The sequence below is a fragment of the Megascapheus bottae genome, chromosome 7, assembly GCF_031878675.1.
Source record: "Megascapheus bottae isolate mThoBot1 chromosome 7, mThoBot2.hap1, whole genome shotgun sequence".
NCBI lineage: Eukaryota > Metazoa > Chordata > Mammalia > Rodentia > Geomyidae > Megascapheus > Megascapheus bottae.
The window spans coordinates 70,105,893-70,177,981 of record NC_143515.1 but is presented as its reverse complement, the minus strand read 5'-3'; positions in this window follow the sequence as shown (position 1 = coordinate 70,177,981).

The window sequence follows — 72,089 nt, the reverse complement described above, 5'->3', positions numbered from 1 at the left end:
TGTGCTTATTATTGAATTAGATCTTCACTCCTATTTTATATTAAATTATAACACATTGTATTCTATGCTATTTTTAACTCAGACTGTAACAAAATAGCTGAGATCAATTGAAGGAGCCAGAGAGCAAACTTTGATTGTCAACCAAATTGGATCAAAATATGCTTAGACGAGTAGTAAGGCACGAATCAGGTGGATCCATGTGGGTGCACTTTGGAGTGAGAGACTTGTCCATAATGTGAACCTCACCATCCCATGGTTGGGGCCTAAAAAGTCCTTGCTCTTTCTCTCTATTTACTGGTCATCATAAAATGAAGCACCTTGTTTTCTCTCTGTTCCTGCTGTCACAATTTTGGCAAAGATCTCTACCAAAGGCATAAAACAACGGAATCAGCTGATCATGGGATGAAACATTTGAACATATGTAGCAAAGTTTCTTCTTATCTTTTCTCTTTCTTTCTCTTCTTTCTTTCTTTCTTTTCTTTTCTTTCCTTCTTTCTTTCTTTCTTTCTTTTCTTTTCTTTCCTTCTTTCTTTCTTTCTCTCATTCTTTCCCTCCTTCTTTCTTTTTTTTCTTTCTTTCTTCTTCTTTCTCTTCTTCCTCTTCCTCCTCCCCTTCCTCCTCGCTCTCCTTCTCCTCCTCTTCCTTTTATCCTCCTTTGCTTCCTTTTCCTTATTCTGCTCCTTTTCCTCCCTCTCCTCTCTCTCCTCCTTCTCCTCTTCCTCTTCCTTCTTGGTCGATAATTTCTCTGTCATATGAGTCATAACTCCTGTCATTTTGTTTGTATTTTGTTTCTGAAATAACATTATATATAACATTATATATATATAACATAAATAACATAACTTTGTTATATCTGGTCTTGAACTTGTGATACTCCTTCCTCAACTTCCTGAGTAGTTGGGATTACAGATATGTGCCACTATTCCAAGCTATCTTTTTCATTTTAAGTTGGTTGGGTCAACTATTATTTCCTGATGAAAAATGGCCAACTATGTTATTGCCTAGTGATAAAAATAAATGGCCAATATAGTTGCAAAGACTTGTTTTGGTGTATGATTTCTGGTTACTGCTCACTTGATTTGATGTTTTCAGAAGCAAACAGCAGTGGAAACACTTGTCATCATGAAAGCAAAGATAACTACTTAGGGTTTTCTCTCTCCTTTCTTTTTGAGGGTGGGAAATTGGGTTTTAACACAAACTTCATACTTTTTCTAGGCAGTTTTTCTGCTGCTGGAGCCATTTTGCCATTCTCTTTGATTTGGTTATTTGTCGGGATAGGTTATTACTTTTTGCTTAGGCTACCTGAACCACCATTTTCCTATTTGTTCTTCCTTTTGTAACTGAATCCACAGGAATTCACTACCCGGCCCAGTTTTTCTGAAGTTCACTTATCCCCAACAGAAGTCTTATATTCTCCTGAGTTGACTTGAAACTAGTCAGCTGTGGCTGGGAAGTATGATCCACACTGTCTGGTACTGATGTCCTTTAAGGGATACAATCCAGCCATGGAACTAGCTATAAAACTTACTTCCAAGAGTTCCAATTTTTAAAGGTTTCATCACATCTCAATGTCTAAAGATAGGATCCACGCTTCTAATGGATGAGCCTTTGGAGTATACATGAGATTCAAACTATTGCGTATAGCTTAGACACAGGTGTTTTCAACTGTGAGATTGTCAATTGATTATTTGTTCTCCAGGAGCATTTTAGTTTGATGCAATCATATTTTCCTATTCTTGCTTGTTGCCTTTGATTTTGAGATAAATCAAAAAAAGAACAAAGAAACATTTTTTTTTCAATTGTGGAGAGATCCTTCTTTATTTCTAGAAATTTCAAAGTTCATATTAACCTTTAGTCCATTTTGAACCACTTCATGGCTGTGGCGTGAGTATAAGAGGTATATTTTTGTCAACTTTGTTTAAAATCAACTGATTTGAAATTGCTATTGTGTTCCATTGGTGTGCTTGGTTCTAAGTGATGTTGTTAGTCTTGTTTTACTAGAGTCATGTTAAGCATGATTTCTGTTTCTATATAACACATCACTGGAATTTGGAATAGGATTGCAATCAGTTTGTAAATAATTTTGAGTACTGTGGATATCTTAATAAGTTCCTTCAATTGATGAACGAAGAGCTTTATTTTGTATTTTTCTGAGCCTTTAATTGCTTTCATAATTTCTCCAATGTACAGATCCCTTACAACTTTGGTTATATTAATTCCTGAACATTTTGAATTTTGTAAATGTTAAAGATGAGATTGTTTTCTTGATTTATATTCTGGTAGTGTATTGTTGGCACATAGAAGCCCTATGACATTAATTACGAATTTGTTACATGTGGCTATATTATTTCCTGTTGTAGAAGTAACACTTCACTTTATTTGTTAAGAGCTTTTAGCAGGAAATGACACATATTTTATCAACTGATCTCTCTGTATCTACTATGGTGCTAAAATTTTTTCATATATTTTTATTGTAGTTAATAGAAGGGTGATATTATATTCACCAGATAGAAGGTGCATTACTTCACATACATTGATGCCCTTTCTCATGTTTTGGTCCCCATTTCCCTCCCCCCACCCTAGCCTCCCATCTTGTTTTCCTCCCTTCCCTATCCAAATTCAAATAACTAAATACGCATACATTCAATATGTCAGATAACCAGGAGAAATAATATAACAACATGAGATAACCAATGGACAGCAAAAGAGATGAGAGATAACATAGTACATTAAGGAAAACAATCACTCATTATATGACTTTTGTTTCTATGTCCTGGAGGTCAGAGCATTTAGACTCATTCTATATGGCCTTATGAATCTACATTTTCTTCTACTGTAAATCTCTGCTAGGAGAGCCCAAGGTTTCTACTGACTATGACAATTGAGGGAAACCATTGAGCCTATGTTCCTTTGAGTCTGGCTTACTTCACTTAATATGATTTTTCCTAAGTCTTTCCATTTCCTTACAAATAGGGCGATGTCATTCTTTCTGACAACACCATAGAATTCCATTGTGTACAAATACCACACCTTGTTGATCCACTCATCAAGTGAAGGACATCTGGGTTGGTTTTATAACTTTTCTATGGTGAATAGCGCTGCAATGAACATCATTGTGTCAGTAGATTTAGTATGTCCTTGTTTCTGGACAATTGGATAAATGCCAAGTAGTGGAATTGCTGGGTCATAGGGGAGTTCTATGTTTAGCCTTTTGAGGCACTGCCACACTGCTTTCCATAGTGGTTAAACGAGTTTGCACTCCCACCAACAGTATAGTAGTGATCCATCCTGGCCACATCCCCTCCAGCATCTGTTGTTATTAGATTTCTTCATCATGGCCATTCTAACTGGAGTGAGGTGGAATCTTAGAGTTGTTTTGATTTGCATTTATTTTATGACCAGAGATGTCTAACATTTCTTCATGTTTCTGTAGGCCATTTTTTATTTCCTCTTCAGAGAAGTCTCTCTTTAAGTCTTTGGCCCATCTTTTAATGGGATGGTTATTTCTTGGAGATTAGTTTTGGAGTGATTCAATTTTTTGAGCTGTTGATATATTTTAGATATGAGGCCTTTGTCCATTGTATGATTAGTGAAGATCTTCTTCCACTCTGTAGGCTTTCTAGTTGATTTGCTAGCTATGTCCTTTGCCATACAGAAGTTCTGCAGTTTAATGTAGTCTCACTTATCCAGACTTTCTCTGATTTGTTGTGTTTCTTTGTCCATATTAAGATAGTTTCAACCTGTGCCAAGGAGACCTAGTGCAGCTCCTATTCATTCTTGTAAAGTTTTCAGTGTGTTGGCTTTAACCTTGAGGTCTTTGACCCATTTGGACTTAATCCTGGTGCAGGGTGACAAAGAATGATCCAACTTATTTTTCTGCATGTGCTTAACCAGTTCTTCCAGCACCATTTGTTAAAGAGGCTGTCTTTCTTCCATTCTATTTTTTGGGTCCCTTATCAAATATTAGGTGGCCATAGGTCTGTGGTTTAATATCTGGGTCCTCAGTTCTATTCCATTGGTCTTCAGGCCTGTTCTTGTGCCAGTACCAAGCTGTTTCGTCACTATAGCTCTGTGATAGAGTCTAAAGTTTGGTATCGAAATTCTTCGTGCGTTGTTCTTTGTGGTAAGAATTGTTTTTGCTATGCGGGGTCTTTTATTATTCCACATGAAATTTGGGATTGCCTCTTCTATTTCTTAAAGAATGACATTGGGATATTGATGAGTATTGAGTTGAATTTGTAGATAGCCCTTGGCAAGATAGCCATTTTCATTATGTTGATTCTTCCAATCCAGGAACATAGGTGGTTTTCCCATTTCCTCAGTTCTGCTTTAATTTCCTTTTTCAGGTTTTTAAAGTTTTCATCAAAAAGGTCCTTTACATTCTTAGTTAAGGTAATTCCAATGTACTTTATTTTCTTTGAGGCTATTGAAAATACAGTTGCTTTCCTGATTGCTGCCTTGTTCCTCTCATTGTTGGCATAGTGGAAGGCAGTTGATTTTTGAGGGTTAATTTTATACCCTGCTACCTTGCCAAAGTTTTGAATCAGCTCAAGCAGCTTGGGAGTGGAGTCTATAGGGTTCTTTAAATATGGAATCATGTCATCTGCAAGGGGGAAAGTTTCACTTCCTCTTTCCCTATGTGGATCCCCATTATGCTTGCTTCTTACATTATTGCTCTGGCTAGGAATTCTAGTACTATGTTAAAGAGGAGTGGAGAGAGTGGGCATCCTGGTCTCATTTCTGATTTTAGAGGGAATGGCTTTAGGTTTTCACCATTAAGGATAAAACTAGCTGTGGGTTTGTCATACACAGCCTTTATTATACTGAGGAATGTGTCATGGATTCTTAGTTTCTCCAGAGCTTTTAGCACAAAGGGGTGCCTTTTCTGCATCTATTGAGACAATCATGTGATTCTTGTCCTTACGTTAATTGATTTGTGTATGTTGAACCAGTTTTGCATCTCTGTGATGAATCTTGATTGATCATAGTGTGTAATTTTTTTGATGAGTTGCTGAAGATGGTTGGCCACTATTTTTTGAGAAGTTTTTCATCAATATTCATTAAAGAAATGGGTCTATATGTCTCATTCTTTGATGAATCTCTGTCTGATTTGGGGATGACGGTTGTAGTGGCTTTGTAGAATGAGTTTGGCAAAGAGCCTTCGTTTTCCATTTCGTTGAAGAGCTTGAGGAGTATTGGTGTGAGCTCTGCTTTGAAAACCTTATAGAATTCAGGTCTGAATCCATCAGGCCCTGGGTTTCTTGGATAGAAGGTCTCTTATTGTCATTTCTATTTCAGTGCTTGAAATAGGTCTGTTTGGTTGGATTAGGTCTTCTTGGGTCAGTGTGTGTATGTGAATATTGGCTAGAAATTCATCCATTTCTTCTAGAATCTCAAATTTGTTGGTATAAAGGTTTGAAAAGTATTCCCTCATGATGCTCTGGATCTTGGTAATTTCTGTTGTGTTATTACCATTACCATCTGTGATTTTGTTTATTTGGGTGTGCTCCCTTCTTTTTTTTGGTAAGATTAGCTAATGGTCTGTCAATTTTTTTAATTTTTTTAAAGAACCAACTCCTTGTTTTATTGATTCTTTCTATAGTTTTTTATACTCCAGTTCATTTAATTCTGCTTTGATTTTAATAATTTGTTTCCTTCTACTGGGATTAGGGTTAGTTTTGCTCTTTCTCCAAGAGCTTAAGGTGTGACATTAAATTGTTTGTTTGTGATTTTTCCAATTTGTTAATGTAAGCACTCAGAGCTATAAATTTTCCCCAGAGTACTGCCTTTGCTGTGTGCAAAGGAGCTGTTATATTGTGTACCCTTTTTGTTAAATTTCATAAACTTTTGAATTTCTGTTCTGATCTCCTCGATGACCCATTGGTGATTCAACAATGTGTTGTTCACTCTCCATGAGTTTCAGGGTTTTCGTTGGTGGAGATTAGTATTCAGTTCCAATTTGATGCCCTTGTGGTCTGAGAGAGTGCAGGGAATAATTTCAGTGTTTCTGAATCTGCACAAGTTTGTTTTATGCCCTAAAATATGGTCTATTTTGGAAAATGTTCCATGTGCTGGTGAAAAAAAAATGTATATTGTGATGTTGCTGGGTGAAATAATCTGCAGATGTCTGTTAGATTTAGTTGGTCTATACAATTGTTCAATTCAGCGGTTTCTCTGTTGAGTTTTTGCCTGCTTGATCTGTCCACAGGTGAGTGTGGTGTGTTAAAGTCACCAACAATCACTGTGTTTCGATCTATGCGTGGTTTTAGTGAAATAAGGTTTTCTTGATGAAGTTCAGAGCTCCGGGATTAGGTGTGTAGATATTTAGGATGGTATGTTCTCCTGGAGGAGAGATCCTTTATTAGTATGTAATAATCTTTTTTGTCTTTTCTCACTAATTTTAATTTGAAGTCTATTTTATCTGATATGAGGAAGGCAACTCCAGCCTATTTATGGGGGCTGTTAGCTTGATAAATTTTATTCCAATCTCTCACTTTCAAAAATGTTTGTTTTTTTTGGGCAAGATATGTCTCTTGAAGACAGCAGAACTATGGATCTTGCTTTTTGATCCAGCTAGAGAGTCTATGCCTTTTAATTGGAGAGTTAAGTCCATTGATATTGAGAGTTAGGACTGAAAAATATTTACTAGTTCCTGTCATTTTTCAAAGCTTTCATTCGGGCCTGTGGCTTGACAGGTCTTCCAGTACTTAGCTGGTATGATTTTTATGTGCCATTTCTTTCTCTGTATTGCATTTATGTTGGTTTTCAATGTGTAGAACATCTTTGAGAATTTTTTGTAATGCTGATATGCTTGCTATGTAATTTTGCAACTTTTCCTTGGAATGGAAGGTTTTTATTGTTCCCTCAGTTATGAATGAGAGTTTAGCTGGGTACAGTATTCTTGATTGAGAGTTACTTGCATGACGTATATCCTTCCAATCTTTCCTTGCTTGCATGGTCTCTGCTGAGAAATTTGTGGTTATTCTGATTGGTTTTCTTTGTAGGTGATTGCTCTCTTCTCCCTGGCTGCTTTTAGTATCCTTTCTTTGGTCTCTATTGATTCTGTACAGATAACGAAATTCCTTTATCATAATAAGCCCAAGAAATGGAGGTCTTTGAGCACATAGAAGCCAAAGGCTATGCTTGTTATAGACTAACCTGAGATTCTGAGATGCAGACCATATTACAGATACCAAATCATAGGTCTACTGATGTGACAGATCTGCTAGAATGCTAGCTTTGATAGGTCATCCAAGGTAGATGAAGAGATGAAGAAGGCACAATCATCTTCCCAAATGAGGGTGAAACCACGGTTTTGGTCTCAGAACTAGCCGAGTGATTGTTGTCCTTAATGTACTATGTTATCTCTCATCTCTTTTGCTGTCCCTCGTATCTCATACTGTTACATTATTTCTCCTGGTTATATTGTATATATGTGTATTTCGTTATTTGAAGTCTGAGGAAACAAGATGAGGGGCGGGCATGGGGGGAGGGAAACGGGGACCAAGACACAAGAAAGGGTACCAATGTATGTGAAGTAATGCACCGTCTATCTGGTGAATGTAATGTAACCCTTCTATTAATTACAATAAAAATATATGAAAAAATTAAAAAAGGTTATTCTTCAGTTCATTTTTTTTGGAGGGGTGGATAGGATAGGAAACTTGTGTCTCCACTCAATTTTTGATGCAAACCCTTCAATAAGTCTTTTTCTCTTGCGATTTGGCGTTGCAGTTTTCTGATCAGTTTGCTTGATTGGGCAGAAAAAAAAAAAGAAACCAGTGGAGTTGTGAGCGCCTTTATTTACCAGGACTGCAGCCCTGCCCAGGGGGAGGAACTTCCGCTAGCGCCGGGGGTGGACATCCAGCTAAGCTGCCTCTGGGAAATCCTTTGCCCTTTTGAATGATGGCGCTGCCAGCACCACTTCTCAGGCTCTACTTGGTTTGTCAGGGTCTTTGCCAGCAGTCAATATGGCACTGCTGTTGGCTAGTTGGGAAGTGGATTCCTTCCCAATGCCATTCCGCCAGCAGAAGTGGAAACCTCTCCACGGAGGTACTCACAAATTGCTGGGTTTTCTGGTTCCTTGAAGCTGGCAGGTCCACACCACAGTTGGGTGACAGCTCTGGGCTTGCTCAGGCTCTGTCTGACTCTGTCTGGAGCTGGCAGCTCTGCACTGCCAAGAAGCGCTGTCTGCTCAGGCTCAGGAGGGAAGGTTTGTCTCCGTGGCAGCTCCGAGTGGCTGATGCTGCTCCATGCTTTCTTCTTGGTCTGGTTTTCTGTGTTTTTCCTCTCTGACAGAGATCTATGTGGTGCTAAAGCGTACTTAGGATCTATCTTTGGGTGTGAACTTTCCCTATGATGCTAGAACTGGTATCTTGGCAAGAGCTCAGAAAGACTCACACTGAACTGGCACCATTTTCGGTACTATGATTTTTTAAAATATATTTCATTTTGTGATATGGCATTTCACATTCCAGTTTACATGAATTGAGCCATCCTTGAATCCCTGAAATAAATCCCATTTTCATGAATGATTCTTTTAATATGCTGTCAGATTCAATTTTCTGATGTTTCTTGAGCACTTTTATACTAATTCTTATCAGATGCACTATCATGTAATTTTCTGTTCTTTTCTTTTTTTGCTCATATACTTATCTTTGGTAACATTATAATACTGACCTTTAAAATTTTGTTTGGAAGTATTTCTCCTTCAAATCTTCCTCAGCTCTCTGAAAACAATTTTGAATCAAAGTGCTTGCTGTTTTAGTCAGGATGAGGTAAGTTATGTTTTAATAGATAATCACAGATCTCCTTGATTTCACACAATGATTTTATTTCTTTTTGATAAGGTCATTCAGTGTTGAGTGCTCTAAATGGCCACTCTCTTCCAACCAGCCTGCTGTGCTAAGCAAATCTGGACATCTCAATATAAGGACTTCACAGTAGTTGTACTAATGATGATAATAATCTTGGACACTTCTACCACCTCATTTGGCATTCTGCCTACACTTGTATGTGGATAAAACATTCTTCTCTTCATGGTTAACGGATATGGGAAACTTCTGGGGGTGATTTTCACTGATTCTACTTATGAAGGATGAATTTGCTTATTAACTAGCCATGTGGGATCTAAATACAAAGATCCAAGTCAGTCCATTGTCTATAAGCCAAAGCTTACCGAAATAAGAACTGGGTAGTTTGTGCTCTCACAAACTTGCTATGATTTGTTTTTCTTGTTAGTAGTGTAAGTATACTTTTCTTGCAAAACACTTCCATATCCTAAGAGCAATAGCAACATGAATGTTTAGCTGTTGAACAGTTAAAAGTCAATTCATTAGATCTGAATGTGGCTTTTCTGTTCTACATCATCTGCTCTACCCACCCCCCACCCTGCCTCCACTACACACAGTATAGAAGGTGAGAAGGATGATTTCAATAAACAGCCTCCTCTTGAAAGGAGAAGAATGAGAAATCCGTCATTGCTTCTCTTTTTCCATTGTCCCAATAGGCTTTCTTACTCCAGACAGTCATTTTGCTATTCTCTCTCCATCTCTTACTTTTCTCCATATTCATATCTAGAATGATCCCTTCACGCGACTATAACAGTTTCTTAAACCATTACCTGCCTGCAGAAGCATGGAGGTCCAGGGATGATTTTGACACTAAATGTTAACATTTATTGAACGCATTCTGTGTGACAGAAATTATGCTACGCAATTACATGCACTTAATCCACACAATGGCCTTTAGACATGGTGCTACACTTATTCCTGTTTAAACTGTTCAGGGTTCCATAGTTAGTTCATAATGAAACTCTACTTTATCTGACACGCATCTTTAAATTTCTTTTATTGTCTTTGTGGTCTAAGAAAAGGAATTACTACTAGTGTTTCCTGTGTAGGTGAACCTAATCTGTATTTTCAAGAAGTTCAAAGATAATTTCTGATTTATAGAAGTCATTTTAGCAAAAATTCAGATTTATATTCTAGAACAGTATTCCTTGTCCATTTAAAGATATTTTATTATATTTCTATTCAGAATTCTTCTTTAATTTTAGTATTTTTAATCTCCTTACATCTCTTTATATACTTACTATGTTGAATAGTGGATGAAAATGTGGAAGGTATCTCACCTTTGTCTGAAGGTAATTTAAATATTTGAGTTAATATATTAGGAACTGATTCTTAATCTTTTTTTATTTTATCCATACTTAAAACTTTTGTGAAGAAAATACCCAAATTTAATAAACTTTGCATGACTGAAGCTTTACAAGATTTCCACTCTCAAAAGTGTTTTTACAATTTATCGCTCATAGGTTAGAATCTAAAGTAAATCCACTTGATAAGTATCACAAAACTTGGAATACGTGTAATTCCTTCATTGAAATGTATCAACACTTGACTTTCTTAAAATGCCCTATAAATTGTGATAAATTATATTGAAAATGCAGCACTGAAACGTGTATTCCCATTTTTTCTCCTAACATCTATGTCTATAGGACAAGTTCATTGTTTCCATGATCTAATTCTCAAATTAACCCAATCTTATTTGTGTCACAGAGGACTAAAATTCTTCCATTTTACAATAAAAAATCATCATATTTTTTGTCAGTTCTGGAGCTTGATCTCAGGGCCTGGATACTGCCCTTGAACACTTTTTGCTCAAGTCCAGCTCTCTGCCACTGGAGCCACAGCACCACATCAGGCTTTTTCTGTGTATGTGCAATGGAAGAATTGAACACAGGTCTTCATGCATGGTAGCAAATACTCTACCACTTGGCCACACTCTCGACCCCTAAAAATCACCATATCTTTAAATATCATAATCACAGCACCCTGCATGAGAAATTTTCATAGTAATAACACCCCCTTTCTAGGTATCATGGTCTGTATTAGGGGAATATACTGGTCACATCTGTGTAATTTCAGGTTTAGTGTTCCATTGAAAGGACTCATGGAACTCAGGAATCATATGGCTATGGTTTATAAGTGCAAGTTATCTATATAGAAGTTATAATATGTATACCAGAGTCTGACGGTATGAAAAAGTAAGCTTTCAAGAGCTGTTGCCTAATGCAAGATACACATTATTCTTCTTACTACAAGCTATAGCAACATGTATTTTGCCTCATCCACCAGGGAAGATTTCTTGAGCCTGAGAATCTCCAGTATTTGTTAGAGTCTCTCACATGTGCACTTATTTTCTTTGGGACTCCACAAAGTTTCTCCATCTCCATCTGCCTGAAAGGAAAGCAGATTATCCCTGTAATCACATTGTGTCTAGACAAGATGACATACTTCCTTTAAGGATCTAGAAGTGCCAAACACTTTCATTTGTTAGGACATTCCAAATATTCAAATTTCAGGAGCCTACCAAAACCTAGTCAAGTAAAACTGTCCTTCCCATTGCTCGAGTTGTAAGAAACACAGTCAAGATTGACTGAACAATTCCTGCACGTGCAAGTAGGGAAGTGATATCATACAACCACTTGATAGTGTAGACAATCAAACTATTCCTACAAGTTTTTTTGTGCAGATTATTTCAAATATGGGAGAATCTCTAGCATACTCAACAATTTAATATCCATTCCATTCTGGTTAGGACAGACATTATCTACTGTAGTTTGGGCAAAGGAAGAAAAGACTTCAAAAGTCTTTCAGTGATGTTCATCACATCAGCCACAGATATAGATTGCTTTGGCCAACATTTCTTTGGTTTTAAAATAATCTTGCTCAAGTACAAAGGAGTAAGAATTTCAAACACATACCTGTGCAGAACCCAGATTTAGGAATTCTTGAGAATTCCTAGAAGTGATGATGCATGAAAATTACCAGTACCGTAGTTCTTAGATAAAATCCTTCAATATTTAATAAATGAAAAAATGGAATGTACTAAAAATGCAATGTACTAAAGATTACATCACAAGTCAAAAAAACCCTTTCATAATGTTTACTAATGTCTATAACAATCTTATTGAAAAGATTCGTACGCTTTTCACCTAATTCAATAGGAACTAGCAACATAATAAAATAGTCGAATATTTTAGTGGCTTTAAATATCTTTGACTAGTTATGAATAGTATAGCTTTTCAATGCTTCTCATTAGTAAACATGCACATATTTTAGGACATTATTCTTTATGAGACTCTTTTGAAACAATTATGGTAACTATCATGATGTGGGCTGGAGTAATTTTATGGTAACCAGGACTAAGCCAACAAAGGAGTCAAATCTGTCACTCACTTTCAACAATTTGGCTCCTCTATCTATTTCTATATGTTATCTCCAAAGTGGTGGACACTTATTGGGGGAATAGGAAAAGTCTATTTGCTATAATTTCTCCTATTTTTACAATATATTACTTATCTTAATGTACAGATAACTTGTACATCAAGTTAGGAGAAGAGGTATGCAAAGAAAGAGTAAAGGAGTAGAGGAGTACAAGGAGCATGAAAGAGCAAGGACCTAGGAGGCAGGGATAGAACAGTTTTCAGAATGGAAAAGGACAAGCATGGGTCAGCAGGAGCAGCAAGACAAAAGATAATGAGAGCAGGTAAAGGGAAAATGCACAGTGTTATGATTTATTACCAAAGTCACACAAGAGAACCAGATACCATTACAATAAATGGCATATCTTGCTCATAGAGAAATATATTCCAAATGCTGATATTTTTTCAAAGAATATCACATATATTTTATATTTTTGATGTACAGTAGGATATTTTATATCCCATAGTGTACACTATAAAATTTTTGCAGTGACTAAATTGACCCACGATATACATTTCTCACATTGCTAAGTGACATGTGACTAAACTTTCTAATCAAAGTCTAAGCTGTGATCGGAACAGGATGTCACAGAAAGAAGGAAAGTATCATCGACTTCACAGGAGATGTGGGGAAATGAGCCAATTTCCAGAAGGAAGTAATCAGAACGAAGAAGGTTCCGTATGCTGAAGTGAGAACAACAGAATGCAGATTCAGATTTGAAAGCAAGTGCTTTTTTCTTAGTAGTTATAGGACTTTGCTTTTGTCATTTAATTGGCTTGGACATAATTTTCATTGTGACTAAATATGGTGGTGACCATGTCTATGCATTAGTAAGGTGAAAGGATTCAAAGAAATTCAATGTCAATGAAATATCTAGCATCTATCTTGGGACAATATGCAGCTGTTCCTGTTTGGCTTAAAGGCTGGAATGGTTTATGGTTTTTACCAATCAGTCACTTTGTCAAAGAAACATTTCCTAATTCTACGTTTATCTTTCAATTGCTGAGGATTGATAGTGGCACATACAGCAATTTTCCTGGGTTTGGATTTTTATACAATGACATACTGATGACACATACTTATTTTGAATATAGATTAAATTGATGAGGTAGTTCATATCTAATGCAAATTGTTAGGGGTGACAGTTAAAAACAGGTGAAATATCCTGACTGACAACATTATTCAGGGAGAAAACAGAGAAGCTACATTTGGAGAGGTTAAATTGGGAGTCTTTATTAAAGGACTCTTGCTGCAAGAGTCCACGAATACACTTCGCACTGTCAGAAAACTGAGCCATGAGAGCAGGAGAGGAATGGAAGAGCAGGAAAAACAATACCAACATACCAGATTAGTTCTAATGGAATGCTGAAGTGAGATGCCATGTTGACTGGAGGAGGGCAAGGAGACAAAAACACGAGCAGACAGGATATACATGACATGGTGCAATGGCATCTACCTTGGTCTGGACCTGAAAAGGGTCCGATCAGAGGGCAGGATCACTGGGAGCTTGAGATTTCATGACCCCAAACTGGCAGGTACATTAACCTATTGTTCAAATCCCTGACCCAGTCTCTAGGAATTCAGGCACAACCATCACCATGAAGACAAGATGGTGCCAAGTAAAACAATACCTATCATCCACCATTTGGCCAAGATAGATGGCACTGGTTAGATTCAGCATCCCTACTTCAATAAGATGAGAGAGAGACAGAGCAGTGGAGAAAAATGACACATATTAAGACAATAACTAAGTATAAAGATATAGGTTTGATGAATGAGCTTCAAGTTTGGGAGGCATAAAAGAGAGGCCAGAGCTCAGCAAACAAGAAAATGATAAATTTAGGAAAGAGATGGAGGGAGGGAAACGGGGACAAAAACAGGAGAAGGATATCATCAGTGTGCGAGAAGTAATTCACCTACTACCTGACAAATGTAACTGCAACGTCTCTCTACATTATTTCAACGATAAAAAAATGAAAATGATAGGTGAGAGGCTAGTGATGGTATTGTCTATGAGATGAAGGTCTATGGTTATGTAGGATCCATCTGTCCTTATGCCAAGAGAAAACTGTAGCACAAAAAGAGTTGATTCTATGGAGAAAACCCTGTGGACAGAGGAGAACTCTGAAATCCATGCTTAGGAATTTAAACAATCTCATTATATCACTTCACAAAAACATATCCACACTTTTCAAGCAGCCCAGTATCCTCTTTCTTGTTTGACCAAATCTGATCATTAGTAGATTCACATTTTTCTCAACCCATTTCTTCCAGACCATTGATCCATATAGCCAGATCCAGCCATGCTGAATTTTTATTCCAATGAATAAACTCCCTTCCACTGCCACTCAGACCATCTCTTGTGCAATTTCCCTGGGTGTTTCTTCCATTTGGTTCCCAGTCATGCCTCTGTTACTGTTTTCATTATTTTAAAAATGGAGAGGATGTATTTCTGCTGAAGTTGTCCAATCTTGTTTTCACTCTATTGGACTCCAAAGTGGGCTGTCCAGGTGCTAGCAGATGGATGAGGCGGAAAAGCCACTGATTTGATTTTACCTTTCAATTTTCAGGCCTTTCACTGTTTCTTGCTTTTTGTTTTGTGTTCTAACAGAGCAAGTAAATATGACTTTTCTCTCTTTCATCTTTCTCACTTTCCTCCCCATCTCTCTTTATTTGTAATGATTTGTATTTATGTTTATTATTATTATTATTATTATTATTATTATTATTATTGTAAAGGTGCTATGGAGTGGAGTTACAGCTATGTAAGTAAGAGTAAGGAAATAAGTACATTTCTTTTCAGTGTTACCCTCTCCCTTGTTTTCTCCCAATCTTTCTTTCCTGCCATATAATGTGTTGTCTATCCCCGTTGGATTGGTTTTGCGCTTTGTCCTTTGTCTCACCATTGATGTGGATTCCTCTTCCCATCCCCAAATCAGATAACCTTATTTACAGTATAAAGGGTACAAAAATAGTAATTAAAAAAAAAAAACAATGACAACAGGGGATGAACCCAAGGTGGAGGGGAGCATGAAAGAAAAAAGAAATAACTACATATAGTACACAAAAAAGCAAACAAGACAATCATTGTTTCTATATCTTACAGTTCATATGTACATAGCGATTAAGTTACTATGATCCTCTGCCACTTGCAGCATTTTATGTATTAATTTCTGACTGTGTTCAGGATCAAAGATGTTCCATCCCAAGTTTATTTATCCTGCCTGTGCTTAACTGATTTATGTCTGGTAGATTGGCTGTCTCTTCTAAAAAATCCCTAGAAATGTCACAACAAGGGTGTTTTAAAATACACTTTTGGCCTCAAGACATTAAAATGTGTGATTTGGTGGTTTTTCTTGGTATTTTGAAAGAATTATGTCAATCAATACTTCTGCAAGGGTTATTTGACTTCAACCCTTTTTAATATCTCCCAATCAACTAACTGGCATTTACTACTTACTAAACCTTATTTCCACTTAAGCCAAATGTTGCTCATCTGTCTTAGATTGTGTGAAGTAAATTAAAGATGACTCAAATAAAGATCTTTGAGGAATTTAAATTATTTCAAAGTGTTATTTTATGTAAGAAATAACAATAAAATTTAACATTCAAAACAGTACTGTGTGTCCATGCTGAAGACAAAATGCACATGAATTGAGTAATTATGAAATATCTCCTAGGATATCTATATTTATTAATGATAACCTTCCTTAGTTTTTATTTTTAGTACGTCTAGAAGTCTTATAAGCTGAGTGAGTTTTATTTTAGTTATACTTTCTCCTAACAGTACCTATAATTTCGCTTTGACTAAATTATTTAAAATTTTGAAGTTTATACACTTTCTAATGACATTGGCTTGAGTAGACACATGTAATTTCTTTTTTGAACATAAAAATGTTCTATCTTGTTGAACAAATACCTCAAATTGACACTCTATGTTTTTCATGGGCTTTACCATAATTATTTCTGTAGGTATGTGTAATATTTTTTAGTTGGAGAATCAGAAAATTTATAGACATCAGAAAATATTGGTTTCATGTTTAATATTGCTTGAATGCATATGTTTTTATTTCTATGAAAATAATATACAAAATAGTATGATTTTAGACAAAAGTGAGAAAAAGAGAATGATGCCACCGTTAAACGAATACAAATAACAATTGCTCTTCACATCAAGTAAGTTCAGTTCCTGTGAGCCTCACGATGACTCCGGCAGGCTCAGTGCTATAAAGATTTTGAGAATGTGAAGAAAAAGTGGAATGCTTCCTGATTCCAGCTCTAGAAGTGCCCATTTCAGTATAATATTGCACACAAATGTAGGATAGGAAGATTAGGAAAAAACCTTGGAAGGACAAGAAGATTTTCCTGAAAGTTAATTTGGGGTTTTACCTTAAAGAATAAAATTTGTGTAAGCCAAGACTGGAAAGATGAACAATCTATTATGATAAGAAGAAATGAAAGAGTGAAGGCACATGCTTCATATACATTCTGGATACCTCATGATTCACTTTTCCAAACCTAGAACTTAAATTGTAGGAAATGTTAGAAGCAAAATTTTAGGCCAATTTTATTATGATCTGCACATCATGGCTTAAACAGTTTGAATCAAGGAATAATAACAATTTTATTCATTGGTGCATGCATGATGAATATATAGCACTTTTAATTTAACATTATTTCAGAGTTACAATTAATTACATTTGAAATTTATTTTTCTAATTTATTATCATGACAATCAAGTTATTACAACTTACATTGTATTTCTGTGGCTTATTTATTCTTTTAGAATATCTTTTCTTAGAATATTTTTTCTAAACTTACACATACTATTAAAATATAAAAGCAGCTTTAATAGGTCATGATATGTATTTTAAATTATTAATAACATAGCTTTCTCCAGTTTAAATCTGATCTACAATATGAATTTGAGTGAATGTACTTTCTGATATTCACTGAAAGAATTGGGTAATATTTTTCACCTGTTAAAATTCTGAGTCTTTACTATCATATTCTTATGGCACAATGAGAATTATACTCATGTCTTAAGGATATTAAAAGGATAAATTTAAGAAGTGAATATGTGCCAGTTTACCATACTGGCACATATAAGTGTTCAATAAATCATAATCCTTTTGCTGTTACCTGTCATACTAATAAAAACAATCTTTCTCTATACATTTTTTCTCTTTCTACATTTATTGGAGGCTAATCATCTGGTGAATGCTTAATGGTCATATGAAAATGCTTTTCATATTATACTTGTGATTGACTATAAGCATACATTGCCGATAGCTATGAGAAGCTACAAAATACAACAGTATCATTTTAACCTCCTTCCTCCCAATTTCAGTCTATGCAGACACTTTCTTGGAAGATAGTCAAATTTCTAAAGTTCAAATATTGGGGGTAAGTGAGGGAATCAAGTAGCTCAATATTCATAGACAGTCTCAGACAGGAGAAATGGATTTCATCTCTATTTCTTATATCCAAAAGCTTCTGTTGATTGTTTTGGAAAACACAACCAAAAGGCAAGGCTTATGAAATGTACAAGATCTCTTAAAGCAGCATCCTATGGGAGCACATGTGCACATACATATATTCATATAAATATCGAGAAAATATATGCTAAGCACCTCTCTCTAACTCTGATGTCACAAAGTAAAGATGGACTGATGTACAGGAAGTAAACATATAAAAACAATTTTTTTCAAAATTAGCATTAATAATAGCTAAGCTGCATTTTATTTACTTTGCTGATTGGTACATTTTATTAAGTCATGAATATCCCAATATATTTTTGCAGTGAATTTACTCTTTTGTATATCTTTTAGAGCACCTGTATAGTCAAAACATTGTTAATAATACTCCTTTATAGTTTTAGTGTCTATAAGATCTGAATTTATTTTCCCTCTTTTATGCTTGGTATTGACAGCTATTCTCTTCTGTTTTTTTCATAGTCTCCCTAGAAGCTTCTCAATTTTATTATTGATCTTTCCTAAACCCCAATTTTGGTTTTTACTGATTTTCTCTATTTCCTTTGTGTTTTTCACTTTGACTGATTTCTGATGTTATCCTTATCATTTTCTTTCTTTTTATTGCTTTTCAATTTACTTTATTCTTCTATTTTTTTACTTACCTAAATTGAATCTCCAAAGACATATTTGAAATATTTCCTCTTGGTCCTTAATATTGTATGTTTTCGTGCTATTTAAACTAAATTTCCTAAACAATTATATATTGTATTAATTGATTCAGTATTAATTGATTCAAAAAGATCTGCTGATTTCTCTTTTCTCTCACTTCTCTTTCCTTTGCTTGCATACAGAGTTTATTTAAAAGTATACTTCTAACCAGGTACACACTCCTGTCATCCTTGCTAATCAATCTGCTAAGATCTGAGGATTACAGTTTGAAACCAGCTGAGGCAGAAAAAAAAAGTCTATGAAATGCTCATCTCCATTTAACCTCACTAAAAGCTACAATGGAGCCATGGATTAAGCTCTACAGCTCTAGCCTTGAACATAGAAACTCAAAGACAATGTTCCATCCCTGAGTTCAAGCCACAGGACTGACACCAAAAAAATGTTTTTTAATTGTATGTTGAACTTTCTCAATGATCTGATTCTTTTTCAACCACTTCCCGTGGTTTGAAGCCTATTCTACTAATGTCTAGAGGCATGTACTTCTGAATCTTTTGAGAACATTTACGTCATAGAATGTGGTCTATCTCGGTGAATAATGTGAGGACACAGACAAAAGAACATGTGAATTGGAGGGATCAGGTCATTGCTTTTTGCCATAGAAATGCCCATTGAGTCAAGTATGTAGGTCGACTTCCAGTCTTTTCTTCTCTAGGCACTTTACTCATTCGATCAGTTACTGAGAATGCTAACTTCAAAAGTAGATTTTAAGCCAGCCAGTATTAAAATACCCTATGAAATGGAGCTAATTATTAATGGCCAATAAATTAGACATTTTTCCTCTGTTTGTTTAAAACCGCATAATTAGCCTGAATGTGTCTGCTGGTGTTGAAAAAGTAATTTCAGCTTTAGTCCAAATGAAAATACCACATACTTCTCTAAGAGTAGTACATAATAACAGCTATTTACACATTCATGCATAATTTAATCAAAGATATATTATGATTATTTGGGGAGCTATTTTTATTTAAGATATCACTACCATTCTTTTGACATAATGACCCTGGTGATAAACCTCAGACTATTCTCATTTAATGGCTCAAATATATCAGATGTAAAAAAGGGATTTCAGTCTAAATGTGATGTAAGAATCTTTCCATTCTGTCTTTTCATTCACTATCAGTTTTAGGCCAGCATGGTTGTATTTATTTTATATAAAATTTGGTTTCATACAGTTTTTCTTATTTCCTCAATATAAAATTTCACATTAATCATATTCTTACATATATTCTAGGAAACTTCCATAAATGAGAAATTAACAGAGAAAAAATTCTTTTGCCTGAGTTAATAATTGTACACAATGAAGTCATATTGTCATAATGACTATCAAATGAAAACACTGACATGCAATAGAAAGTTGCTATTTTCCTCTGAACCACACAAAGCACATCTGCCCTAGAAATTTAATTATACCTGTACTATCATGTTGAATAAGCCTTTGAATAACCCTATATTGTTTCTCACTCAACATTCCAGGATCTCTCCTTCCCTAGGCAGCTAATTAAATCAGTGATTGAACTCTTCAAATCATACTAAAGCAATCAGGAATTTCTATTTCTCCTGAGCTAGTTCTCACATATAACCCCCCCCCCCCGACCCTCAGAATCTGGAGGAAATGGATTAGTTTCAAAGTCACAAGAAAAGGAGACTTCTTAAAAATTTATACCAACTGGTTTGACTGGTTAAAAATGACCTGGTCAATATCCCAGCATGGCTTCTGATTAATTCAGCCCAATGGTTCTGAATTTGCGCCAAACTACCTTAAAAAAGAAATCTAATTTGTGAAGCATGATTTCTTATTTTTCATCCAGAGAGGATTAGTGGAGAGAAAATTAAGTTCCCTCATCTAAGTAAGTACCTCAGGGAACTATTCACCTATCAATGTATGGGAGAGTTTCAGCCTGAAACTTACTCAATTTCATTAGCATTAATGGGAGTTTTTTGTGTGTGTGAAATCCTGTGTGAATCAGTGGTTTAGAAGTCTGGAACAGTTTGTTGATTACTTCTATTTTGTAATGGCTCTATTCTTCTCAAAACTTTTAACTCTTTAGGATTATAATAGGTACTAAATATTAGAAGAAATTGAATTTGGACTTTAGAAGCTAATCAGAGTAACATCAAATGGAAGCAGTGAAGGTTAGATGGGCACTCTAATCATTAGATATCCAGACATTCTATTGCACTGAGAACTTTAGTGGCTGAATATGCATGCCTATTGCTTTATTTATGACTATGAATTGATGGGTACATTCTGATTGAAACTCTCTGTTTTACATTGGATAAGGACATAGGCATTCATTCAAATAATGCACCTGAAAAGAAGTTTTGAAAATGAAAAGTGAAATTGGTCAAGTCCAACATGTCCTGGACATAAACAGAACCTAAGCCCACTTCTAGTGGGCTGTGGCTTCCAGAGGGTTTTCTTCCACTAAAAGGGAGTCCATGAGCAGAAACTGAGTCAGCTGGCCTTCTTTGGAGTCTTGGGCCTGGAAGGAAGACAGAGCAAGGAGTTGAGCCAGCATGACAACTTTAATCCTTTTGACCACCTAAGTTCTGATTCTTTCCTAACATAAGCTTATACTTTATCTAGACCTAGAGCATTGGCGCTAGCCCAGTGGTCAGAAATCTGGCAATGGAAAGGTCCCTGAGGCCCAGGACCCAGGACCCAGGCTTCCATAATGAATGGATGAGAAAAATGAATGAGTGAATGAGGTAAGTGAATGCTCTCAGAGTTGGTTCAACCCTAAGCTATAGAATGTACACCTGTATAGTTATTCCATCAGTGTAGAATTATACATTTCCAACCTTTCCCACACTTAAGGAACCAACCACCATATATGCATATATATGCATATATAAATGTATATAGGCATAGTTATGATTTCAAAGAGAGAAAGTGTCTGATTCTACATATATTTTATCACCTACTTGGGAAAGTATTACACAATTAGTTTCTTTTAGTAAAATTCCTTTTCTTTACCCTGAGTGTCTTATACTTTAATTCATTTCTACTTTCTCTTATATAAGAAGTTTCTACAGGCTGTTTCTTATTTCTGTTAAATTTTTCATCTAACGAGGATACATTCATAAATGTTTAAATTTAGGCATTTATAAATCTTCTGGTTGTTTCTCTGCTCTTTCTGTGACACTTCAGGTACTGTTTTAAGATTTAATTTTTTGAAGTAAGTTAACTTGTTGGGCACTGGTGGCTCATGACTGTAGCCTAGCTACTCAGAAAGCTGAGATCTGAGGATCATGTATTGAAGCCCACCTGAGCAGAGAAATATTTGAGATCCTTATATCTAATTATTCATTAGAAAACCAGAAGTGGTGCTGTGGCTGAAGTGGCAGAGTACTAGCCATGAGGAAAAAAGCTCAGGGACAGTGCTCAGGCCCTGAGGTCAAGTCCCATGACCAACAAAAATTAAAATAATATGAAAAGTTAAGCCATCATGGTGTTAAGTAATTCTCATGATTTTTGATTTTCCATTGTATACTAAAGGAGATTTTGATAATTACGTTATTGTTCATTGAGAAGCCTTAGAAAAAGAAGCAGTATTTTCCCACAAGGTACAAGGATTTTAGTCTTCCTAATAGATAATAGAGTTGTCCCAGAAATCCAATGTGGCATATCAGACTTTTTCACACCAGGGCTCAGGATTTAGTAGAATGTACTGTTTTCCCTTATGTTAAAATATTCTTCTAAGCCATTCTTTCCTTGTCTTGGTTCCATAATTTTTGGTAGTCCCTGAAGTTTTAAACTTCTGCTTCAAGCAGGTTTCAGAAACTGTGCATTTAAAGAGATGAATTCTTAAATTTAATAAACAGAAGATTCATTCCTTTGAAAATTATGTGAAAAGGTCACAATTTTACTGTAAATTTTTCATCTATTATGCATCAGTATTTTTAAGCATGACAAGGTCAAACAGAATTCTAATCTATCTCTCAAATGGTGTAATTCCTTTACATATTTAAGTAACTATCATCAGTAAAGTTTTGCATTATTTGATTTAAGGTTCCAGAATGACAGTTGAGATACATGGGTATAGACAATGACAAAATTTAAACCACAATTTTCAAATAGAAATGAAAGACAATTTCCCATACCAAATGTGTGTTCTAAGTATCATTGATAAACTGTTGCTATAAACTTTAAAGACAAACACTCACAATGACCAAATGGCTAAGCTAAATGACCAAACGATTCAGCCAGGCAGATGATTATGGAAGAGAAATATAAATGAAAGAATCAATATTTTAACCCTAGATTGTTCTCTATGAAATCTACTACTTTGAAATTTATACCAATTGAACCAGAATGAAGGATAAGCCATCATGAAGAATATTGGTAGTATGAATGAGACCATGATTAATGTACATGCAGGCTACAAATGTTCAAATTTTATGTTATTTACAAACTTTTTAAGTATGTGGACAAATGGACTCTTATTCCAAATATCTATGGACTACTGAGGTAATTTCAGTTGGCTACATTTTAGGTCAATGCATATATATCATCTATTGGTTTACAAATTAACTCATAAAATATTTTAAGAAAAGAGTGTCACTATTAAGATTTTGCTAGGGTAATAAGAATAATGTAGGTCATGAAACCTTTAGCATAAACCTTCTTATTTACCCACTCATAGGGCATACCTCTGAGCCTTAAAATCTGGAAAAGTTTTACCTACAGTCATATTAATCTTCAAATTGCTGGAAATGTTTTACTTATAAACATATTAATCTGAGTCTAACTTCTGAGGTCCACAGATATTTTCGTCCCAAACTTCCTTCTACGCAGTATCATGTCCATGCTGTTTTACTTTGTACTTTTTCATGATTTATCTAATTTAAGTTCTTCTCTCAAGCACTTTGTTAGAGATTCTCAGTAGTTCAAGTGGCCCAATCTCTGTGTTCTTCATGATCTTTCCTCCATTGTGTACAGAGCAATGTAAGCTACTGAGAGAAATCTCCAAAGTCCCACAACATACTGGCAATTCTGTTCAATGTATTTCCTCTAACATCAAATACTCACACCAGACTTGTCAAGCTTTTTTTCTCAGTATACATCTTGCAAGCATTAGAATGGTTATTTTCAATCTTGGCTATCCTCCAAAGCTTCTACTTATAAAGTCTGTAGCCTATTTGAAGCCAATCATCCTATCCTACCTTTTACTTCAGAGAAAACAGACGCCATTAAAATCAGAAATCTGTTAGTGTCAAAGCCACCCGTGTAAATACTCTATACCTGCTCTGTCTTTTTATACTAACCACAGTGTAAGACAGGCAGTCTTCCTTTTGAAAGATAATTTCATTCACCTGACTCCTGGAGTCTATAGCTTTCTTCCTCCCAAGAGAAATTAATACATTCATTTTTTCCTTCTCCTTACAATATCTTAAAAAGTAAACTACTTAATATTGGTCGAGGGTATAGTAACACACATTTAGAGATGAAGTAAAAAGAGCAGGTTTTAAAATGTTTCAAATTGATCAATATCCAAACTTTTGTTTCTTAATATAACATCAGAGGAGCTAGAATTAAGATTTAAATGCTAGATATGTAGATACTGAAATTATTTGTTACCATGCATTGACTGAAACATCTAATAGTCCCAAATCTCTCTCACTGGAAGAAAAAAATCCCATGAAATATCCTTGGAATGAATGACTTTTCATTCTTAGTGTTTCTATTTCCCTTACTCCCAATAAGATGACAGTACTCTTATCTGTTTGGCTTAATTCTTCACTTGTCTTTGTTTGTGATTCCTTGTTGTCATTCCAAATCTGCTTTCTGAGGGAATTCTTGCTTTGTATTTGACATTTTCAATCATTCAATGATTTCAAAAACACTCTTTCACTCTTTTTCTATGGCACCACATATTCTGACTTTCTTATCTCTCCATTACTCTGTCATTTCTTGGTAGGTTTTTCTTTTGGCCACTTCTTTAGCCTGACTTTACTCAGAATTTCTTTGCTGATGCTTCCCAGAAGTGTGAGCAAAGTCTTCTTCTACTCTTATCTCTGCCAACAGCCACATCAATACTACAGACACTGTGCTAAGAGTTTTCCTTATTGCTCTTAATAGCTTAGAGATGTATTGCACTGGAAACTTGATTTAATGGTCCTTTCGCTGAGAAAGTACTTGTGCTGTATTTAAATATTTCTGGTGACTAGTATGAGTTCTCTGATGATGTCTACTAATGTATGTGCTATTCTGACAGACAAATTTGTGAGTTACTGGAATGACAGTAACTTCTAATTTGAGAGAAACTGTGAAGAAGAACTTTAGGGGAAAAAAATCTCAGAATTTTTTTTAATGGTAGACTAGTATTTATTGGTCATTTGTTTGGCAGAACAGGCAATTCCCTTATTTGCATTTCTGGCACAAATCTTCAATGGCTGCTCAACAAAGTTACTCACAATGGTGAATCAGCAGGGAATGGACATTTACTCTAGGGCAGACCTGGTTTCCTACCCAGCAGGATTTAGATAGTGTAGTTAGCAAGTGGTACAATATACCATTAGCAAAATGTGCTGCCAATTTCAAGGACTGGAATTAACTAAAGACAAATTAATATTCGCTAAAGAAAGGGTCTAGATTGTAGTGTATTTCTACTTAATTAGATTTCTTTGTCCACTTTATGCCACCCATTGTCCTTTCATTTCCTCTTTGTACTATTTTAGTCATTACAGAATAAAGCTAAGAGAATGTCCTAAGGATCTGACCTAAGCACGGATGAAATATATGTATTATTGAACAAATCATTACTGCCTTTTCTGTTAGGGCATTATTTTATTTGACTAAAGAAACTACATGATTTTCACTGAATGCTAGGGTATATTACTAAACAAACCCTTGAAACAACCAATAAAGGGTTCAAGAGAGTATTCATCTTCTTGGGGGGAAAAACACCAATTTTGAGCTTTTCCTGTTAGGAGTTGGAATTTTGTTATCTTTGGGTGAATTTCACACCCCTACTTTACATATAATGGTAAAACTTCAATAAACTTTAGTCTTTCATTGCTCCATTTCATACAAAAGTGTTTCTGAAAGCAACAGGAAAGATGGGATAGATACAAGTCAGATCTATCATAGAATTTTTACATTTTTTTGCCTAAAGGGTAAAGTTCAAGACACATCTGCTGATTCTGTTATAATCTGGCTGTCTCCCAAAGAGCCATGTATTACATTCAAGGTTCCATGGGTGAATTTTGGAAGGATTGAAGTATTTAGATATGGGACTTCCTGGGCAGTCAATGGGTCATTAAGGCCATGTCCTTGGAGGACTGTGTGATTTCAGCTTTTTCCTCTTTCCCTTCACTCTCTTGTTTTCATGAAGTAGTTTTCTTTGCCATGCACTCCTGAACAGGCCTATGAGAAATCAAAGTAATGGATCTACCTGATCATACAAACCGGGACCTCCAAAACCATGAGCCCAAATAAAATCACTTTAGGTACCAATATCCACACTGTGGTTAAGTATTACATAAATAAAAGATCGGCCATGCAAAGGCACAGAATAATATATTCAAGTGTTCTCATTCTTATTACTCATTCAAGACAGGCTCTGAATATTTTTACACAAAAAATCATAGCATAAATATAGTTAAGATGCAAGAAGATGCAAAAAATTATCTTCAAACAAATCATAGCTAAGATTCCTATAAATATCCATATATTTCTTTTAAGAATTCTACATCTAATACTTCCTTTTATAGGAATAATTAAGCTTAATAAATATTAATCTATTGACTTTTAATAGAAAAATCAGCTAACTATATCCTTAATAAACATCTAATGTTGACAAATAATGATATATAGATACATTGTCAAGTATAATTTAGTATTGCTTATAAATGATTTATAATACAGTACAATTTACGTAAAAAATATATACAAATTAATACTACCCTAAACTATCATAGTGAAATTTGAGTCTTTTAATTTAATCACAAATTGTTCAGGTTTTTCTTTGAAAAATTATTTTAGTTTTGTAACTTGTGCTTGTTAGGTATTGAGAGATTAACTGTTGATGATTGGGAGGGGGTGTGGAGAGGGAAATGGGACAAAAACATGAGAAGGAGTATCGATGTGTGAGAAGTAATGCACCTACTATCTGGTGAATGTAAATGTAAACTCTCTATACATTACAATAGAAAATAAATAGCTAATATAAAAATAAGCAATATGTATCTTTAAGGATAAATACTTGAGTTGGCTAAATTATTATTTGTGATCAAAATTATATTTGATTTAATCTTGAGATAAACCTTAAGCCCTATGTGATAACACTGTCTTTACAATCCCAGTACTCAGAGGTTTAGCTAGGAATATATAGAAATATATATTTGTACATTCTTATTGTTATTTTTATTGAAAGGTGTTGTCAGGTAAAGAGTAAATTTTTTGGTAAATGTCATCCTTTCTCTCTCAGATTTTTCCCTTCCATTTCCCTCCACAAATTATCAACAGCTCAATAGCAAGTAAGTGCCATTGCTGCATTTGTTTACTCTTTGTATAATTGAATTTTATGTGAAAAATGATTTGTGAATTCCTCTGAAGAAAATACTGTAGGTGTGGACGTTTGTTTTGGTTAGATACAAAAGCGCATGTCCTATGATGATAGTTCCAAGGTGATGGAAGATCACACAGAGGACATAGCCTAGCCCAGCCCATCAGCCTTCTAGTTCTGCTGTATCCTGAGGTCTTCAAGGGCAAACAATCTGGATGTTTTCAGGATTCTATTTTCATATTGATGATTCCTTCCCCATTAATCAAACATGGGAAAATATCAAAGAGAAGGGAATGTGCATAAATCACAGCACTACTTACATATTATCGAATGTTATAAACCTATGCAAACAGATGTACAAACGAATCGTGCCAAACTTTTTATACAATAATATTATAAAGTATTTCTCTCAGTGCAATTATCTTATGACTATCAAATGATAAAAGTTTTGTTGCATCGAAAGCCCAAGTACATAATATGTCTTTTGAAGGTACATAATAAGTCAATAATTATGGATCTAGTTAATGACTGGGTTTGAATTTTTTCTGTGATTCACAAAAAAGTACAAGTATGCCAGATTGCAATGCATAAGATGAGAATAGCTTAATACTTTTGCTGAAGGAAGTATTGTAATGGCCTCAAAGAAGGAAAATTTTGCTTTTAGGATGTTGCTTCACAACTAAATATATGTATGTGTGTGAATTTATGTGTATATACGTGTATGTATGCATGTGCATATGAACATAGGTAGAAATAAATATACAAATCGATAGAAGTGGATTAGCAATTGGGACTGCAATAAAATAAAAAAATCAATTTGTATTGTCTTGAGTTTATTCAATATGGCATGATTTCTTACCAAAGCCCACAGTAGATAACAGTCTTACTTTTTAGCATGAAACATAATGTATGACCACATAATCATGGAGCATATTTACTGGTAAATTAATTCATGACATTTTACAACATGAGCATGCTTGAAAATGAAGAATTTGTGCCACAAAATATGAATTGTTGTTTATTCCTAAATGATAATAGATTTACCAAAGAAAGGAGACGGAAATTAATTTTTATTGAGGTATGATTTCTGTTTTTAGGCCTTATAGTATTCATCTGTAAATCCGTCAGTTCCGGGGCTTTTGTTGGATGGAAGGTCTCTTATTGCCATTTCTCTTTCATAATTGAAAAGAGTCTGTTTAATTGGCTTAGATCTTCTTGGTTTATTTTGTGTATGTCAATATCTCTTCTAGATTCTCAAATCTGTTGGCATAAAGGTTTGAAAAGTATTCCCTTATGATGCTCTGGATCTTGGCAATTTTTGTTATGATATTTCCTTTTTCATCCCCAATTTTTATTTATTTGGGTGGGCTCCCTTCTTTTTCAGTAATATTTGCTGAGGGTCTATCAATCTTGTTTTTTTTAATCAAGGAACCAATTCCTTGTTTTGTTGATTCTTTATTTTTCTTAGACTCTAATTCATTTAATTCTGCTTTAATTTGATAATTTGTTTCTTTCTACTGGATTTGGGTTTGATTTGTTGCACTTTTTCTAGAAGCTTAAGGTGTATCATTAAATTGTTGGTTTGAGATTTCTCCAATTTGTTGATGTAGGCACTCATAGCTATAAATTATCCTCTGAGTACTACCTTTGCTGTGTTCAAAAGGAGCTGATATTTTGTGTGCTCCATAAACTGTTGAATTTCTGTTCTGGTCAATTCAATGACCTACTGATGATTCAACAATGTGCTGTTCTGTTTACATGAGTTATGGAATTTTCTATGCTGGCATTTGGTGTTGAGCTCCAATTTTATACTATGTGGTCTAAGAGAATTCAGGGAATAATTTCAGTGTTTCTGCATTTGTACTGATTTTCTTTATGCCCTAAAATGTGATTTTTTTAGAAAATAATCTATATGCTGCTGAAAGAATGTATATTCTGGTGTTTCTGGGTGGAATAATCTGCAGAGGTCTGTTAGGTCTAGTTGGTCTATGCAATTGTAAATTCTAAGGTTTCTCTGTTGTGTTTTTGCCTTGTTGATCTATTCAGAGGTGACAGTGGTGTGTTTGAATCTATGTGTGTTTTTAGTATAAGTAACATTTATATGATGAAATTGGGTGCTCCAGCCTTTGGGGTGTAATATTTATAATGGTTACATTCACCTGAAGAAGAGATCTCTTTAGTAGTAAGTAATAACCTTCTTTGTCCCTCTTTACTAGTTTTAGTTTGAAGTCAATTTTATCTGATATAAGGATGGCAACTCCAGAGCTGTTTGCTTGATATATTGCTTGATATATTTGATTCCAGCCTATCAAGTTCAGAATATGTTTGGTTTGAAGGAGGGCAAGATGTGTCTCTTGAAGGCAGAAGAAAGATGGATGTCGCTTTTTAATACAACTGGTCAGTCTATGTAGTTTAATTCGAGAGTTAAATCCATTGATTGAGGGTTAGGATTGAAAAAATGTTTGTTAGTTCTTGCCATTTTATCTATTTAATTAGGGCCTGTGTCTTGTCAATTCTTACTGTAATTACTTGGTATTCTTCTTAGGTGCCATTTCTCTGTCAGTAACATGTTTGTGTTGATTTTCAATGTATAGAACACCTTGGAGAATTTTCTGTAATGCTGGTTTGGTTCGATTTATACTGTTTCAATTTTTCCTTGCCGAAGAAGTTTTTTATTTTTCCCTCAGCTATGAATGAGAGCTTAACTGAGTCCGGTATTCTTGTCTGGTAGCTATTTGTCTTGGAGGCATGGCATATCCATTTCCATTGTGGCATTATTTACTATAGATAATATATGGAAACAACCCAGATGCCCCTCAGTAGATGAATGGATCACGAAGGTGTGGTACTTATACACAATGGGATTCTACACTGCCATCAGAAAGAATGGCATTGCCCCATTTGTAAAGAAAAGGAAAGATAATGACATTGCCCCATTTGTAAAGAAAAGGAAAGACTTGGAAAAAATCATATTAAGACCCAAAGAAGCATATGCTCAATGGTTTTCCTCATTTGTAATAATTAGTATACATCTAAGAATGTCCTAGCAGATGATTGCAGTAGCTCAAAACCTAGGAGTCATATAGAATGAGACTAAGTGAAATGGACTCTAGGATATGGAAACAAGAGGTCTTTGTGATTGTTGTCTTTAAAGTGCTGTGTGTAATTTCTTTTCTCTTTTTTCCCTTACAGTCATGTTGTTACTGTATCTGATTTTGTTACCTGGTATATTGTGTGTATGTATATTTGTTTATTTGAAATTGTGAAGGGAAGGAGAAAAAAACAGGATGATTGTGAGATCGTGGAAGGAGAGAAAGTGGGAGAAAAGCTTAAAAAGATATATGAGAAAGGGTATCAACGTTTGTGAAGTTATGCACCTTCTATCTGGTGAATATAATGTAACCCTTCTATTAATCACAATAAAAAATATTCAAAAAAGATATATGAATGTTCTAGAAATAATGTCCTGACTACCTAAAGAATGTAACTGGAATTTCTCTATAAAATGCATTGAAAAAAATAAAGTTTTTCAGTGAACTCTAAAAAAAGAAATTAGTTTTTATTACACTGAAATTGGACCTCCATACTAAAATATTATTCAGCATTTTCTATTTTTTTGACTTCAAACTGTTATATAAGAGATCACAATTTAATGCATCCACCTAAGTGTCCAATGCTTCTTGATTAGTCACTGTTTCCCTCCTACTAACTCTTTCCTGCCAAGAAACATATCCCATTTCTTTTACCACAATGTATGGTGAGTTTTCTTGTTTGTAGTATTTTCACACCGCTCCTTTTCTCATTCATCCATACTCCTATCATCACCCATTCCTACCCCCAGTCTCATATTCCTTATGTTAAACTGGCTGTTAATTGTTTGAAAGATACAGTTCATGAAGTTTCACTCTTGCTTTCACTATATTTTAATGAACTAAATCATATATATACATATACCTCTGTGTATGTTTCTATATTTTTGGTCTACATTCCACACATGAGAGAAAACATTTACTTAGACAACTTAATTTTCATTCCCCTGATAGCTGCATAAAATTCCAATATATATTGTAGTATATAATAGATTATATAATATATATAATAATGCAGGCATCAGGCTAGTGAATATTTTGTCTATACATATCATACATATATTATATATGTGTCATATTTTCCCATTCTTCTGCTGTGGAGCAGCTGAATGTTTCCATGACTCAGCTATTATGAACTGCACTGCAATGAACATTTGCACTGCAAATGAATTGATTTTTTGAGGAATTTCCATCCTGATTTTCTCAATAGTTGCATGAGTTTACTTCCCTCACCCTTGCCAGCTTTTCTGCCATTTATTATTTTTAAATATGTAAAAACAATTGCTCTAATAAAGCATCCTGATGAATGATATATTTTTGTTACACTGAGTTGCACAGTTTAGCAAATATTTTGTACTTAAGTAACTATTAAGCTTTCAGATGAAAATAGAAAAATTTGCTCAATTTATTGTTGATAATGAAAAATAAATCCTGGGTTTTGAGTCTTCATTTCACACACTTACAAGTGTTCTTACAAAGAGGTCTTCGTTTTAATACTTCTCCATACAACCTGAATCTTCGGGTTGATAAATCACAGATCTCGTTAAAATTTGCAAAATCCAAGTCATTTTTGCTTTTGGCAGGCTGGGATTTGAACTCAGGATCGTGTGCTTGGTAGACTAGTTCTATACCACCAGACTAAATCTGCCATCATTGCCATTCTGAATTGTTATTTTTTAATTTTATTGTCAGGGTGATGGATAGTGGGATTACAGTTACATTCATAAGGTCATGAGCACATTACTTCTTGAACATTGTTACTCCTTTCCAAAATTTTCTCCCAATTTATCTCCCCTCAACCCTCCCAACATATTCCAAAGAGTTTTTCTTATCTTCTCAAACTCCTTTCTGTCCAGCTTAAAATATATTTCAATATAAAATACTTGAATAATAATAAAACTCATCAGTTAATTTCAGTATCCCTCCATCTCCAAAACACACTCTTTACTACTTGGCCTAAGCTAGTCTGTCGTTCATTTTAAGATTTGACATAATTGTCTCCTATATTGAAACTCAACATTACCTTCTTCTCTTTAATTCTAGCTCACAGACCTAAATTCCCTTTGATTTTCAATATTCAGTAGCTAATAAGCCATACTTGGTCTAATATTTAAGTCGGAACTGGGTGAAGAATCAAAATTATATATGTATATAACAATTAATGAATTACTTGCTGGATAAATATTGAGTATTAACTTAAGCTTAACATATTCAAATTAACTAAAAACTATCAGTAGGCCATAACACATACCCAAAGACTTCAGAGATCATCATACCTTTGTTACAAATTGTAAAGGTCAAATAAGCATAAAATCTGTAGACTTATTTATACTTCAATTCCTAGTTCTCTGTAACCACAATAGAAAGAAAAGGTACACTGGTACCTGTTAGGCATTTGAAGTCATAATGCCAATCTGTCTCCATCCTGTAAGCAATATGCTTGAAGCTGAAAGGGGGTTCCTGTCTTCTGCACCTAATTCATTTATTTGAAAGAAACCAAGAAACCTCCTTCCAGGTATAGTGGCTACACAGTCTCTGCAATTGATTAGGCTCCATTTGTTTACATAATATTAAGGAGTATTTCACACACCCATCCTTCAAGTTGCCAACACAAAAACACATTGTTTTTAGTTTCTCTAAACGTAATTAATCTGTAGACTTCTGTGCTGGGTTGACTCAATTGATTTTTTCCCCTTCCCCTCCTCCCCTCTTTGTCATTTGACAGCTGGAAGCTGGGCCTGGAAAAGCTCATTTGCATTCGGGCAGCAAGGCTGTAGAATAAACAGAACCAACGTGTCTGTTTGTGTACTTCAATACATAACTATGCATGCTTCAGTCAACACTTATTTTCAGTATCATGGCCAACAAAAGCATTAAAGGAGTTTTCTCCACCATGAATGATAAGCTGTAGATTGCATTTCTTTAAAGAACATTTTTTTTTCTGGGATGCTTATGGAAAGCAATTAAAAAAAAAAAAAGAAAAGGAACAAGGATGCAGAATGCAGTAGAAATTCACCATTCTACCTTACCATAGGACCTCTTAATTTCTGACATGCTCCGTGCCTTAATGCTAGTTTAGGTTGTGATTGATTAAAAATATAAATGCTTACAGTTATAGCACCAGAATTATTTTTTAAATCAATACTTCACATTAACTTTGAAGTCTAAATTTACAACACAAGTTTGTGATTTCATACACTGAGTTTGGTAATTGGGTGTAGTATTGCAAATTATCTACTGTATGTTTTGGTTTTAGCCATCAGGATTGTCCCAATGAAATTCTTTGTGTGTGTATATATAATACATATATATGTATATAATGTACATAAGCATTATTGTATATATTGTATATAATATTATATATGTGTATTGCATATATATTACTTTTCTTTCTCTCTCTCTCTCTCTCTATATATATATACATAAATATGCCTTTAAGTACTTATACAAAGGAATTGCCATTCAACAAATCAGTTTAGAAGTGCCATGTATCCTATTCAGTTACTCTTTTATCATTCTCCTCTAGTCTTCCCAATGCCTCCTTTCAATTTACTTAGATTTATGTGATAAGCATTAAATAATTTGACTGCATTCTCACCTTCTCCCCCCAAAATATCCAAAAACCTAGAATTCTTTTTGTCTAATTCTTCTCCTCATAGGAATACTTGGTGGGACTAATAGGCCAAACATTGAACTAAATCTAATAGGTTTTGGACTCTAAACTGATATTGTTTTACTATTCTACTTCTGTCTCTGTGTGTATGAGGAGGGGGGTGGAAAGAGACAGAGAGAGAGACAGAGAGAGAGAAAGAGACAGAGAGAGACAGAGAGAGAGAAAGAGAGAGGTCAACACTCTTTGTGTGACAACAAAAGTACAAATGAAAGGAAAAGATTATTTTGCCAGTGTTCCATATAAAGCTGTAGCATGGCATTAGTGACAGAGCTGATATCCTCAGTTATTTCAGTCAACACATTCTTCTTTTCACCACCTAATCTCCTTCATCTGAAAGAGAAATGTATTTTTAGCCAACTCTCTGGGACCAAGTCATTGATTTATGAATATAAGGTGAAGGACTTCATGAATTTTTCCCTGACCTCCATCTGTCATTTTTCTAGCCATCTCTATTTTAAGAAATATAAAACAAATTGTCCTAATGGGGAACATTATCCCCTTGATATATCACTCAGAAAGCACTCCTCTATTTCATATTACACTTGTGCCTAAAATTTGCTTTCTATCCTTCTCTACTGATTTTCAATGTTTAGTATATTATTATTTTATACTGTGGGTGCTATTTATTACCCAAATGCTGATGCACTCAGATTCTTCTCACAAAAGCCTGAAATAAGTCCTTTCAAATGTTCCACCGATAAGGACAGACAACCAGAAATGATTTTCCTCTTCTGGGACTTCCTGAATAAGCCATCCTCCAAAGTAGTCCAGCAGGCTCAATACAATGATGACAGCCTATTCCTTCAGTGTGTGTGAGTCTACATTGCCCCAGTGCCATCAGTTATGTGTCTGACAGACTTCATAGCTGTTAGTCTCTATGTCTTATGCAAAATGAGCACACAAGTCATTTCGTGATTCTTGACAATTAGTTAGCAACCAAAACTTGAAACTTTGATGCACACTTGGACAAAAGTCCAAGTAACTACAGTTATATTTTTTCATTTTCATTTTTTCCTTTTAGTATTGGAAGGATGATATACCAGAGGGGTTACACTTATAGCTTCTTAGGTAATGAGGACATTTCCTTTTGAACAGTGTCACTCATCTTCCTTCCTCATTCTCCTCCAGGTTTTCCCCTCTCATCTTCCCTCCCCCCAAAATTGTATAATACATTTCCAACATAGTGTCTAGTAGGTTTCCCTGCTGAATTGGTTCATCCTTTGTCCCACAGTTTCTGTGCAGTAGTGGCATAAAGGCCTTTCAAATTTGGTGGGTTTTATAACTAATTATATAACGAGACTCCTATACATTACCACATTCTCTTTCCTGCGTAGGTAAGTTTGGAAAGTATGACTTTAGCTCTCTTTTTATCTTTGAAACTTACAACTTCCCATAAATCAGAAACTCTGGAAACTGGTATGCATTACTTTGTAGAACTCATATTCTTATATGGCTGGATAGGCAAAAGATATCTATCATTTTTAATATTATAGATAAATAGCAAACAAGAAAAGTAGTAATAATCCCCAGAATTGGTCTATATGATGTTATGACAGAGCTAAACCCTGTTCTAAGGACATCACTATGAGAAGTGTTTATCACGCAATGACAATAATCTGGTTCTTTTTCAATGAAATTTTTAATACAAAAATTGATATCAGAATATAGGCATCTAGTAATTTGCCTGTGGTAGTCTTACATATTCAAGAATGAAAATAACAGATAGCCAGGCACGGTGGCTCACACCTGTAATCCTAGCTACTCAGGAGCCTGAGATCTGAGGGTCAAGGTTCAAACCAGCCCGGGCACAAAAAGACCAGAGACTCTTATCTTGGGTTAACCTCTAGAAAATGGACAATGGGGCTTGGCTCAAGGCAAGGGCAGTAGCCTTTAGCTGAAGAGCTCAAGGACAGCACCCAGGCTGAGTTCAAGCCACATGACCCACAAAATAATAATAATAATAATAATAATAATAATAATAATAATAATAATAACAACAACAACAACAGGGTGTTCGAGAAGCACAAATGTTGAAATGGATATGTTATACAAAGCTTAAAAACCTACTAGAAAGTTGTATTACCAGAAAGGCTCTGGCCTCATTGGCATTCATACAACTATGAAGTTCCTAGGGATAGATGGTACACTAACCACGGGATCTAGGAGAATGCAATTCCCATAGTGACCAGGACAGATATGGGGCACTATGGGCTATTTTCACAAGGACTTTAGGAATGTAGTTCATAGAATAAGATATCTCTAGAGACAATAAGAAATCATTTAACATATGTCACACTAACTTCAAAACAAGCAAGAAGGAAGAATGTAACTGAGGTTGGTCATCATTCCTTTTTTTCTTTTCCTTACCTAAACTTAATTGCCTGTCTAGAGCCTAAGGACTGAATAGACAAATCGATAATGAAACCTGCAAATTCATGACAAGTAAGAAACATCATGATTTCCTTGGATTGAGTAAACATGAAGAATGCTCAATTAACTCTAAATTTCAGATAAACCACCCACATAATATTTATACTGTAATTTAAATTTAAATGAGTGTTTTATACATAATCTGATATCCCTATTACTGAGACATCTAAGAGATTACTGTGGCCTCCACCTTTAAAGTAGGAGTTTAGGGGGTCCTGGTACTGATAGGAGTGCTAACCAAACTCTGTCTTATTGTAGGCCTACTGGTTCAAAGGATTTACTCAGTGATCATTTCCCCAATCTCTTGAGCTCAGTTAGAATTGATTCACATGGCAGCTGGAGTGACTTATGCACCCTAGGTCCATGGTTAGCAAACACCAAGTTCATGGGGAACTGTGAGTGTCCTTGAATGACCAAAATTATCCTGAGAAAAATCACAAAGTTGAAGTCATTGTACTAAAGTAACCGAGATGCCATGCTAGTGGAATAAGGATGGGTATACATACAAAGCAGCATTTTAAACATCATCTGGAAATCAATTTGTAAGTTAGGCACTGAATTGTACCCTATCAGAAAAAGAAACAGGAATCTGTGAACCTAAAATCTTAGAATGAGGCTTTATTTGGAAATAGAAACAGAGCTGAAACAAGTAGTTATCCTGAGATTGTAGTAAGGTAGACCTCTAATCTACCGTGATTAAAATCCTTGTAAGACAACTGTGCATAGAACAGTTCCAAGTAAAGTTTCATATGATGACTCCCTACAAAAAAAGAAAACAAATATTGTTTATCAGGGTTTCAAAAAAGTAATAAATCCAGAAAAATTACAATGTATTTTATGATCGAACAATAAAAAGATTTTGAAAGAACTTAACAGTTACAATCTGGGGAGGTACTGACTGCCTGCTGATCTTTAACCTATTGTGTTTTATGAAATTTAACTAAACATTACTTAAAAATTACATGATATTCTAGAAATGGAGATAGAATTTGGTGGTAGAATTCTTCCCTAAAACATGCACAGCTCTATGTTTGATCCAGAGCATGAAGAAACAAAATAAGTGATTGCATTTTAGGGCTTGGAACAAAATTTTTGAGTTTTTAAGTGCATAAAAAATTAATGTGTGGTGATTTCTAATACATATTCATGTTCTGCGGTAGTTGGGCCCCTGTAGATAGATCCTAGAGAATAACAGTATGATGTAACAGACTTAGCCAGACAGTAGCCCCAGTTGTAACTGCAGCATTGAATGTGATATTATTATTAAAACAGATTAATAAGTCCTCAGGTACATGATAGAACCATTGATTCGGCAACTGTGTTATTTTCCATCCAAATTAAAAGAAAAGAATTGAAGCAATTTGCATGCATGTGGACAGAACAATATGTATCTGCAATTATGCCTTGGGATGTGGTTAAGACCCTTGCCTTCTGCCATAGGGGTCCTAAGAGATCAAACCACCTGGACACCTAAAAAATTATCTCATTGCTCCATTACACCTATGACATCATGCTGAGTTGGCAAAATGAGAAAGAAGGGCTGATGTTCTCGAGACCTTTATAAGATTTATGTGTTTCAGAAGTAAGAACATTAACCTTGTAAATGTTTAAAGATTGGGCATTTTAGGGAAATGTAAGGTTATCTATCAGTTGAGACATTGCTCTGATATCCTTTCAAAGTAAAAGATAAGTTGTTATGTCTTACATCTTCTCCCACAATACAACAAAGGAAATATATATTGGGTCTGCAGATTCCTTTGGGTTTTGGGGCAACACATCTTCACTTAAGACTGATTACCAGAGGATGTTAAGGACTGTTTCATTTCTTGAATTAAAAAAGGCATTCTTACGAATAGATGTCAGTGGTTGATGCTTATAATTCTAGTTGTTCAGGAAGCTGAGATCCGAGCATTCCAGTTCAAAGATAGAAAAGCCTATGAGACATTTATCTCTAATTAACCACACAAAAAAAATGAAAGTGGACCTGTGGCTCAAGTCGTAGAGTACTAGTTTTAAGCAAAAAACTAAGCACTTAGTCCCTGAGTTTGAATTCTACTGCTGGCATAAAGGAAAAAAAATGGGAGGAAAAGGAAAGAACAAAAAAAAAAGGGAAGGAAAGGCAAAGAAGAACACAGAATGGAACAGACAACAGTAGTAAGCCCAGAACATAGTACATCCATTTGCTATCTTGAGCCATAGGGTTCTGTTGAACTCATGTTGTGAGTACCAGTAGTAGGAAGCAATGCAGTTTGGCCTTCATAACAGACCCTCATGGAAAAGTCACCATGTAGTTTTGAGAGATTTGGATCCATGCTCTCATAGGCCTTAAGAATATTATGATATAGTAATGGCCTCTATTAAAGATTGAGCATGTGACGTTTGAACACAATGTGGCAATGTCTTTGACTTTCCACAGATTCTATCAGCTCTACCAAGATGTAAGGTCAAGGTGGTTTATCAGCATCTATTTAAACATAATGTAGAATCTAGTGATGAATCTAATTGAAGCACAACTTTCAGGCTTTGCTGGAGATATACTTCCAGACACCATATCTTCTGCCCTACCAGTGCACATTCATCCGCTCATATCCATGGATGTAAGAGTTTCTGGGCATGTAACTGAAAAGAGAGCGAAGTAGTTAAACTTGGTTTATGGACTTTGACTACATTCACACTTAGGAGTGATTTTTAACCCAGCCACTGCAGAATTTGTCCAGATCCTCTGAATTGTGAATGGTTTATTTTTGTTTAATTTGTAGGTAGAGAAATGGTCCCAGCAAGGATGTAGGAGACAAAGAATCCAGACTAGAAGAACTATCTTCCTGGATGATTATTTGTGCACAATCCTATGGAAGTGAATACAAAAGACTTTTGCTGCAGAATAAGTCCATTCGAGGAGCAGATACCACTGAAGAGACACTGAACAATCAAGCAGAGAATGTGACTTAAGCTTTGGCTTCAACTACATCACAAATGGTGTGATTGTCATGTCAGAGTAATGACCATGCAGACAGAATTAAGTAGACCTAACAGCAGGAGCTTCCATAAATCAAAAGACATATTTATGTGCATGTTGTGTATAGATCCTAGGGCCTATCACAGGTGAAAGGTGAGCTAAATGCTATTCCATAAGCCCAACATGTAACTATGGATACTTCTGATTTTCTAGTTTATCAATAACAGAAAAAGATGCTGCATTCCCAATATGGCAGTACCCTTGAAGGCAAATGGAATATTTGAAAGCAAGTTGGCCCCCTTCTATCTTGAGAGGACTAGCACCCATCATTGTGATTGTAATATATTTTTTATTTGGGTGTAGGAGTTTCTTTCCAGATGCACGGAAATGGTCCTTTCACCAGAATGATGAGTGAGAAGGCATGGCATTCTACACATACATCAGGGGATAGATGTGCTGAGAGAGAGGCTGCAGTGGTGCACAGCTGTGAGATTCTCTATGCCTCCAAGAGATATTGGGACCCACAGATTAGTGAGGTCTTTTAAAGGTGAAACTGAAATGCCAACTTAAAATAAATATGCTAAAAGAACAGAAAAAATTTTTCAAAACAAAGTGCATTTGTTAAAACAAACCCTCCCCCCGCCCACCACCACACCATGATAGTGCTATGTCCCAGACAGGAAAGAATGGTGAATGGAAACCAAGAGAAGCATGCACAGATATTCCATATGTCATCACCTAATAAATCATTGGAGTAGCTGATGATATGTGAATTCACGATTCTAGGTTCTGTAGGATAAGAGGCCCTACCGCAAACACCTGCATTCCTTCTAGAAGATACACAGAGAAAGCCCACTGAACTACAAGTTACATCTCCAATGGAGACAATAAAATCTTTGTGATCCAGGAATGGTAAGCCAAGAAAAAAATGTAGTTAACATATTGGTCAAGGCAGTCACTGATGATTAGCAGGAGACAAGATGGGGAAAATCCAAGTGATACAATGGTATGCCTGCTTCACCTCGCTTCCCATGTAACAACGGTAAGTACTTAGAAGTGGAAATCAAATGAGTATCAAAATTTCAACTGTCTCAGAGATAAAGTTCTGAATTGCACTAGTAGATAAACCATCTCTGTTAATGATAATGGAGAGTGAGGGAAATTAGATCAGATAGCGAAGGAAGGAGAGGATGAGTGTCAGTTATGGCTGATGTTGTCTGCAACACTGAGGACTGCAATTTATACTGCAATCACACACTTTACATTTGTCCCTCAACATAGAGAACCACCAAAATCACACAGAGTAGTTATTCCTCTATGTAAAGATATAACAGGCCCATGCAAGGCAGGAGTGCAAAGGCCCTGAGCACATGCTTCATTCTTCATAGACTACAAGGAACAAAACTGACCAATGTCATTAGCTGCTGAGTTTTGAAAATTGTCCTGGGCCCATTACTTCTCTAAGGCTTTTTCCAAGTGATGCTGGAGAGTGGCGGGGATCTTAAGAACTTCTATATAGTGATATAAAAACAATAAATCAACAAAATAGATTGAGGTCATAATCAGATGCTTTCATTGTTGTTATTCTTGTTTTTGGTCATGGGCTTGAACTCAGAGCCTGGGCACTATCCCTGAGCTTTTACCCTCAAGGCTTGCACTCTACACTTTGAACCAAAGAGCCATTTCTGGTTTGTTTGGTGGTTATTTGGAGGTACCAGTCTCACAGCCTGTCCTTCCTGGGGCTAGGTTTGAAACATGATCCTCAGATCTCAGCCTCTGGCATAACTAGGATTATAGGTGTGAGCCACCAACACCTAGCTGATAATCGGATACCTTTCAGAAAAGCCAAGGAAAGAGTATACATAAACAGTTGTTCCACCACTACACACCAAGGCTCTGCAATTTCCCTTCATTTTAATCAGAACAGAAGAAAATAATGATAATGAAGTATAATTGGAAAAGAAAGGGAGAATTGATAGTTATCTGGAAATTCCTCTGGTTGGCAAGATAGGACTGAGAGACTCCCATATCTGGTAGTATAAATAGATCCAAATATTTGGAAGATCAGCATGACAAAATCTTGTACAAGGAAATTGAATTCCTGTCCCAAGACTTCAGTCATGGCTAAGCTGAGTGCAATGAAAATGAATTTCAACAAGGGAAGCAGAAAGGCTTTAAAAGCTGGTGAATATGGCTATACAAATGTTTCAGGCAGACTGAAGATATGGTGGGGGCTTTTGAGTGTGACACTGCCATGCCAATGCCTCTTGTCTGACACAAAGGAGCCACTGTCACCTCCACTACAAAGGGTTCAGTCAAGAATCACCTCACAGGCAAAAATATGTGACCTGTTTCCTGCCTTGGATTAAGTAATTAAGGAAAAATTAATTAGTAAAAGGACAGAAATTTGCATGTGAGCACAACAAGCCTGGCCATCAGCTGATTTTCCCTTCCCTGTTTTCCCATGGAAGCTACGAGAGTTCAACCACAAAAGAAAAGGAATTTCTAACTTTCCAAGTGTTTTGAAGTGATTAGCAAACAAGGAGAAATTGGAAACGAAGAGTGAACATCACGCTGCTAATTCCATTACACCTTCCAACATCCCCAGCAAGCACACAACCCAGAGTACTGTTTTAGCAAAGGGAAAACTCTAGGGTTTAGGACATCGCTAGCCCTCAAAGGGCCATCGCCAGTAGCAGCCCCTATGTTCAATATGAATCAACTACCTGTGTGCATTTCTAAATCTTTTCCCAAAAAGCAGTCTATCTTGCTAGGTAGTAATTATTTCTGATTAGTTCCAACATACTTGCCTATGAACACTTACAGCTCCATTGTCTAGTACAGATAAAAATTTCAGAGAAAAATACAGCCTTATACCAAGCTGTGTAGCTCTCAACAATAATATAAATGAGACATCTTTCCATCTATCTGTCTGTCTTTCTATCAATCTATCTGAAAGAAAATGAACCTTAAAGAGTATTGTGAGAACTAATGCACCTACTATCTGGTGAATATAACTGTAACCCCTCTATATATTACATTTATACATCTATAAAAAATAGTATTTTGGACCACGAGTTTGGCCTAGTGGTACAGTGCTTTCCTGGCATGCACGAAGACCAGGGTTCGATTCCTCGACACCACACACATAGAAAAAAGCTGGAAATGGTGCTGCGGCTCAAGGGGTAAAACTCTAGCCTTGAGAAAGCCCAAGGACAGTGCTCAGGTCCTGAGCTCAAGCCCTGGACTGGTAAAAAAAAATAGTAGATTGTATGGGGGGAGAATTAAATTTGTAAAATAATTTCTATGATTGATTACCATGCTTAAAATACTATAGGAGAACTTCCCAAATGAACAGGGCTTTTTAAAAAAATTGGATAGGTTATGTCTACCCAATAGAAAGACCTCTAACGTGATTTACCTCCACATTAGCAGAAACTAATCGAGTACCATTTGACCTAACAGAGAGCGAACCCAAACTAGTATCAGGATTCAATGTTGAATATGCAGCAGGACTATTGGCCCTACTATATTGTTCTGTTTATTCTTTTGCAAGTTGATTGATTTCCATGACTAAAGGAGTGTGTACAAAATAGCACAGGTCATCACAACTTTAGTAGACACAGAACATGGTAACATTTGTACAGTGCACTGTGGTAATTTGATAAGGCTTCATGGAGCTACAGGTGACAAACCCAGGGGCTTTGGGAATCTCCAGACTTGACCTATCTTTCTCAGGGGCGGACAAGACCAATATCACAAGCAACTACAAGCCATGCAATGCAAAATCTTTGGAAGATACGTATTAAACAAATTCAAATGTTCTCACTTGCCTAGTGAACTTTTAATTCTGTGACATAACTCTCCCCGGTTTAGTATCAGACTGGCACTGTCAAATGATGTTAATTCAAATTGCTTCACCAATCAACATGAAATAAATGAAAGATAAATACATGTAAGTTCAATGATCTCATTGCCTCTTCTCTTTGCATTTGCAGTCATTCCCTGAGAGTTGGTCAGAGAGCTTGGTGTACACAAGTGTTTGATGCATTGAGTAGAGCCCTGTGGCCACTCTGACAGGTCCCATACTGACTAACATTCAAATCCCTGCATACAAGTTGTGGTTTCCATTATGTTTGATGACAGAGTATTCTAATGAAAGTTTACCCCTAAGCAGAGGACCCGAATTTCCCAGTAAACAAATCCAGACCACTAAGGTTGTTCCTAAATCTGGACACTTCCCCTCCAAACCCTGAGAATGGCATCATTAATTGTCCCTGCTGAATCAAGGTGTCAAATATCAGCACAAAAATTTTCTTTCTATACTGTGTGTTCAGAAAAAAAAAAGCAAACCATTAAAATTTGGCCAATTCTTTGTTTAACACCAAATGGGGCAACAAGTAAATAAGTAAGTAAAATGAACAGTGGTGGATGGATGGATGCATTTACGTACCATGGACAGATGTAGGTATAGGCCTATGTGGACACACATACATAAATACACACATTCGTAGGTGCAAGAGAGAAAAAGGGACGAACAGAAGAGACAATAAGTAATTTTTTTTACTGTTCTTTAAAGAACTAAGAAGCTCCATGTACACTTTTGCTCTTTGATCTAATCACAAGGCCCTAGATTTATTTTCTTTCCCCTGTGACTCGAGTGTCCTTCTCCGGTTCACAGGATTCACGCCCAGAGGAGCCTTGACCCCTTCCAGCCTCAGGATTTGTGGAGCTGGTGTGCGTCCGTTGTTCCCTCTGCCTGAGCAGCTGTCTCTGATCTTTTCTGAACTTTAAAGCAAACGCAGGTGAAGCCCCACCAATGTTGGAACTCAGACGCAATATTGCTCCCATCAATGCTTGATCCCTCTTTTCTTCCCAGAGCTCTATTTTAGTGCCTCCTGCTCATGAATCAAATGCTTTCTGCCTCTGAACCACATCATGCACCTGCCTGAAGCACTGCTTAGATTTTCTCTCTGGGGCATCGTTTGTGTGAAGCCCACTGAGTTGAAAGTCCTTCAGCATTTTCTCTTTCCGACACCTGGGAGGCAGAGCCGCCGCAGACCGTTTTGTATTCCAGCCGCTAAATGTTAGAAAGTCAGGCGGAGAAAGAAAGTTCAAGGTCTGGTCACATTAAGTGTTGGTATCACAGCACTGCCCGTTTCCTCGACCATTTGTGCTGCAGGAACACTAGCTGTAGGAACATTTTACATTTAAGACATAAGAACGGCTAAATCCTCTAAGTCCTCAGTTTTATTCATTCTCCAGACCAAAATCATAAACCTTGTCACAAAATAAGGAAAAAAAATCACTTGTTCTGAAATAGTGTCCAAATGAAAGGGCAGAGTTTTCTTATGTTTACAAGGAGGCAGAACACGATTCATTCTACTACCAGAATACAGATATTCCAGGAAGGCCTGGGCTAGTATGTCCGGTTCACTGTTCTCCTGAAAAGGTAAAGGAGATCATTTCCACTGGGAATTTGGCTTTGATATGGTAAAAAAAAAATCCTCAAATCCAGAAACATAGAAGCTCAAATAACAAGATTTTTTCCCTCCAACTCTCATAAAATGGAAATTGAAGCGTAGAAATTAAGCCTGCTAGCAATAGCCTTGCTTTTATTATTAGCATGGACCAGAAACAGAAATCAATGCAGGCTGAGCTACCTTCTAGCTGTGGAACTCTGGGGAATTATCTTGTCCTCTCTGAGCTGGTTTCCTTGACAATATCCTATGACTAATCCATCTGACTTTCGAGATTATGCTAAATAAAATTGTTTAAAAAAAAAAAACTCCTACTATGTGGGTCTAATTCTGACCAGAAAGAACCTAAGCTTCTCAATGATGTGAAAATTAGATCAGTTCTTTATTCCTCATCTTCACAATCATGAATATATTAGCAAAAGTTGAGATCTTTCCTGAGAGGTGGATCTTTGCAAAACTTAATGGACCAAGTGGGCTCTAGCTTAATTTGTTTATATACTGAATACAAATGTAATTGTTCACTGGGCTCTCTGATCCTCAAAACAACTGAGTCTATGATCTGATCACTCAGTTCACACAGTAACACAATTACTTGAGAAATTTAGGGCAAGACTTCTAGATGGCCTCAAAAAAAAAATAAAACCTTACAACAGAAATCTCTCAGCAAAATTATGTCAAATTTATATGTATTTGGATGATGTCATTACTTTAAGGAGAATATGTTAAGATAATTAATACTTGCTGAGATTCTCTGAGGGTGAAGAATGAAGCAAGTTTTTGTGTTTGCTTTCCCCCCAATGATTGGAAGAAAATAAGACCTTATCCCCCAGTGCGGGGGACTTTGAATCCAAGCTCAGTTTCAGGTAATTAAGCACTTACAGACTGTAGAGGAAAATTTGGAAACTCATTATTTTTTATTAGTAAAGTCAAAAGGATATTTTATGATATAATGAGAAAACTCTCCCAATTTTACAAACCAGCAGCTTTAAGGCTCAGCCCTAAACTCCTTGAGTTCACAAGGCCTTTCTCAGCCTCTTACCTGCCAGGTAAACATTTCAAAAATCTCAGCTCATACTCTTCAGCAAAGCGCTATTCCTTTCAGAGAATCTTTTAACCACGCTTAAAAAGGAAGGGAAAATATTGCATCTGCTATGAGCTTGCATCTCAGTAATCTATGCTTTCTATATACCATTCTTTCTCTGGGGACCTAACTCCTGAATCAGCTTAGGATTCTCCAATGATAGGTCCCTCTAGGAAAGGTTGAGGGGAGAGCCACCTTCCTGCCAATGCTGTTTGTTTGGGACCTGTAGTTACTGCCCAAAGGGACACCATTGAACCCTTTTGAGATGTAAATTTCATGCTTACAAGAATCTCTTCCTCTCCCCTAATTTTACATGCCAGTTCACCTGCCTCCTTCTTTCATGAGTACCATTACTGACATCTTAGCTTTGACTCTATTTGGAGCAGGAAGAGAATGGCATGGAATAAATTCAATTCTTGTCTCAGTTTTTCTAAGAAATTAAGTCTGTCATTCCTTTTTAGTGTGTGTTCAATCAGCGTCCCTTAGGTTTCCATTTCTAATTGTTTGGGCAATGTACCCTCCAGTGCCTTTTACCCTCAGGTTATTGAAGGACAGGAGCGTTTCTCTCCCCTGAGATCTAGGGTAGTGTTATAATTGTGGACAATGAAATGTGTTAGGACAATAAGAAATTCACCAATTTATGCGAGCTAAAACCAGAAAACTTAACAGCATTTCTTCAGCTGACAGAGTAGAGCAATCATTCTTAATAAAGTTTACTTGTATGAATTATTCACAGCCTTAATGAAACATCCGAAACTTAGGTAGACATAATACAGAGGATTATACACATGGCCTTGGAGCGGATGGAGTAAGCTCCTCGTAAATCTAAACCCATGGGCTAACTGAATAACCTTTGTATGAACTTTCTTTTCTTCATTTATGAAATGAGGATAATCATTTCTATTAAACTCTGTTTCAGAGTTGCTGTGGGAATCAAATAAAAATGCATTAACAAGTGAATTGAAATGTGAAAAGCATAACCAAATAGCAATTCAATAATACTATTAGATCCTGAAATTTGTCATGTTAAAAGGGGACCATGTATTACCACAAAAGCAGTTTTCCTGCAGGAAAATTAATTACACTTCAATCAGATAGTGACTTGGGCATTGGTGATAAGAGAGTAAGATGCATTGAGTTGAATTCTATATCAGAAACAAGTAAATCTGAAACTCATTTAATAATTGTCTGATCAGGAGACTGTTTAGTTTCTCAGAATCTTAGAATCTTTATCCATAAAATTAATATGCGTATACGCCAGTTGAGTATCACTTACTTATCTGAAATGCTTGGGACAAGAATTATTTTGAATTTTAGATTTATTTCAGATTTTGGAATATTTAAATACACCTAATAAAATGTTTTAAGAAAGTCATCTATTGAAAACACAACATCCATTTATGCTTCATAAACAATAACAAACACAAATACACACATATATCCCTAAGGTACTCTGATATAATAGTTTCAATGGTATATAAAATATTATATATGTCTTTATTATCCATGAAACAGTGCTTCATACTCAAAATATTTAAAATTTAGGAGCACTTAGATTTCAAAATATGAATGTTAAATCTCTATTGTATAGGTCAGGCATTTTAAGATTATGGTATGAATGTTGAAAAGCAACTTGACAATGATGCTATTCAAAAGTAGGGCATTTACAAAGTGATGGAAATCATGAGATATGGGTTAGTTTTCTCCCGCCTTCAGCCACATGAGAATTCATAGAAGGTGCTGTATGTATGGAATCAGCTCTTACTTGACAGCAGCTTCCAGAACAGCACACAAAGAATTACTGTTGTCAATTACTCAACCTAAGGTATTTTGTTATAGCAGCCTGAAGAGACTTAGACTGAGAAGGAACAAACACTTGCTGGTCCCTAAATAATAAACATCACTTTAGCCAGCTATGGGGAAGAGATCACTTCTTTTTCAAACTGAAAATAAAAAGTTTTAAAAATGTATTAACCTCTTTATCTGGATAGTTATTCTGATATTAATAGTTTTCTTCAAATATTAGGAGTTCTCACTCTTTAGCTTTATTTCTGCCAATATTTCTTCTTTCTTCCCCTCATTCTTGTTTTTTCACTCTGACTATATCCCTATGTTGGATGCAAACCTATAGGATTCTGAGCTTCTGCTTATATTTTTGTCTTTATCAGAATGTTTATCAATTATCATATATTTGATTTCATTAGATATTTTTATGAAATAAATTTGCTATTAAGTTTTTGGACTATTGTAAAATTTTCTCATCATATTTCTATTTCAGTGATTAGCCTACTGTACTCAAGCTTTCTGATAGATTCTTTTAAAAATAAAGTTTATTGGATTACTAATAGTCTCTTCTGAACAGATATGTCTCAACTTTTATGAAACATAATATTTACTTTTTAATATCCTAGAGGTAATGTATTTAAAATATTTGATTACTAATTTGGCTTTGCCTCAGGACAGTTTTTATTGACTACTTCCCACAAAATGGACCATTTTCTCTTTGTTCTCTATATTGTATATGTATATTAAAAGTGGGAAATTTTAAAATATTACAATGTTGCAATTATGAAGCTAGATCCTATCTCTACCAAAGTATGCTATTATTTCTGTTGCATGTTGCCTTTCTTTGCTGCCTTTCTTCCATCAAAAGTGGAAATCTTATCATTTCAACATAAATGTCCTGGAAGGTGATATGTTAAGTGAAATAAGTCAGAAAAGAAAAATACTGCATTAACCTCTTCTTACATGCAATCTAGAAATATCAGATGCAGAAATAAAAGAGCATTCTTCTTCTAGTTTCTTGTTTGTTTGCTGATTGGTGTGAACTAATTCTTTTTTTTTTTCTTTTTGTCAGTTGTGGGGCTTAACCCCTGGGCCTGGGCACTGTCCCTGAGCTCTTCAGCTCAAGGCTGCAGTCCTAATTCCCATTTTCTAATTGGAGATAAAGTCTCACGGACTTTAGTGTCTGGCTGTCTTTGAACCGGGATCCTCAGATTTCAGCCTCCTGAGTAGCTAGGATTATAAGTGTGAGCGACTGCACCCCTTGTTAACTAATTCTTTATCTCAAGTAATGCTTGATTTTGATTGAATATAGATTTTTATTGTCATTGGTACTTTGAACTTCTAAAACTCCTAGCTTCAGATGCTGTATTCTCTTTGTGAATTGCAATATACTAATTGATCAAACAAATTATTTACAATTCTCCCAAATCCTATTTTTGCAGACTCAGGATCAGCCAAAGATGAAAAAATAAGGGAAATTTAATTCCTTTTCTGTATATAGGTACATCCTTACACAGGCAGGGAGCTTCACAGAGTAGCAGAAATACAGAAAGGTTTTCCATAGTCTCCTGTGCACATTTAATTTGTTTTGTTCTTACTTGTCCTATCTGTTTTAGACAGTAGAGATGTTAAACAAGTTCTGAATAATCTTTTTGCACTAAGCAAGATTTGAGACAGGTAAAGACAATATGTAGCTGATGAAGACATTGACGTTTCTAAAGTCCATTCGTGTGCCAGGTCCAGGTGTGTCTATGCCTACTGGCAATGAGCACCCTGACATTTGGGGGGGGGGGCTTGAGCTCAGGGCTTCAGCACTGTCATTGGACTTTCTCAAGGCTAGTTCTCTACCCCTCGAGCCTCAGCACCACTTTTGGCTTTTTTCCATGTATGTGGTACCGAGTAATCGAACCAGGTCTTGGTGCATGCTAGGCAAGCACTCTACCACTAGGCCAAACTCCTGGCCAACACACTGACATTTTTACAGCATTCTGTGTCCAAGCACATTTACTTTAACAAATTGTGAGTCGCTAATTCCTCACATAAAATTCAAAATCCTAAAACAATAAAAATTTCAACCAGGGAGGAATCAGAGATAGTCTGCTAGCACATTCCATAAGGATTAGTGGTACCTGGCCGTTGTTAAGTAAGAACCATTGAGGCTTTGACAAGTGGTCCAATCTCCTGGTTCCTTCTATCTGATTTCAAAAGTAGCTACAAAATAACTAGAGGGAAAAGCACAAAGTTCTTTAGCTTCCCCCGAGTTAATTCATAGGTCCTATAAAGAGAAAAAATTAAAGTCTATGCAAAAAATAGTTTAAATATTTCTTCCAAGGAGACTAATGATTTAAAGTTCTTAAAGATATTATTTGTATTTTTCCTGTTTTTATTGTATTTTATTGTCAGGGTAATGTACATAGAGGGGTTACAGCTATGTTCACCAGCTAGTGGGTACATTACTTCTAGAATCTTGATACCCCTTCTAATATTTTTGTTGCCATTTCCCTCTCCCTACCCTTCCCAATCAACTTATTTTTTTCCCTTCCCTTCCCTATTTCAAATAAACAAATAGACGTATATACAATATACCAGGTAACAAAGTCAGATAAAGTAATCACATGAGATTCACCATAAGAGGAAAAAAGAAAACATATAACTTCACATAGTACATTAAGAACAACATCACAATTTATATACTTATAAAAATATAAGAATATATCTCTACATATTAGTAAAGGGTACAGTCCATACCCAGAATATTATAGTTATAAACATTTACTCCCAACACGGGAGCACCCAAATACTTCAAGCAAACTCTCTTAGAATTACAGAACAAGACAGACTCAAACACAATCATAGTGGGAGACTTCAATACTCCACTCTCACCAAATGACAGGTCAACTCAACAAAAATTGAGCAAAGACACCATTGACTTAAACGACACCATAGCCCAGCTGGGCTTAATAGATATACACAGAGTCTTCCATCCAACAGCGAAACTTTATACATTTTTATCAACAGATGGAACACTCTCCAAAGTAGATCATATAATAGTTCATTCAGAAAACTTAAGCAGATACAAGAGGACTGATATAATCCCCTGCATTCTATCTGATCACAGTGGAGTCAGACTGGTTCTGAACAATGCAGTAAAAGTAAAAAAATATTCAAACACTTGGAAGCTGAACAACACACTTCTGAATAACTCCTGGGTTACACATCAGGTCAGAAAAGAAATTCAAAACTTCATTGAATGTAATGGCAATCAAGAGACATCACAAAGGAACTTATGGGACACAGCAAAGGCAGTTGTAAGGGGCAAATTTATCGCACTAGGAGTACATATTAAAAAGATAGAAGAAGAGCATGTAAATAACCTAAAAAAGAAATTGAGACACCTAGAGGAACAAGAAAAAGTTAATTCTAAAACAACTAGAAGGATAGAAATAACAAATATAAAATCAGAAATATCAGATATTGAAATAAGATCTATCATACACAAAGTTAATAAATAAAAAAGTTGGTTCCTTCAAAGAGTCAACAGAATAGACAGACCCATGGCAAGATTAAACAAAAAAAGGAGAGTGGAGACTCAAATAAACAAGATTAGAGACCCCCACAGGAGCAATCACAACCGATATTCAAGAAATTCAGTCCATTATGAATAAGTATTACCAGGGCCTATATTCAAAGAAATAAGAAAATATAGTAGAAATGGATGATTTCTTAAATAAACATAGGCTACCCACATTAAACAATGAAAAGATAAACAAACTAAACAATCAATCTCTTACAATGAAATTGCAGAAGCAATCAGGGAAATGCCAACTGAAAAGAGCCCAGGTCTATATGGTTTCACTGTGGAATTCCACAAAACTCCTCAATAAAATACTAGCCAACAGAATCCAGAAACAAATTTTAAAAATTATACACTACAATCAAGTAGGCTTCATCCCATAGATGCAAGGCTGATTTAACATTCGCAAATCAATCAATGTAATACATCACATCAATAGAGTTAAGGATAGGAATCATATGATAATTTCTCTGGACACAGAAAAGGCATTTGACAAAATACAACATCCATTCATGATGAAAGCACTAGAAAAATTAGGAATAAGAGGTACATTCCTTAAAATAATTAAAGCCATATATGACAAACCTATAGCCGGTATTATACTAAATGGTGAAAGATTGGAACCATTCACCTTAAAATCAGGAACTAGACAGGGATGCCCACTCTCTCCATTTCTCTTCAATATAGTGCTGGAGCACTATATTCCTTAGCCAGAGCAATAAGGAAAGAAAAGGACATCAAAGGGATCCACATAGGGAAAGAAGAAATTAAACTATCCCTATTCGCAGATGACATCATCCTCTACTTGAGTGACCCAATAAGCTCCACTCCCAAACTTCTAGACTTAATAAACTACTTTAGCAAAGTGGCAGGACACAAAATTAACCTTCAGAAGTCAGTAGCCTTCTTGTACATCAACAATACACAAACAGAAGGCCAAATCAAGAAAATGATCCCATTCGCAATAGCCCCCAAAAGAATAAAATACTTAGGAATTAACTTAACCAAAGATGTAAAGGAATTATTTAATGAAAACTGTAAAAGCCTAAGAAAAGAAATTAAAGAGGACACTAGGAAATGGAAAGACATCCCATGCTCATGGTTAGGGAGAACCAACATAGTGAAAATGGCTATACTGCCAAAATTGAAATACAAATTCAGTGCAATCCCCATCAAAATCTCAAAGACATTCTTTATGGAAATAGAAGATACAATCCAAAGGTTCATATGGAACAAGAAAAGACCTAGAATAGCCAAAACAATTCCAGGCAAAAAGAGCAATGCTGGTGGTATTACAATACCAGACTTCAAACTCTACTAAAGAGCCATAATAACAAAAACAGCACAAAAATAGACCAGAAGATCAGTGGAACAGAATGGAAGATCCAGAAATAGAACCACATACCTGTAGTCAACTTGTATTTGACAAAGGAGCCAAAGATATACAGTGGAACAAACACAGTCTATTCAATTATTGGTGCTGGCAAAAATGGGCAGCCACATGCAGAAAACTAAAAATTGACCTTAGCCTTTTGCCATGCAAAAGCATTAACTCAAAGTGGATCAAAGACCTCAATGTCAGGCTGGTTACCATGAAACTGCTACATGATAGAGTAGGAGAGACACTGGAACTCATAGGCACAGGCAAGAGATTCCTGAACATAATCCCAGGGTCACAACAGATTAGAGAGACTCAATAAATGGGACTACCTAAAAATAAAAAGTTTCTGCACAGATAAAAGCATAGCCACAAAAGTAGAGAGACAGCCAACCAACTGGGAAAAGATATTTACCAATAATACATCTGACAAATGCTTAATATCCAGTATCTACAGGGAACTCAAGAAACTAATACCCCCCAATCCCAACAAACCATTCACCAAATAGGAAAGGGAACTAAAGAAAGACTTATCAAAAGAAGAGATTAAAATGGCAGAAAAGCATATGAGAAAATGTTCATCATCTATGGTCATAAAGGAAATGCAAATAAAAACAACCCTAAGAGACCACCTTATCCCAACAGGAATGGCCAAGATTTTGAACTCAGACAATGACAGATGCTGGCAAGGTTGTGGAGAAAAAAGGAACCCTACTGCACTGCTGGTGGGATTGTAAACTAGTTCAGCCACTCTGGAAAGCAGTGTGGAGGTGTTGCTGCCCGCTGCAATCACTTCGGAGGCCTACTGGGAATGATCACAGACTCAAATTGCTGCAAGCAGTGATTATTCTCTTCTCCTTTCTCTCTGCCTCTCTCCTCTCTCCTCTCCCTTCTCCCCCGTTCCCGGAAACCCCACACTATTTATATCCTTAAGCAGCCAATCACAGTGAAGGTCCTCTGCAAAGCAGCAAACAAACCTGGAAGAAATCTAGCGATCCACTCTATCCACAAGCATGGAAGAAACAAATAAACAAATGCAAAGAAACTTCCTGGTCATCAAGTACTGACTCATTAGCGAGCTGCCAGGTGCCAACTTATAATCTTACTTCCTCAGGAGGCTGAAAGCAATTGTCTCCAACATGGAGGTTTATTAAAGAACTGAAAATTGACCTTCCCTACGATCCCACCATACCACTTCTGGGCATCTACCCTGAACATCATAACCCAAGATATGATAAGGACACCTGATCAGCTAAGTTCATTTCTGCACTATTCACAATAGTCAGGCGATGGAAACAATCCAGATGCCCTACTGCAGATGAATGGATACAGAAAATGTGATATATATATATATATATATATATATATATATATATATCTCCAATGGAATTCTACATAGACAACAGACAAGATAAAATAATGTCATTTGAAGGGAAGTGGATGAATCTAGTGCAAATCATGTTGAGTGAGACAAGTCAAGACCAAAGGAACAAAAGGTGCATGGTATCCTTAATATGTGGCTACTAGTTCCAAATAGTACAAGAGCAAGGACTCAATATTTGCACACCCAAAGCTATGGACATGGTATTGGAAATATAAACACAACTACATAGACAAAAAAAACTATGACTCTATAGACATGTTTTATTACATAGAGTAATATGTATCTATGATATACAAACCCATAGCCTAATTTTGTTTATGTTCTAAAAACTAAGTGCCAGTGATTGTATACTTGTTTGTTAAACATGTCATTTGAAATATGTTGTAAAAATCAATGTTAATAAATTCTTTAATAAAATATACATATAAGAATATAGTCAAAATATAAAGGAATTATGAAATAAATATAGATATAAATACAATAAGTGCAAGTTTGAAAGTATTTGAAAATGTAAACACAATGTCTAAATTTGAATATTTTTCATAATTATCAGATTTTACTCTTGCTTTTCTGTCAATAATGTGCAAAAAATTAAAATGGTGCATACTTTGCTGTTCCATTACCCTACACATGTAACAAAACTAATTCCATAGCATCTCACATTTCCTTAGAATAAAGCTTTAGCTCACCTAAATTCTTCTTTTTCAACTCTTGTCTTCCTTTTTAGTGACATTGTACTTTGGCTCTGCATGTTCGTGTGTATGTGTGTGTGTGTCTGTGTATGTGTATGTGTATGTGTGTGTGTGTGTGTGTATGTGTGTGTGTGTGTGTATAATGGCTCCATGTGAAATTTCATACTTATGGTTTATTCTTTCTGGAAAGTTCACTCTCTTCACATGAGTCCCTCTCTATTCTTCTCTTACTCTCACAAATGCTAAATAGTGTTTACCAATGAATAAAATTGATTATTCATATTTATTAATTTTACTTGGTACCCTGTGACATTCCTTCACATATTGTGCTTGTGCTTTATTTGTTGGGTTGTCCCTTTACAACTTACTGATCATTACAGAGAACTACTTGTTTCCCAAAATATTAATCACATGAGTAGATAATGTAATCCTGCCCCTGGAAAATGTGCTTTTGGGGAGATGTTCACTACCAATAGAATCAGAGACACAAATAAATTCATAAGATGGTAGTGAACATGAAGCAGTTTGACATGTCAACCAAACAAGAATGTCTTATTTTTCATTTACATTTTGAGAAATACAATTGCCCAGAAATAAAGATATCTATAGCCGTACATTCGATATTAAAAGGCAATCTTTTTTTCCTTGAAGGAGCTATCATTTTTGTATATTTGGGTGGCATAATTATCTATAGAGTAAGTATTAAAATTGCTCTTAACGCCAAAGCAAATTAGCAAGACAAAAGGGATAGCCTCATGTCATTCCAAATTTCATTTTAGAACAAAAATTGATACTCTTCTAGTTCAGACTAACAGACCTGTACAACCATCACATCTTGTCATTGTAATATATGGCTGATTATAGACAGTCCTTGATAGTTGGAAATTGTTAGCCCTGTAAGGAAAGACATAAATTTCAAGTAAATGTCATTAAATAGGAATAAAGCATGAATCCTAAGAAAGAAGCAAAGTTTAAAAATACATAATCAACCAGGCACCAGTGACTGGACAAAATGATTTCTGAGTGATTTGAGTCCAGCCTGAAGTCTTACTTGAGAATATACATTTCCTTTTGAATAAACTTGTGCTGTCTGCAACTCACTCTATGTCTCTAGAATCAATTACTTAATCTCCACTCTTGACAAGAATGGAACCAAATTCCAGCCCACAAGAAGTACAAGAAAGCTTTGGTCTATTCTAATATCTCAATGCTGGTGACAACTAAATGGAGTATACACTTTTCAGGAAACTCTAAAGAAATCCTTGTGGAAAATGGTAGTTTCATATCGCAATTTGTTCTGCTATTTCCAGTCTTCTCCCAAATATCTCTTTTACTGTCCTCAAGAAACTCAAGTGACCGTGGGTTCATAAGTAGAAGTTTTTGATGTTTATCTTCCCCAAATCCACCATTACTTCCTTTTATATGCTATAAAGCCAAGGCATTTGCTTCCATTTGTTCCTTCATTTTATGTAACAAATAGAAAGCTGTAAGAGATAAACCAACAGAGCAAAACACAAGCTGTGTAAAAACTGAAATATGTTTAGCTAGAAGAAAGAAATAGTCCATTTTAGGTACCTATACAAAAAAAGGGAAATGCCAAGTAAAACAATGCCGATTAAGACATCTTTGTTTCCCTGGGTTCCAAAATTTACCCTTTAATATAAAGACCCCAGGGTCTTAGCATTAATTTTGTTTGTAATACTTATCCTTCACTGCTAAGACAAAATACTTTGAGTATATCTTGAGAATAAAAGTTCGGGCCCTCAACATATTGAAACAATTTGTGCTGGAGGTATTTTGAACAAGTTTCAGGATGCAAAGGGAGTTATGAGACTAACTTGTTAACTACCAGATACACTGATAGTTACATAAAGGAATACCAAAGTCAATTGACTTCTTTCACTGATAAGAAATGAACAACTGAAAATCCATCCTGCAACATATCTGTCACTATATTCACTTCTGTTTCTGTTTATTATAACCATCTCCATTCTGGTGCAAGGAAAGGAGAGATTCCATTCTTGATGGTATCTTTTTTAAATGCAAATTTATACTGAAGTTAAGTATACGTCATTTGGTATTTAAAATGTGAATTAGATGAAAACAAGAAGTCATGAATTTCATGCAACAATTGCATCAGGTACATTGTACAACGTTAGAATCAGGTTTGTTGAACTTGGTAAACTCAGTGCTTAAATATCACGTTTAATGATTAGCATTGTCAAAGCAATTTTTTCCCTTCTGCGACAAAACCAACTCAAGGATATTCTCACCTTTCATTCAAGAACTGTTCATATGCGATCTGATGCATAGGACCTGAAATATTCCAGAGCCTTTCCAATAAGAAAATCAGATTATCTAGTTAATATATTCTAATGGCATACTGACTTCTAATTATCTATCCATAAATACCATAATACCCAGATGCCAAATCTTGTTTTAGGAAATGCAAAGTTGAGACAGACAATAAGTCAAGGAGTCTAAGAATTTTCAAGGTCAACTGTGGTTAAATGGGAGACACAAGAGATTAAGGAAAGATACAACAGGTTGTCCTTTTGTATTCTTACTCCTGGATTGGATGATAGACACCTCCAAGTCAACTTTTGAATCTAGTGCCACTGGGGTTTAGACTGGCACATTATGATTAAGAATATTGTAGTCTCTAGGCCATGTTTCATTGTGACCATAAATGTCTTCTAAACTCACTAGAATTATGTTTCCCTGCTCTTTGTTCTGTTTTTTTTTTTTAAATTTATTTTTGGTTGTAGTAGATTTTCTTTATGTTCTAATCAAGTTCTTTCCCTAATTTTATGGGAAGTTATTCTGGGAAAGATGAATCATGAAAGCCTCCTATTTTGGGACTAATGTCAGACATTACAAGCATAAAGTTTCAGTTAATATCATTTATTCTAAGGCGACCATCAAACATGGTGTCCAGTGCCAAAACTACTCTATCTGTCCAATTGTTGCCAAACCTGAGAATTTATACTGTGTCTTGTATGCTTTGTATAAAGCACTCCACTCTTTAATGCTTCACAAATAATGGAGCTGATCATGAAATAACACCAAACCACTTCTCTTCGTATCTGCCTTTGAATTGACCAGAATTTGAGCTACAGTCTTGAAACTGAGTAAGTTTTAAAAAAATATAACAAAGTACAGTATTTACACATGCTTACCACTCTTAGTTTCCTTCTGCTTGCTCTAAAATCCACCAACACTAAGAAGATTACTTAAAATGTGCAAGGTAAGACCCATTTTATAAGCCACTAATGGAGGAGCTGCAGTGACTAATTAGCTCCAACCAGTAAAAGTCAAATTGTTATTAACAAAATCTGAAAGTTAAACAGAGGCTCATTACTCCCCTAGTCATTGGATTTCCCTCCCTGGGGAGTGTTTAACTTGTAGCAATGGTTTAGCTTTGCTTGATTAAATCTCATTATCAGAAAGGAATAAGCACTTGAGCTCAAAGTATGAAGGAACCTAGAGGTGTGCCAAGGCATCCATTAAGATAGAAAGAAAAAGGAGTTGGCATATAGACTTGTCCAACTCTTCAAAAGATGGAGAAATTGCCACTCCCTGACTCCTGGTATTCTTGACCGATTTCTTTCTGAACTCATTTAAAAGTGAACCACTTCATTCTCTATTCAAGGGTAAAACATTAAGTCAATAGGCTTGTTTTGCTTCCACTCTTCTCAAGACCTTTCAAGGGGATAAAGTTTGCAATGGTGGGCAGCTGGCATTGTGTAAAGAAGGAACCAAGACAATATTTATGATTGGTTTTCCAGTGAGAAGAAAGACTGAGGCACAGAACTTAATTGAGTTAAAGTAACAGCTGCCATCATCTTTCCACCCACTGGGGAGAAAGACTCCACATTAGTCATACCAAGCAGTGAAAGGTAAAGTAGTAATAAAATCACTTCTATTTTGTCTTCGACTTAATGGAAGAGAAAGAAGTTAGCACATATAAAAATAGATGTATTGTTGCATGCATATGAAATTTGCTTTATCACTGGCAATTGACCAAAAAAGACAATTTCTAATGTACAGTCCATTCTATTTTATTGGAGTCTTTTCTATTTAACTATTGTATTATTTACATTAAGGGAGGTATTTACATTACTTAAAAACAAAACTTACATCTCATATATTTTGGAGATGGCATCAAGAGGATGCCATTTTAAGTCTGGGTTTATCTTCCAATACCTGGGGTAAGTCACATAAGACTGATTATGACTGTCTCCAACTGGAATTCTAACTATGAATATTCATAATTGACACAAAAACAAAGGTAAGCAGGAGTCTTTGCTGAAGAATTTTCAGAATTTTAAATTACATGTTAAATTAAGACTTCACATACAATTTTCATAGAGATTATTCAAAAAGGAACAGAACATGCAGGTAGGTCTCCCTGGTATTTTTTTAAAACCAGAAGCCTATATTTGATAGGAAAATACTTATGGTTGGAGAACCATAAATAAACCTCACTAGAAAGAGCCATACAAACTGCCAGGACTATACTGAGTTCACCCATTTAGGGCTAGGGAATTGTCTTGAGACCTTTTCAATTGTTTCTCAGGGCAAATATCAACTGGTAGAGACCTACTAGACACTCTCATCTTCCAATGATTTTCCAGGTGGCATGGAAAATCTATTTAGAAAAATAAAAGTTCAATGGGCAACTAAGAGTTATTAGCATCATCAATTTGAAGTGTAAGCACAAAGTTTATCTGAGCTAAGTAACACAAAATTTGGAAACTGGTTTCCATTTATGCAAAATGACAGGCATAATAATGATAGCACTGACCTTTTATAGCTGTTATAGGGCTTAAAAAATGAATTCAGGGGAAGGATTTTTGCATGCCTAGTGCCTAGCATTCATATTCCTCATCTCTTATCATTCTCCTCCTTTTTACTTCATTGGTTTTTTTTTAAATACTTATTCAGGTCCTGAGTAACTGCAATGTATATTACTTCATTTAATCATTTCATTAATGATGCAGGACATCATTAACAATATTTTACATGACTCAAAGTCAAGTCCTGGGTGCTGTTCCTGAGCTTCTTTTCTCAAGGCCAGTGCTCTATCACTTGAGCCAAGACCACTTCCATTCATTGGAGAGAAGCATCTCATGGACTTTCCTGTCTACACTGGCTTCAAACGGCTATCTTCAGATCTCAGCCTCGTCAGAGCTAGAATTCCCAGCCTGAGCCATGTAGCCCAACCTAGCAATCAAATTTTAAGCAATGCCTGGGTCCCTAGAAAAATGGACATATCATAGTGAAGACCCTTTTACACTTTTTGAAATCTTATCATAGTTTCTCATTGAAATCTATAATGCTTTAGCAATAGCATAGTTACTTCTCTTCACCTGTGTAACTGGAAAAGTAAACTCCTTACATTGGTAAATATCAGTATATCTGTCAGGAAGGAAAAGCCTCCAAGTATCATAATGACCTTCAAATCACAATACTTTAAGTCTTGTTTCTTGAAAATAGAGAATGAACTTCTCTTGATTTTGATCTCAATTCAGCTTGTCAGCAACACACAAAACTAATTTTACATCCTATTTTTTCTTTTCAGGGATTTTGCAAGGCAAATATTTTAAATGGACTGTCTTCAGAATACAAGCAATGAAACCATGGCTGGCTTCTGATTTGTCTCCTGTAAGGTTACTTTAGATCAATTATCGAACGTCAAGGATTTAGTATCACACATATGTCTCAACATATGTATCACTTCATGATTTGACCAATCCATTACACTAAGCCCTTGGTGTGCCCTGTGTCTGATGAATAGATCACTTACTATTTCTGCAGATGAAATTCATAACGGATTTTGCTCTGTAGGCATGCAGCTCAACTTCCCGTGTTTCAGGGACAATTTGCATACAGCTAAAGAAATGTTCCCCTAGCTATCACTGATCAGTTGGAGAAGAGATAAATCAAATAACTACAGCTATCCTAGAGGAAAAACAGGTGTAAATCAGTTAAAATGTTTGTCTGGAAGCTGACAGTTTATCATCTAAGTGATGATCCCTTTACATTTTTACATTACACTGAGATGTATAAAACAATTCTACATGACACAATGAAAACATAGTGTGTTTCCACACTGGAATACTTAACCTCTCAGAGACTGTGAGTCAGATATATCTTACATTTGACATTAGTATTTTAAAAACTTCCAGAGTTTTGAACTAAGGGATTTATAAAAGTACAGTTTTATTCAGCCCGTAAGTCAGACATTGTCTGTTTAAAAACAAAAACAGCAATGACTAACTGTCCATTAATACTAACAACTCATTATAAGGAATTCTGGTTTTGGTAACATTTTACCATCATAATTTCACCTACCATGAATCTGTTTTAGTATTTTACAAGAAATCTCCTCATAAATTTGTTATGGTTTAGAAACCACAGACAAGCTAAGTATTTATATACTGTTTATTTCTAATTCATCCCTTTATCTGAACATCCATTCAAGAAGCTGAAAAAATCACTCTGATTAATGAAAATGTATACTAAAACATTGTAAACTGTGAATCCTATTTTAATATCAGGTTAGTCTTGATGTCAAGAGATTGCTCTGCCTCTCTCCAACTCATGTTCCACAGAATGAGATTTTCTTTTAAATACCTGAGCAGATTAAGGTAACATCATCTTGTGATATTTTTTCCCTAGGCCAGTGTCACTTATTTGCACTCATCTCTTGTTGCTCTTACAGCACACAGTTCTAATTACCTTTGGGCCTCCTATTTCTTCATCCCTAATGACCATCCCCTTGTATTTTGTGCTGTTCTGAGCACTTCTTCTCTGATAGGTCCCTCTAAACAACCCAAGCAGAGCCAGTCTGTCAGTGAACCAATTAAAATGAACCTAGTAAAATTCCACAGATACCTCTGTGTAGCATGGTAATGAGTAACTAACCTCTGTTATTTCTCAAAATCTCCATCTCTCTCCGTCTCCCTCTATCCCATCTCCTTCTTCCATCCAGGCTATAGTGGTAAAAGCTGCTCTATTCTGCCATGACCTGCCACTATGATCAACTAAACCCTTCATGAGCCAAAATGAATCTTTTCTCCTTTAAGTTACATCTCACCACAGCAAAAACAGACTAAAACAGTTGGTGACTCATAGGGTACCTGACAAAAAAGGCATATATACATATATGAGGATATATATTGAAATAGGTATATATATATATATGTGTGTCTATCTATTTATCTATAGATATAGATGAATCTATATCTATTTATATATCTATATATCATCTAAGTGATGATCCCTTTACATTTTTACATTACACTGAGATGTGTAAAACAATTCTATATGACACAATGAAAACATAGTGTGTTTCCACACTGGAATACTTAACCTCTCAGAGACTGTGAGTCAGATATATCTTACATTTGACATTAGTACTAGATAGATAGATAGATAGATAGATAGATAGATAGATAGATGATAGACAGATAGATAGATAGATAGATGATAGACAGATAGATAGATAGATAGATAGATAGATAGATAGATAGATAGATAGATAGATACAAAGATAGATACAAAGATAGATAGATAGAGACAGAGAAAATGGGGAGGAAATTCAGGACAATGCCAATAAAGTCATTCACTGAATCAAGAAGAGCAGTTTTGGCTGGGCACAGTGCTCATGCTTGTATTGTGAGCTACTTGAGCAAAAAGATCATGATTTGAGGCCAACTTATGCAAAACGTTCATGGAAACTTATTTTGACCAATAAAAGGATGGGCATAGTAGCACTCAAAACATGGGAAAGTCAGATAGTCAAAACAATATGCCTGCTTGCCTGCCTGCCTGCCTGCCTGTCTGTCTGTCTGTCTGTCTGTCTGTCACCTTTATTATCTACCCCAGGAAAACACTGACATCTTCGTCTTCATAGAATGTGTTTTTAACACAGCCATGTTCTCTGTGGGAGCCTCACCCCTCTCTCTTTCTTCTCCATTATCTCTTGCTTTCTCTTATTTCCCCACCAAAACAGAAGTAGGAGAGGCAAAGAAAAGAGAAAACAAATATTTTAATTCTCTTAAGCAAAACTACTTAGTAAAATTCTCTATACCACCCAACTCAAACTTAGTTTAAGGTCTCCTTATAAAAAATTCCCAATGTTTAATTTAAATTTTGAGATTAGAGATTAGGGCTTCACCAAATACAAATTTCTTTTTCAGTCTCTGTGCAGGTGGGGGAGATTCATACTTCTTGTTTTACTAGAAAGATTGAGATTTTTCCATTATAGGATTAGCCTCATGTTTCTAATCACTTTTAGTCATTGGATATATTCAATCTGTGCTGGATTTGAAGCATTTTTAAATTACAGAAAGAGGCATTATGGTTCTTACTGGAAGTTAAGACAGCATTACATAAAATCAGCTTAAGAATTCAAAATGTCTCAACAGCCCAATTCGGACCACAAAGTATTTTATGGCATTGCCTTACTTGCTACAACTCCTATAATGTGAATGTTTGTGTGTGGGAAAGAGAGGCAGACAGAGAGAAAGAGAGAGACAGACAGACAGACAGACAGATAGAGACAGAGAGAGACAGGGAGACAGAGACAGAGATACAGAGAGAGACAGAGATAGAGACAGAGACAAAGACAGAGACAGAGAGAAAAATCTACTTAAAAACAGATTATGAGTTAACATTTCCAAGTGATAAATTTGTACCAAAGATTCAAGGGCACTGAAATGGGTTCTGCATGATGGAGTTCTGGAAAATGCTGGAGACAAAGCAAATAAGATACAAAATCTATTCTGTTTGACAGAATATCTCTTACATTCCTTATTCTTCCTCTTACTAGGGATTACTATACATAACTACTGCTTTCCACACTAAGAAAAGCCAATCATATGGAGCTTGAAATTCATCATGACTACCACACTTTCATGCTAGAAAATAAAGAATTTAGCATTGGTGATGTAGCTGAAGATTAATAGTAAACTCTCCTAGTATGATTAAAATCCTGCCTAAGTTCAACATGCAGCAAAATCTAGAAAGCAAGAGCAGTGTTATAGGAAGAGGGATAGGAGAAAGAGAAGGGAGAGGGGGAGACAAGGAAGAAAGAAGGGAAGGACCCAAGAGAAGGAAAAGAAGGAAGGAAGGAACGAAGTAAAGAGCGAAGGAAGGGGAGGAGAGAGGGAAGGAAGCTAGTTTCCAGAAATTGATAGACCTAGAAATGTATGTACATGCTCTGATAGTTACAAGGTAAAGCCACTAGAAAAAGTGATGACTGATTTCCAATTGCTGAGCCTTTTTCCAAGTGATAGTTAGGAAAGTGCCCAAGTGCCAGGGAAGTTGGAGAGAGGACTTCCCATGTAGAAACTTCCAGGAGTCTTTAGTGGAGTAAGCATTCATGAACTTTCTAGCTCCAGCCATAGCTTAAGCCTCATGCTTCTGTCTTCACTAGCAATCATAAACACACATAGCTTAAGATAAGGCATTCACTCAGCTGATCACAGTGGCTTACAGCTCAATGCTGACTTCCAGTTTCTTACACTCCTTCTCATGTTCATATAGAATTCTCAAGTTTCTAACTACTCAGGAAACCTCTCATTGATTAAAAGTTAAAATGTGTTGTCAGGAAGAAACTTGTCTAGAAATTATCTTAAGTGTATCCAGCCAATGAAGTATCACAACCCTCTGCTCAGTGGCCTGTGTTAACAAGCTCACACCTAGTGAGTCCATGTCTCCCTGTACAGACCAACTTGCTTCTAATCAGGGAGTATTGATCTTGCCTACAGATTTGTTTGTTAAACTGACATCTACCTGACTCTGAAATCAAAAAGAATATCCACCATTTTTCCATATCATCTTAATTGAATGTCAAATTCAAAGAATGCCATTTTCAGTAGTAATACAAGTCTCACAATAACCATTGTAAAACTTTCTTATCTGTTAGTCCTTCCTGTTTTGTAATGGTTGATTATGCCATCTACAATCTGACTCCTTACTTTTCTTGTTTAATTAAAGAAGTAGTACAAGTTAATAGTTACCAGTTTATTTTAGAACTAAACAAGAATCCAGCAACACACATGCAAAGAAAAATTTTTATTGGCATATGCTGGATCATGCATAGATCTCGATCAGTTGAAAACATCTGCCAAGAAGAGCTTAAAGTGCTGAAGAAATGTCGCAATTTTTGTCACTTAGACTTCTGTAATTTAAATCAGTAATCATGTAATTATATCTCTTTGGATTAATATAAATGGAATGAATGGAATGGGAAGATATTTAATTTCTTACATGTTTACTTGGTAAGTCTCTGCAGCAAGTGCTGATTTTTTCTTTTGATCATCTAAATGAAGACCTATTTATTATTTATTTATCCACCTGTAATAGTAGCTTATAAATATATTTTAAGTTAATACCTCTTTCTTATGTATATACATATAGGTATACATATGTATTTTATATATATTTATCTAGTTGTATATAGGTCTGATTTAGATATATATATATCTGAATACATACATATATACATATATATAATCAGATATATATATAATCAGTAGATAGATACTTCCATATCTATGAATCTATGAAAGCCATATAAAGCATAACATAATCACCATTATAATCATAGCTCCGTCTCAGAGGTGATTAATCAATAACCAAAGATAGAGAACAATTCTACAAATGTACATATATAACATAGGTAAAGTATATGTATATATAATCACGTAAAAATATTTGAATATGTAATTGAACAACATGGACTCTTCTAAGAAATTTTTTCTCTCTCTCTTTTTCTTTCTTTCTCTTTTTCTTTCTCTCTCTCTCTCTCTCTCTCTCTCTCTCTCTCTCTCTCTCTCTCTCTCTCTCTCTTTCTTTTTGTGGGTCATGGGGCTTGAACTTGGCTTGGGTGCTGTCCCTGAGCTCTTCAGCTCAAGGCTACCACCCTACCCTTGAGCCAAGCCCCATTTCCCCATTTTTCTAGCAGTTAGTTGGAGATAAGAGTCTCAGGTTCTTTTGTGCCCAGGCTGGCTTTGAACCTTAATCCTCAGGTCTCAGCCTCCTGAGTATATAGGATTAGAGGAGTGAGCTACCAGCGCCCAGCTAAGCAAATTTTCTTAAGTGAATTTGTTTTCTATTGTTGGGATAATGTATAGAGGGGTTACAGTTACATTTGTCAGATAGTAGGTACATTACTTTTCACACATTGATACCCCCTGTCATGTTTTTGTCCCCATTTCCTTTCCCCATCCCCTTCCAATCATCTTGTTTCCCCCCTCCCTTTCTTATTTTAAATATACAAATAAAAATATATACAATATTCCAGGTAACAAAGTCAGATACAGTTACAATATGAGATTAACTTTAAGGGCAAAAATAGAGAAAAGAAATAACATTATGAACAACAATCACACATGATAAAGCTCTTCTTTCCATATCCTAGAGTTCCTTTCATTTAGTCTCATCCTGTATGTCTTGAATGAATTTTTAAAAGTAATGTCTTGAAATTGGGACTGTGATATAGACAAAAAGTTGAAAAAGTTTTGAACATAAAAACTAGGATTGATAAAATCATAAACATAACAAGTATAATCATATCAATATAATCATATCAAATATATGGTCTCCTATTTATCAGAGCAATCTCATGCAACTCTCCAGTTGTACAAAATACCTTTTTCACCTTTTTGTCCTGTACTGTACCATTTTCAGACCAAGAATATTTTGAGGATCATAACTACATAAATAAGACTCATTCCTACTGCTTTCAAATTGCAGTAATATTTATCTTATTCTTTAGGTTTTGCTCCTCCTCTCATTACTTTGTTTTGAATTTTTCTCCCAAGTTTTTATTTAAATATTTATTTTAAATACCTGAAAACAAAAAAATTTTGAGTTAAGCTAATCTAAAAGTTTTAAGTACCTTATCATTTATACAAATTTTAATAGGCCAACCTATGAACCATAGTTTTGAAAAAGGTACTGATTTTGCAGCCAATGTTATTTAAAAAGGCAATAAGAAAATTTTACCAACATCTTAGACATAGAAACTTCCAGAAGGGATTGGAAGTTTGGCCTAATGGTAGAGTGCTTGCCTAGCATGCATGAAGACCAGGTTCCATTCCTTGGTACCACATACATAGAAAAAAGCCTGAGGTGGTATTGTGGCTCAAGTGATAGAATGCTAGCCTTAAGAAATCCCAAGGACAGTGCTCAGGCCCTGAGTTCAAGATCCAAGACTGGCAAAAAGAAAGAAAGAAAGAAAGAAAGAAAGAAAGAAAGAAAGAAAGAAAGAAAGAAAGAAAGAAAGAAGAAAGAAGACAGACAGACATGTTTTATTACATAGATTATTATGTACCTATGACATACAAACCCTCAGCCTAAATTTGATTATATTCTAAAATCTAAGTGTCAGTGATTGTATATAGAGATTCCCTTCTTGAATACATGTTTATTAAACACGTCATTTGAAATATGATGTAAAAATCAATGTTAATAAATTATTTAATAAAAATGTTCAAGTACACAAGATTATTGACACAGACTTAGAGATATAAATATAACCACATAGACATAAAATCTATGATGGGATATAAACTCTGTAGACATTATGTTATGTTACATAGATTGATATGTATCTATGACATAAAAACTCTCACTTAATTTTAATTATGTTCTAAAATTTATGTACCGGTGATTGCATATAGAGATTCCTTTCTTAAATTCTTGTTTGTTAAATATGACATTTGAAATATGATGTAAATATCAGTGTTAATAAAATATTTCAATTAAAAAATATAACTAGTGGAAGTAAAAGTTTATTAGTGAAATAGAAATTTTTATACTGAATCAAATATTAATAAGATATAAATTATCTGACTCAAAGGAAAAAAGAAAGAAAGAAAAGAGAAAGAAAGAAAGGAGAAAGAAAGAAAAGAGAAAGAAAGAAAGAGAGAGAGAAAAAGAAAGAAAGATTCACTACATGATTCATTTTGGATGCTTTGGTCATTTTGGTGACCATTGATGGGAAACTGCATGGTTCTCATAACTCAATGCTGCCTTCATGAATCACTGGCTGCCACCAACACTTCCCACCACCCAGGGCCAGTTCTTGGAAAACCCTCACTCCTGGGCCCTTTCTGGAAGTGCACATTGCCCCTTGTGAGTCTGTCTGTGGCTATCACTCCAGCATTAGCCACATGGCAGCTGACCCAGAGCCAGCTCTGCCTCACTGCCACATAAGGGACCCTAGGTATAGTCTTATATTGATTCAACTGATACATTCAGCTGTAAGATCTTTGGGTTCTTCTCTCTTCTCCTCCCAACTGTACTCTTCTTTGCACCTTTAGATCAGAGGTTATTTGCCAGTTGATATCTGCCATCTACCACTGTCCATGTCTTCTTTGGGTATTATAAGATAAGATCTCCAGTTTTTCAGGGGCTCTTTGAGTGTGAAACTTCTTCTCTGGTGGGTCCTAGGGACCTCCTCTGGTTGATGGAATTTGGGAACTACAACTGTCTAAACCAAGAAGTCTCTCCCCAGCCTAGACTTAGTATTCAGGATGCCCTCCCTAATGCAGGTTCTTGGCTCTTGTCTGCCCTCTGACCTGGGGTCCCAGCAGTTCATACAGGCTGATAGCCCTTGGTTTAACTCCAGATCTCAAACCAAAAACCTTGTTCACCTTTGCATTCAGATTCGGCCTCATGGCAATCATTTGCCTGAGTAATTTTGACCATACAATATTGCATGATAAGTATCTCCAATGAAGCCTCAAATGGTCATTGATTGCCTATGCATGAGCATCTTTTCTTCCTCTCTGTGGGGCAGATTCTCTTGTGTAACACTGTCCTGTCTAAATGAACTACCTCTGTTGATATTTCCCCAGTTCCCATCAGGTCTATGTGGAGAATACATGGTTAGCAAGTGGGTATAAGCTTCCAACCCAATCAGCTCCTCCAAAAACCCAAGACAACCTTCTTTGTCTTGTATATGTAGCCACAGCCACAAGTTGACAGCCCTGCCTCTACCCCAAATGCCCCAACAAGATTGAACAATCAGGATAAAATGGGATACAAGCAAAAGGAAGGCTACTAAAGTCAAATGCTTTCTCTTGGTCACTTCACAGTAGCCCCCAAATAGACTCCTTTGCCAGACCATGCCTAAATGGGCCTTTGGCTCATCCATTCCTCTTGGTGACTGCTTCTGTTGTGGCAAAAATAGACACTGGACAAGAGCTTACCCAAACCCATGGTCACCCTCTAAGCCTCACCACTTCATGATGCATTGGAAATTTGACTGTCCTCAGAAGCAAGGCTCTCACCCCCTAGTAGAGCCAGACCTAGAATCCCCCCCCACTTCAACTACTAGAACTAGTGTGCCTGTGTTCTTTAGCTTCCGCCAAAGACTCCTTCAACAGTGTGTCCAAGGAACCTATCACTGTGATAACAGCTGGCTGACACATACACAGACACTAGTCCTTCTCCATTACTTCAAGGGCCTGACTCTCTTATTCCAACCAAAAATTCCATAATGGTAGCCAGGTAGACAAACAGTGTACACAAAACAAACTCATCCTCTTTTATATCTCTATGGGCCTCATATAATAATTCATTCTTTTCTCTATTCATTTCAGGATATGGATTCCTAAATTCTCCCTCAAGGTACAACTCTTCCAGTGAGGCTGCAAAAGGCCCCCTTGCAAGAGCCCCTCCCTTCCATCTCTCCCATAATGGAAGCTATCCAATTGCTCACATATTTCCTTTGTACTGCCACCTTCCTAACCCAAATGAGCCTTTCTGTACCTTCATTCTCATTAAAAAGAAAAAAAGACAGGTGTAAAAGAGAGTTAAGGCTAACCTCTTATAATGCATGGTTAACAAAAGGGATTTTGTAAAGACCATAAAACTAAATCAACTCCTAGCAACCTCAGGACCTGTTGTAAGTCAAAATTCCCTCTTTTTGTGTAAGAATGGGGTTGCGAAACCTTCCTATGGAAAATAATTTAGAAGAGGTGCTTCCTCCTTTCCTTGAAAATCCAGTTAGTTCACTCTCCCTCTCCCAATTCTCACTGCAGACCCTTGAGAGTGATGCCCACTGAGGCAGCGTTCAAAGGTCAGTTGTTGAAGTTGTTTTGAAGGTATTTGATTCATGGTAACCTATCTTTGTTTAAGAGTGGCGATTCTGTTTGTTGTTGGCAAAAGTTTTGTGGTATTTTGTCTCTGGTTTTCTAGTACTGACCAGGTAGTTCTATCATGCAATGACCAATTTTAAAACTTCAGCCTGCCTTAACACTTTTGTAAAAAAGTGTGTGTGTGTGTGTGTGTGTGTGTGTGTGTGTGTGTGTGTGTATGAACATGTTCAAAATAATCTCATCTTAATGTATAAAGATTGAACCTTTCTCATACTCATTGAATAAAGTAAAGGTTTTTTTTTTCAATTTTATGTGTGAAAATACAGAAACATTAAATTTTATGCTAAAAAACTAAAAAAAAAAAAAGACTGTCATCACCATCACCATAACCAACACTTATGTGGATCAACAGGGCAATAGAAAAAAATGGGTAGTTTCAAATTACAAAAAGGGTCATCTGATTTGGGTGCTAACAAATCTGAATAAGGATTATTACATTACACTAAAAAAACTATGTTATTTGAATTCAGAGATTTTATAAGACTTTTTTTTTAAAAAAGTACAAATTATTGGGAAAAAGTAAGAAAAGGAGATGCAGGGCAAAAGGGGAAATTAATAAGAAAGGCTTTGGAAAAGAAACGGTGGAAACAAAAAGTAGTTACCTTTAGCTAAGAATTTGGAAAGTAAGATTTGTCTTAAATATTTGCCCCAAAATGGAAAAAGGAAGAAATTAAGAAAAAAACAGATGATTTAAGTAGTATATGATATGAATAAGTAGTGGATGATATATGTCTTGAATTTTATAAGAGAGCTTATTTATAAATTTAGAAAAGTTAATATCTAATTTAATTAGCTGGGATTTAAAAGCTAAATATCCCCCCGACCCAGGTCAAGATTGATGAATTGATGTCAGTATCCAATTCTTTATGTCCATCTCTGAAAGTAAACTTGTCAAGTTTTTAATGACATAAACCTAAGTAGTTACTATACCAAATTTCATTTAATAGTTTGTTCATAACAATGCCCTCCATATGATGACCTTTCCAATAAGTATGCAAAACTAAAATGCTACTTCGTGCTGTCTAATATTTCTGTTTCCAAGTTTAAGTTGTCTTAAATACTAAGCTGAAAAGAGCATTCAACTGGTTTGTGTCCTTGTGTATCTTATGGTAATTACTGACACCAGTAATGGTTCCATCTTAATTGGTATCCTAAAGTTCTATATACATTATACATATAATTGGAGAGTTCAATCAGTTACTGACTGAAAACTTTCATAGTGACTCTGTTATATCTTTGGATAATTTAAATTTCATCCTCTACAATACTTACAATCAGATCTACAGGGGGATAAATAACTGATACAAGTATACACTGGTCAAACTTAACTTTTATTCTTAAGAAGTTCAAGGTAGACCCTGCTTGACAAGTCTTTCTCTTGAATTCCTTGTTGCTTTAGATGGAAACAAAAGGGTTTACTGGCACAGACTCTCACATGACCTTTCAGTCACTTCCCTCCCACATGGAATTGGACCTGCTAGGACACCTTGTCTAAGCAAGGAGCAAAAACACCAACTCATGCAGATGTGTCAGACCTATGAGGGACCATTCAGAGGCAGTGGGGAAGAGCTGCTCAAATAAGAGGAGATGGTATCAGATCCAGAATGGAGTCACTTGTGTCTCCCTTTTCAAAAGTAAGCAAAACCAGGAGGTTCCTAAACATGCCTAAACACTTGGACAGGTACATGTTCCTTGACTTATGTCTCCTCCCACATTAGCCTCATGACAGGGGACAATGCTAATGTGACCCTCATTTCACATGGAATTAGTGTCAGACAGAAAAGAACAATCCAATGAATTCCATTATTAGGCACCCTAAGAATCTTTGTGAGTGTAGGTTCAGGAACAACTGGATTAGGAGTCTCTCCCCAGAGCTTAGCTCTGCCATCAAAACAACTGGCAAAAAGCTTGCAGGAGGCCAGGAGTTTGGCCTAGAGGAAGAGTGGTAGCATGCACAAAGACCGGGGTTCGAGTCCTCAGTACCAAATACATAGAAAAACTAGAAGTGGTGCCGTAGCTCAAGTGGTAGAGCTCTAGCCTTGAGAAAGCCCAAGGACAGCGTTCAGGCCCCGAGTTCAAGCCCCTGGACTGGCAAAAGAAATAAAGCAAAAAGCCTGCAGGAAATTTTGACCCAAGTGATCACCCCCAGGAGCAGGAAGGCTGCCTTGCAGCAGTGGTTCTCTAAAGTAGAAGGAGGCTCGATGGTCTCACAGAGATGGAAACACAGAGGCTGTATTTCAAGGACAGTGTGGATCTTTACTAACAAGTCACATCTCTTCAGAGATGGGGCCCAAAGACAAGAGTATTTCACATCAAAAACAAAACTTCAGCCCAACAGCGATGACCAAGATTCATGACTACTCATACATATCTTCATGGTCAGCATGGAGCATTTTGTCCACA